This window comes from Humulus lupulus, chromosome 1 (genome assembly GCF_963169125.1).
Source record: "Humulus lupulus chromosome 1, drHumLupu1.1, whole genome shotgun sequence".
NCBI lineage: Eukaryota > Viridiplantae > Streptophyta > Magnoliopsida > Rosales > Cannabaceae > Humulus > Humulus lupulus.
Window position 1 is genome coordinate 130,331,049 of NC_084793.1, and position 72,089 is coordinate 130,403,137.

The following is a 72,089-nucleotide window of genomic DNA, read 5'->3' on the forward strand; positions in this document are numbered from 1 at the left end:
TTCCCACACTAGTCTAGGTGGTTCTAAGGATACATTGGAAGATTGTGAAGAAAATAGAAGATCGATTCAGTTTCTTGATAATACTCTGCGACGGAGAGGATACAAGAGTTAGAGAAACTGAAGGAATGACTCTTTAATTCTGCTGCGTATACTGTAAGTATTCTATTCTTTGTTTCTCTTTGAATTCAATTTTATAAACATATTTTAGGCTATCTCGTATTAATTTGTTTAATATTAGATATACATGAAAATAAATAAAGATCTTGTATAAGCTAATCTAACAATCACTGATGCAGCCACTGATGTGGAGCATAAAAAAATTGGTTTTGTTGCAGTTGCCAGGAATGATCAAGGCATAGTAGTTGCTGGTTTCTCCAGTCCTAATGAAGTAAATTTTAGACATTATTACAGGCTCTTAAAAGATGTCATTTGGTGTCCTTTCCAATTTCTATTGTTGAGACTGATTCAAAAATGGTTGTGGATAGAGTTATGTTGTAACGCCCTGGTTACCCCAGAACAGTTACGGTGAACCGGAAATTTGACCTGCTACCCGAGTCCTTTGGTTAAAAACGTGTTCTAAGTGTCATTAACAGGCTAAGGTGGAAAATCAATAAAAAGGAAATGATATATTTTATTGAATACATAAAACTGTTCATGGGCCCACAAGAACATTTACAACTCAAAAAGGTCATTACTGTTTCAAAATATCAAACCCGCCGACCTAAGCGGCAAAAATAGGGTAAACCTCCTAGTTCCTCTGAGAACTCCTTGGCCGTGGTGGTCAAGCGGCTGCATATGTACACATCACCACCTAAGCTCTCCACTCAAGGCTGGGTGAGCTTTTCTTTCCCTTTACCTGCACCACATAGCACCCATGAGTCAAGGCCCAGCAAGAAAACACAATAAAGCATGATATAATATCAACAATGACCGTAATAATCATTCAGGACCATCAGTCCAAACAAATAGGTGACAGTCGCAAAAGTCACTAAAATGGGTCCAGCTCCCTTTAGCCTTGTGACGATAGGGTCACCTGGGCTTTATAGATAAGTGAACCTTTATTAGTTTGAACAGGATAGGTGCATGGTGACTAGTCACCAACATAACCCTCCTCATGATCTTAAAGTCATAACCCTGGAACAGCGCTCCTTAGCCATGTGACAAACAGTCACCGGGGCCATAAGCTCTGGCTCTAGTAACTAGTCTTAGACTAGACAAGCACTTATAAGTTCATCGACCTTAGGGCCAGTCCAGCGTTAATGCCTTAGAGCCATTCAACGCTGATATCGATTAGATCTAATCTTCATTTGGCTCGACGTTCATGATGCTATGCCATTTCTGACTCTTAGGTCAGTGTCCCTGACTAGTCAGTACATATACAAGTATACAACATTAGCTAGCATTTAATAGGCAATCCATGTCCACATTTATCAATCAACATGCCTCAATACAATCGCGCATGTCACATATACACAAGGTGCAGTTTTCTTACCTCGGGTTCGAGCGAGAAATAATATAAGAACGACCCTTGAGAACGATCAACCTTTAGATTCCTTAGCGGTTACCTAATCATAACCAATTAGAAACCATCAATAAAGTAAATCAATGAATGGTTCACAATCTAACCACACTCCCGGGATCAATCCCTCACTCTCAAGACTCTCAAACTACTCAAAAGGGGCAAAGGAACCAACCCCCAAGCCTTAAAAACCATCCCGGGTCCTAAAAAAAACACACCCTGAAACTGACCTAGCGCCTAGGCGCTGCCAACCAGCACTGGGGCGCTGCCCCAGAAACAGAGAGGGCTACTCTCTTCCCTGCATAGCGCTGGGGCGCCAGCTTCAGACCAGTAGCTACACTGATTTTCCCTCCTTGCGATTCCCCTTGAAACCAACCTTCCAAACCAATCCCAAACCTTACCAAAACATCCAATTCAACCCCTAAATCTCATCTACATCACCCCCTCACCAAAACCCAATCAAACATACACAAAAACTCCCCTTGATTCCAACTTTCCACATCAAAATCTATAGGCTGAAAACTAAAAGAAAAACAGAGTAACACCTTAAATTCATGGATAAATCCTTACCTCCAGCTGGTTTTGAATCCTCCTTAGTAGATGAACTAAGTCTATAACCTCCAAGCTTTGATTTCGTAGCTTGCTACTTCAATTTGGGACCAAAATCTTCAAAGGGAGATAGGGAGAAGATGATGTACGGGAAGGAGAAGCTTGCTCTGTTTTTGTTCTATATGCTTCTACAGCCAACTTAAAACATATATAACCCAAGCCAAATGAACTTAATGCCCCTAGGTCATTTAAAGCTTCTAAAGTCTCCTCAAGGGTAAAATCATCATCTTTCACCTATTTCGTTAATCATAATTAACACTCTCCAACTCCCGCTATTCTCAAAATTCCCAAACACCAATAATTCATATCCCGTTACCATTTTACTCTCAGCAACGTTCTAATCATTTAATCATCCCGAGACTCAACCCAAGCCTCGAACTTAATCCCGTTATGACTAAACCGCTACTTAATATTCAAAGATCGTCTCATGCCGAATAGCTCGAACAAATCCATATTATAATGTGGCCTCAACAATATATCATCGACATGCATACAAATATACAATTACGCCCTCAACGGGCCAAATTACCAACATACCCCTGTCATGAAATGTGGACCCACATGCATGCATTTAACATCATATCATAATATAATTCACATAGACATGCATATATTCGATTAATGGCACCTACTAATCCCGCCATTAAACCATATCGGAGAATTCGGGGCATTACATATGTCATCTACCTTGGCTCTTTCTCATTTTTTAGATATAGTTAGGGATATCAAAAACTCATTATCTTTCTTCCCTTCAATTGTTCTTTCTTATGTACCAAGACAAGCTAATGTATTAGCTTATAAATTAGCAAGAAAAGCTTTAGTGTTAGATAGTGAGTTGGTTTGGAATGGGTGCATTCCTTCCATACTTAATATTGTGTAACTTGGTACTCCTTTGCTTGTCAATAGAAGTTACACAATTCTCAGAAAAAAGAGAGGCTATTATCTTCTTAGAAATATAAATATGTGAAGTTAAGAAAACCTTTATAATATTCTCATAAATATAAGGGTGTGTTTGGTTACAAACTAAAAATGGAATGGTAATGGTAATGATAATATGAATGTAATAGAAGAGAATTTGATTTTTTGTTTGATAGAGATTTTGGAATTAGTAATGGAATGGAATAGAATAGAATAAAATTTATATTATTTGACCAAAATACCCTTACTCTATTCTTATAAATATATATTTTTTAAATTACCCTTATATAAATATATTTTTTCACAAAAAAATATATTTTAATTTTAGAAAATAAATATTTTTTTTTATAAAAAAACTAATAATACAGCATAGGCAGTTTAGTCTTCATATTGCATGTTATAGTAAAATTAATACATAATTTTTTTTGGAAAAATTATGGTAATTATTCTTAAAAAATATTACAGTATTTATAGATTTTCTTTTAGAGAAAAACATATATGTATAAACTTTTGTCTAATTCAGTTTTTTTTTATTCTTTATTTATAAACATATATGTTATTTTTGAAAAAAGAAAATGTTATGAAAAAAGAGCCATATGATAATAACATTGGAAAATAATAATTTTTCCACCTAATATTTTATCGAATGACAATTTCTATAATTGTGTGAATTGGTAATCCGTTGGATAGTCAATTCAGGAGGAAAAAATGAAATCAAACAATAGAAAATGAAACAATTTCATTCAATTCCAAAGGTTTCAATGGTAACCTAAGATTATCTTCATTTGGGTGGTTAACAAAAAATCTATTATCCTTCTTATAAAATGTAATTTTAAATAGAATAAATATTTTTATTTTTCTAAACTCTTTCCATATTTTTAAAATTAAAATTCTTCTTTCATGCTATGTAGATGTATAATTTATAAATAATGATTTTTTTTCTTTTCAATTTCAGCTTACAGTAGTATTCCAATTAATTTTAAGACGATTTAATTGAAAAGTCTATCCTTCAACATATTTATTTCATTCTTTTCATAAGAACTTTGTGTTGCACTTCTATTTTTCATTTTGCATGTGGGTTTACTTTTATTATTATTAATAATATGTATATTACAGTGATTTTCTTTTTGTGAAATTGGATCTTATTTATTTGCATATGTATGAATATCGATCAATGCGTAAACATGTCACTGTATCTTTCATAAAAGAAACTAAGAATTATGTTAATTATATATATATATATATGTCTATTGGATCGAATTCATTGACATTGATCAATGTGTTCATTAATTTTGATAGGATGTTTAACGGATTTTTCCCATTTTAGTATTTCAATGTTTGTCAGAATTCTTATTATTAAGTTAAAATAGTATTAGCAACAACTTTTACTAACCTTAGTCAACCTTTTATTTTTAAAAATATATATTGAAGTATTTTTATTTTATGAAGGTATTTTTTTGTAGTTGCCATACTATTTTTTGTAAATTTTAAAATAGTTTACTGCATCGAAAATATAGTTATTGATATTCCAGTTTATTAAGTATGTTCAAAAAAATACAAACATGTTTCAACACAGTAAAATATTCTAAATTTTCGAAAATTTGTAAAAAATATATTGTAACTACAATGAACACCGCCGAAAAAAATATATACTTTGACATATATTTTTAAGAGAGAAAGTTGATTAAGAGATTAAAATATGACATTTCTCATTGAGTTAATGCCTTGTATATAGAGTGAAAATATTGCAAGTTACTTTTGACATAACATTGAGTAATTAGTGGATTTGCCCACACTTCCTAATATAACAAATTATTATTTTTCTCAACACCACCTCACACGGTATACTGTTATTGGTGTAATATAAAATATATTTCTACATATTTTAATTTAAAATATAATATGTGACTCGATACTAAATTGCACCATTCAATATAATAATACTACTGAAAATTTTATTTTTGTAATTATTTTTTAAAAGAAAAATTCTATCTTAACTGGAATATGTGGGTTTCTTACATTTCTAGAAGAATAGTGAAAAAAAATATTGCAAGTCTGAAATGAATTAATTGAATTTTGGTTATGCAAGTAGCTGAAACATCTTTATTAACTAACTACTCTTCTATTCAACTCATGAATCACACTGACAATTCTTTTTTTTTTCTTTCAATTTTTTATTATGCAACACCGCAGAAGAAACGACACTATAATACCATTATACCACACTTGCACATATGTATAGAGAGAGGACTGTTTACACTGATGCAACATGACATCTTTGACCAGCTCAGCTCCTGTTTGATTTGGTCTTAGCCTATGTTCGGTAAAGGTGAAAAGAGAGATGAGGTCTGGTTTGGACTTGAATTTTACGAGAAAAGAAAATGTTCGGTAAAGGTGAAAAGATTTTATTTTGTGGTGTTTGGATTGAGTCAATAAATTATCAATTGTTTTTCTAAAATAATTTAAATTTAATTGTATTATATTTTTTTAAAATTTACAACAATTATAAATATATTAAAAAAGAAAATATAAAAAAAAAGTTTCTTATTAAATTTATGGAAAATATTTTCCTCTATTTTTTTTCAATCTATTTTCGCTCATAAAATTTTTTCTTCCTAAAATCCAAGATCCAAACAAAATCGAAAGAAAAATTGGGAAGAAAAGAAAAAAAAAAATTTGGTAATTGGTACAAGAGAAAATAGAATTGTAAAGAAAAGAGAGTGAAAAGAAATAATTTGGAGAGAATAAATTTTTTAAAAAATATTCTTACTATTTTAATTTTAAAATTATAATTTTTTAGTATAAAAGTAATTATAAAATAATCTAATTTTTCTTTTTTCTACCAAATAATTTGAGGTCCATTTTAAATATATATATATATTTTTCTCAAGGCCTACACTTGAGTTTAATTAGCACTATTCTGCATACATTATTCATAGTTTGTCAATTTAATCCTTAATAAAATATTATTTTTACAATAAGATTTTAGCGTTAAATGAAAGAATAACAATTAGATCCAATTGCTTAACATCCTTCTAAATTATTTTTCACATATCAACAAATAAAAGGAAAATTGTATTATTTTTTTTTTTTTAGAAACAAACAACTTTATTGCTGAGGCTAAATCAGCCAACAACTCTTTAGGAACATTAGTCCCTCTAAGCACCAGACCTGAGTTAGAACAAAATGCATATTTTTAAGAGAAAGATGAGAAATAATCATTTTACATTCTTTAATGATCAAACCAAAAGGAGACAAAAACTCAGCTTTACTATGAATGGCTTGAACCACACTTTGGCAGTCCAACTCTATGTCCACGCCGACCAAATGATGATCTTTTACCCAGCTTAGAGCTTCCTTCAGCCCTAAAGCTTCAGCTACATGAGCTTGTATTGCACCTTTAAAACACTGCATATGGGCTTCCAACATATAACCTTGGTGATTCCTAGCCAGCCAACCTATACCAAAAGAAGAATCAACACCAAACAGTGCAGCATCCACATTAATCTTGATCTTTCCTTCAGCAAGTCCATGGAGCTCTAACAATCCTCTTTCCATCAAGGTAAATTGCCATTGTCTTCCCCTGATTTTGAGATGCTAACCAGTGATAGAGATACGAAGTGGCAGATCTAATAACTAAGGCCACTGTCTAGCGATTCCCTTTCCAAACTGACTCGTTTCTTGCTTTCCAAATCATCCAACAAATTATCCCAATTAAACAAGATTTCTCGCCCACACCTTGGGAAATAAGCTACAAAAAACCACTCTCCAATCTCTATATCTGCTTTAATATGGAAATTAAATTCTGCCTGAAACCAACAGGCTATAGCAAACGAGCAATCCAGCAGTAAGTGAGTCACAGACTCCTCGGTAGTAGCACACACAGGTCAGAGGGTATCAATATCCACATACCTTTGGAACAAAGAGACATTTGTTGGCAAGCAGCCAGTTGCTATTCTCCAAAGGAAATTCTTAACTTTTGAGGGAATTTTCAAATTCTAAAGGTTGTGCCGAAAACCAGAGTTAGGACCAGAAATCCAGTTCCCAGTTTGAGCTTGAAGGAGACGATAAGCACTACGAACTAAGTACAAACCTGAGATCTCGGGGCTCCATTACCAGTGGTCTTCGCTATCATAAGAGCTAAGAGGAATACTGAGAATAAGGTCTTGATCTCTATCCTCAAACAAATCACCCAAGACATCAATATCCCACACTTGATGACCATTTTGTATTAGACTACTCACTATTTTATTAATAACCCGGGATGACAAGAATGCACAAACGGATCAAGGTCATTTGGCAGCCAAGGTTGATCATGAATCTGAATATCCTTACCCGAACCTATGGTCCACTGGATGCCAGCTCGGACAACATGTTGAGCAGCCCAAATATTGCGCCACACAAAGTTAGGATTTCTACCCAAATTGGCTTCAAGGAAGGAACTATTGGGGTAGTATCAAGCTTTAAACAGCCTAGCCAGCAAAGAGTGCTTTTTAGAGAGTAATCGTTAGCCTTGTTTGCCCAGCAAAGCCAAATTAAAATCTCGAAGATGCTGAAAACCCAATCAACCACCTAATTTATGGATACAAAGCCTCTCCCAACTCATCCAAGTTATACCCCTACCACGGGAACCACCAGAGTGCCACAAAAACGTAGTCATGAGACACTCAATTTGATAACAAAGTGTTTGAGGGATTAAAAAGACACTCATGGCATAAGTAGGCAAAGATTGGGCGATAAACTTGACGAGAACTTCCTTCCCAGCACGAGATGATAACTTGTTGTCCCAGCCTTGGATTCTCTTTATAATCTGATCCCTTAGGAAGCCCAAAATAGCTCTTTTGTTTCGTCCAATTAGGTTGCAAGACCCAAATAAGTACTATGAAGATTAGCTTTGTTCATATCCAACAAAGTACAAACCGAATGATGAAGCTACGAACTAGCATTGGTACTAAAGAAGATAGAAGATTTCTCCACATTAACTTTTTGACCAGAGGCTTGCTCAAAAATCTTCAAGATCTCTTTCACTTTAATTTACGACCTCATCCAGATTAGCTTTGAAATAAAGATAGCTATCACCCACAAAGAACATATGAGTAATCATAGTGGCTTGGCGAGCAACACGACAACTATGAATACCACCTTGGTCAGCATGTCAGTGTAAAAGAGCGGAGATACCTCCGCACAAATAATAAATAGATAAGGGGACAACGAATCCCCTTGGCGAAGACCCCGTTTAGGCACAATCAAGCTAATCACTCTCCCTCCATGGACCACTTTATAAGAAATCGAGGAAACACATTGAATGATCAGCTTCACCCACCGAGTAGCAAAACCCAATTTGAGAAGCATAGCTTTCAAGAAAGACCACTCCACACGGTCGTATGCTTTGCTCATATCAAGCTTGAGAGCCAAATAACTCTTTTTCCCACGGGACTTCCTTTTAAGATAGTGAAGAATTTCAAAGAAAATCAAAATATTGTCAGTGATCAAGCTCCCCCAAAATGAATGCACTTTGAGCTTCAGAAATGATAAAATCCAGAATCATCTTCAACTGATTAACGAGCACCTTGGAAATGACTTTATAAGTCACATTACAAAGAGAAATAGGTCGAAGATCCCCCATGCAAATAGGACTACGCTTCTTGGGAATGAGCACAATGTTAGCTCATTAGCTCTAGCAGGAAACTCTCCATGGTCAAAAAAGTGTCTCGTGCCAGCTATAATATTTGGGCCAGTTATCCTCCAAAAGGATTGATAAAAGGTAGGGATCATACCATCAGGACCAGGCACTTTATCGGGATGCATTTAGAAGAGGGCCAACTGAATTTCATCAGTTAAAGGGCAAAGCAACTCCTTGTTTTGATCATCAGTAATAACCTTAGTAACTCACTTTGTAACCCCAGCAAAAGAAGGAATAGAAGCTATGAACAACTCAGAAAATAATCAAAAATCAAACCATCCAAGACATGGTCCCAGTCTATCAAATCTCTGTCATCATTCTGAAGCTTTTGAATAGAGTTGTGCTGGTGACAAGCTGAAGCCTTTGCATGAATGTACTTGTTATTTCGGTCACTCGCTTGAAGCCATGGTTGTTTAGAGCGTTGGCGCCAACAAATTTCCTTCTGTTGGAGAACTTCAAAAAGAGCTTACTCTGCTACCTTATACCGCCTGATAATCTCCTCATCTCTACATCTCTTCAAGCGGTGAACATCCTCTTTACACTTCTTAATATGACCTTTGAAATTACCTATAATATTCTTAGTCCAAACTCCAAACTTCTACTTATAGTACTCAAATTTAGCTTCCATATCAAGAGACTTACAATCAGTCCAACTTTGGTGCACAATGTGAGAGCAAAACGACTCACGAAGCCAAGCATTTTCAAAACGAAAAGGGCGATGAAGGTGAGCAATAGTGGTATGAATCGGGTCTAAGAATATGGGACAATGGTCTGAGGAAATGACCTCCAAGTTGTAAAGATGAGTCGTATGAAAGACATAAAGCCAATCCTTCGAAACAATGACTCTATCCAGCCGAACTTCGACCCGATTAGGAGTGCCGCTGCCCCTCTCCCAAGTAAAAGGATAACCCCTTAGCTCCAGGTCCACCAAATTGCAGTAAAAAATAGTACTTTGAAAACCCTCAATAAACCAAAGAGGGTAAGGATTGCCACCTTGCTCATCATCCTGAGAGCTCACATTGTTAAAGTCACCAATAAGGCACCAAGGTAAATCAGATAAAGGGAGAAGAGTTTGGATTGAGCTCCAAGTTTTCCATCGCAAAGAACGATTAGCCTCACCATAGACTCCCGTCAACCGCCACAGAACCATATTCTCCACAGAAGTGATCAAGTCTATATGATGGTTTGAGAATCCTAATATGGTAGCTTCCTCTTGCTTTCGCCAACGCATGGCTAAGCCCCGTTTCCTACTGTTAAACCATAATTACACTATAATTAATTACCAATTTTTATTAATGTTAGTTGTGGTCCCTTTGATGTGTGACACGTTATCCATTCCTCTGTTAGTGAATCCAATGGCTCAAATGAGCACTGATGTAATATATATATTCTCCTCTGTACCTTTATTAAATTCAAGGAATGAAATACAATTTACAACTTTCCTTCTTCATCTTCTATCTTGGTATCAGCGCCACGAACGGCGTCGTGAATGGCGTCGCCTGGCAACTCCTCCGTCACTCCCATAGGTGGTCCTGGTGATTCCACTCCGGCAGAAACAAACACAGCTCTTGGGTCCTCTGATAATGGCTCCCTTCCCAATCTCCCTCTTCCGAACTTCCCTTCCGTTAGTCAGCCATTGGCAGTCAAGCTTGATGACCACAACTTCATGATTTGGAAGAATCAGCTCCTAAACATCATTATCGCAAATGGGTTAGAAGATTTTGTCGATGGTTCCCGTCCGTGCCCTCTCAAATACTCCGATGCTCACTCTACCTAACTCAATCCTGAATATATTACTTGGTAGAGGTATAATCGTTTACTTATGAGTTGGATCTATGCATCTATTAATGAATCTATGCTTGGACAAATTGTTGGGTACTCTACTGCTTATGAAATCTGGCAGGCTCTAGCACAAATGTTTGCTGCCTCGTCTTTTGCTCGGTTGTCTGATCTGTGTACTCAACTTCAGAATACACGGAAAGATGGTCTGAGTGCTCTTGCTTATATTAACAAATTTCTTTCTCTTTGCAACACTCTCGCTGCTGCTGGTGATCCGGTCAATTACAGAGATCAGTTAATTTACTTGTTCAATGGGCTCGGAAGGGAGTATAATGCCTTTGTTTCACCCATTCAAGCTCGCCCTGAAAAACCCCCAATCGAAGAGGTTTTTAGTCTACTTCTTGCTTACGATGCTCGTTTAGATCGTCAAAGTGCAGCTGATACTTTGAGCTCCCTTCAAGCGAATGTTGCCAACCTTCATCCTCCTTGTTCGCCTCACCAAAACCCCACACAACCCTATCGTCCATCCTTCCCATCCCAATTTCCTCACAAACAGCCTTCTCGTCCTTCTTTTACCACTTCCCCATCTACCCTTCGCCCACAACCTCGTCCACATTGCCAAATCTGCCAAAAACCCGGCCATACCGCTAATATCTGTTACCCCCGTTCTAATCTTTCGTATCAACCTTCCCCTCCTCCCTCTCGTCCATTTCATGCTTATTTCACCCAGCCGCCCCAGTCTCCTCTTTTACCTACCCCCCCCATGCCTCCCGTTGCTACTCCTCATACTATTGCTGATCCTAACTGGTATCTCGATTCAGGGGCTTCACATCATTTCACACCTGATTTAAACATGCTTGAGGCTGCTCAACCGTACCCTGGTAATGATCAAATCGCTGTTGGTAATGGTAAGTGTGTTTCTATTTCTCATGTGGGTACTACTTCTCTCGCTGCCTCTCCCATTCCCCTTAAGCTTACTCGTGTTTTTCATTCTCCTCGCATTTCCAAAAATTTGTTAAGTGTATCTCGTCTCTGTCATGACAATCAAGCATTTGTTGAATTGTATCCCTCTTATTTTTTGGTTAAGCATTAGGATCACAAGCAGGTCCTCCTTCGCGAAATTCTTGATCAAGGGATTTACCGTGTCTGCTCTCCTCTTTCAGCCAGTGCCTCCTCTCCTTTCCAACTTTGTTATGCTTCTACTCATGATCTTGCGCTCTGGTATTCCCGCTTAGGCCATCCCTCACATGATATTGTTAATTCTGTTTTATCAATTTGTAATCTGTCTGTTTCCAAGAAATACTCTGTTTCAGTTTGTCGCTCATGTCAATTAGCTAAGTTGCATAGACTTCCCTTGTCTAACTCTGTATCCAAGGCTTCTCTGCCTTTTGAATTAATACACACTGACGTTTGGGGTCCCTCCCCTTCTTTGGCTATTATTGGAGACCATTATTTTTTATTATTTGTTGATGATTATTCCCGTTTTACATGGTTTTACTCACTCAAATCCAAAGATGAAGTATTCAACAAATTCATCCTTTTTCAAAAAATGGTTACCACTCAATTTAATTATACTATTAAACGTATTCGTTCTGATTGGGGCGATGAATACCGCTCTTCTCCAAACTTGGAATTCTTCATGAATTGTCTTGTCCTCATACTTCCCAACAGAATGGGCGTGTTGAGCGCAAACATCGGCATGTGTTCGAAATTGGGTTGGCTCTCCTTGCTCACGCATCCATGCCTCTCACGTTCTGGCCTTATGCTTTCTCCACAGCCACTTATCTTATCAATCGCCTACCCACCCGAGTCTTGAACCTTTCTTCTCCCTATGCTGTCCTCTACAATAAACTTCCTTCCTACTCTCATTTTCGTGTATTCGGCTCTGAATGTTACCCTTTTCGTCATCCATATAATGCCCATAAACTTGACTTTCGTTCTCATCCTTGTGTCTTTCTTGGCTACAGCAGCCAACACAAAGGCTATCTCTGCCTACGTCGTGACACTAGTCGCCTCTACATTACGCGCCATGTTGTCTTCAATGAGTCCACCTTCCCTTTTCAGTGTACTATTCCCCGCTCTATCCCTCCTGTCTCTCTTCCGTCTATTTCTTCCCTACCTTTTCCCCCTCCGACTGCCCCTCTTTCTCCTTCTTTGAGTTCCTCTCTCCCTCGTCCTGATATTTCTACTCCTTTGTCCTCTCCTTCTCCCCTCATTGTTCCCCCTTTGCCTTCCTCCTCTGCTTCTTCTTCCTTATCTCCTCCCACCGAACATTTAGTTCCTAATCCTCCCCGTCCACATGGAAATAGAAATATACCTATTAATGATCATTCCATGGTAACTAGAGAAAAATCTGGTGTGTTTAAACCTCGTGTGTTTTTTAGTGTTGCTGTAGGTATTCCCGTGGAACCATCATGCTATACTGAAGCCTCAAAATGCGCTCAATGGCGTGCTGCTATGGCCACTGAATTTATGGCCCTGAAATCGCAAGGCACCTGGACTCTTGTCCCTTGTCCTATTGGCTCTAAGGTCATTGGTTGCAAATGGGTTTATCGGATTAAACTCAATTCTGTTAGTTCTGTGGATCATTTCAAAGCCCGCCTTGTGGAAAAGGGTTATCACCAAACTGCTGGAGTTGATTTTCATGAGACTTTTTCTCCTGTTATAAAGCCTGCTACTATTAGACTACTTCTCTGCATCGCTATTTCCTCTCACTGGGCTATTACTCAGCTTGATGTCCAAAACGCTTTCTTACATGGCGATCTCACTGAAGAAGTGTTTATGTCCCAACCTCAAGGTTTTATTGACCCTTCCCAACCTGATTATGTGTGTCGATTGGCAAAGTCATTATACGGGTTAAAACAGTCGCCACGGGCTTGGTTCTTAAAACTTAGCAAATCATTACTATCTTGGGGTTTTGTTGCTTCCAAAGCTGATGGCTCTCTTTTTATACATCGCTCTGCTATTGCCACTTTGTTTCTCCTCGTATACGTTGACGACATTATTCTCACAGGTTCTTGTTCATCTGCCATTGCCGAGCTAATGACTTACCTTCGTTCTCAATTTGCTATCAAAGAGCTTGGTCCGCTCCATTTTTTTCTGGGCATTGAAGTTCATCGCTCTCCAGCTGGTCTTCATTTGAATCAGGCCAAATATATCCGGGATTTACTCTCTAAGACAGGTCTACTTGATTCCAATCCTTTATCTACTCCCATGGCTCTTGGTTTGCTGTCTCTTCATGATGGGGATCCTTTGCCCAACGCCACTGAGTATCACAGTATTATTGGCGCCTTACAATACTGCACTTTCACACGGCCTGATATTTCTTTCTCCGTCAACAAACTCTGCCAGTTTCTGCATGCACCGACTACTACTCATATGAAAGCTGCCAAGCGCGTTCTTCATTACCTCAAAGGCACCGGTCATCTTGGACTCTTGCTCCAGCCAAACAATGATCACACACTTTATTGCTATACCGATGCTGATTGGGCTTCCTGCCCTGATGATCGTCGAAGCACCAGTGCTTACTGTACTTTTCTTGGCCAGAATCTTATTTCATGGTCTTCCGCTAAACAGAAGGTTGTGTCCCGGTCTAGCACGGAATCAGAATATCGTGCTTTGGCTAATGGTGCTACTGAGATCTCTTGGTTAGAATCCTTATTGACTGAGTTGTCTCTGCCACTTTCTACTCCACCTATTTTGTACTGCGACAACATCAGCACCATTCATTTAGCTTCAAACCCTGTTCTTCATGCACGCACGAAACATGTCGAAATTGACTATCATTTTGTTCGTGAGTGTGTGTTGCATTGATCTCTTGCTGTGGTTCACACTCCATCTCAGTCTCAACTTGCCGACTGCCTCACCAAGCCACTTGTTACTTCTCAGTTTCAGGATTTTCGAACCAAACTCACTGTGCTGCCTCATCCCGTGAGTTTGAGGGGGGATGTTAAACCATAATTACACTATAATTAATTACCAGTTTTTATTAATGTTAGTTGTGGTCCCTTTGATGTGTGACACGTTATCCATTCCTCTGTTAGTGAATCCAATGGCTCAAATGAGCACTGATGTAATATATATATTCTCCTCTGTACCTTTATTAAATTCAAGGAATGAAATACAATTTACAACTTTCCTTCTTCATCTTCTATCTCCTACCAATCGAATCCACAGTAAATAAACCACCAAAGTAAAGCATACAATGAATATTTTCTAACTTATCCTTACCACGGGCTTTTGAGTTATATGACCGTCTACCAAGGTCATTTTTGCATTATAACCTCCTTTTGTTTCATTTTCTTATTATTACTATTTAAAAGATCAATTTACTAAACTGACCTTAAATAAGGTAAAACAAATATATCACCACTACACCCTTTACGACTCTGCCCTAAATCTCCAAATTTACAAATACTCAATTTCAAATACTCGACTGTCCAACCAAAAGCAACTCGACTGTCCAACCCAAGAAACTCCTCTCTTCTCAACTACTGCCCATTACTACTATCCATTACCACCGCAACTCTTAATTCCTACTGCAATAGCCTTCTTGTAAGATATATCTTTGATTTTATATTTTCTTTAAGTCATTACATTTTCTTATCAATATTAAATCCTATTATGTTTTCAAAAATTTGAATTTTATTACTCCAAAATATTTCCAAGAACATCATTGTACATGTACATTAGTCCCTAGTTCTATGACTGGTGCTTTATTTTGCTTCAAAATGTTAAGTATAGTATCCAAATGTGTCTTTCAAGTTAGTGGAGTTTGTTATTGAATTAGAGTAGTTTATGAAGTTTATTATTGAATTAGAATGTTTGAAAATAAGGTTATTGCTTAAGTAATGGGTACATATAATTTGTTATTTTTCATATCTAATATGCATTTCTATTTGTCACTTTGACTCTTAGAAATCTTATTGTCTATTCTTTCTTTCTTTTGACATTAATATTATATAAATAGCATGAAGATGATGATGTTGAAATACTAAAGTGAGCAATATTTTTTTCAAGACAAAAAGAAATGAAAGTAAAAAGGAAAAGAATATACTAAAAACAATTATAAGACTAAGATTAGCGTTGATGAAGGTTGAGAAAGAAAACAAATTTAATGAAAGTAAAATTATGAAAATTGATGGTGGAATGTTATGCATAATCATTCAATAAAGTGTCATGTAGTGAGGTATGTCTTATAAAATAATGGGTATCTTTTTATTTTAATTTATTTTACAGTAAGGTTGCTTGCATTGCTCATGTTATGATATTTTTTTGTGAGATTGCTAGATTACACTATAAGGCTAGTCCCCATACTTGTCAATATTGGGTTCATTGGATTAAAATGACACTGAATTCCGAGTACCCATTTCTTGTATTAAACTTTTGTATAATCTATTACACTTTGCTATAATATTTATTTTTTTATAAATTGTTTTTTAATAATCTTAATAATAATGCAAACCATATGTTTGTGAAAATGTCTCAATGAACTAACTTTATTAAATTAGATTGGGATTTTCAACTCATATACAATATGTGTTATTGCTTATGGTTTGATATTTGAAATGAATACTTACATTGCATTGGTTAATTGTACTACTTCATTATTATTATTTTTTGTTAAAAAAATCATATTGGATGTGTGATGTAAAGTGTACATTTCAGCTTAGTTTGATAATTGATATATTAACAACCTTGTTTTTATTGAAGATTTTAGTCACAGTACATATTCACTTTAAGTCAATTTTCTTAGAGCCATATATTTAAATAGATCTTATTATGATGTTCAAATAATGATATTTTTTTTATGTAAATTTGCTTTCTATTAGCATTTTTAGGCGGATTGATTGTCCAACCACCCAAGCTCAACTCTTATACACTTTATTTCCTAGATTCCATGGCACGAACGAAAGTACCAAGCATTAGAGATCCACAACAACCGATTCAACGACGGTTGATTATTCACGAATCTAGTCCGGAGTCGTCGTGCTCAAAATTGTTGGATGCTAGTGTCCCACCAACACCTCCCGCAGACACAACAACGACTCAATTAGATAATGAGATAAATGAAGTTAAATACATTTTTTCTATTCTTGTACTTTTTTTTAGAATAGATAATATATTTAATTGAAATCAATTGGCTATAAATTTAGAGCACTAAAGGCATGATTTGAAAAATATTGGTTTAAAATGTAGAACTCAACTAGAATGAGTAGAGCTCAAGTGGTTATGGTCGAGATTTTTAAAAACGCAATGAACTTTCAGTTTAGGGCTCGATTATCATGAGTTGAGATTTCCAAAGTCTAATTGATAGCATAGAGCTCGACCATACATAGTTGAGATTTCCAAAGTCTAATTAAAATTGTAGCATAAAGCCTGACAGGTGTGAGTAGAGCTCGACTGATGTGAGTAGAACTCGACCAAAGTGGAGATTTCCAAATTCTAATTGAAATTGTAGTATGGAGCTCGACTGGTGTGAGTCGAGCAACACCATACATAGTCAAGATAAACAAAGCCTAATTGAAATTGTACCATAGAGCTTGACTATTGTGAGTAGAGCTCAACTGGAGTGAGTAAAGCTCGGCTGATGTGAGTAGAGCTCGATCATGCATAGTAGAGATTTCCAAAGTCTAATTGAAGTTGTAGTATAGAGCTCGACTGGTGTGAGTAGAGCTCGACCATACATAGTTGAGATTTCCAGGCTTTAGTAGAGCTCTACCAAACATGGTCGAGATTTCCAAAATCTAAATGAAATTTTAGTGTAAAGCTCAACTAGAGTGAGTAGAGCTCGACTAACGTGTTTTTTACTCTATTGATTAAAAAGTTATATTTATCTTATATTTAATTACTAGGTATATATTGAAGAAGAGTCAGTGACATATTCTGAAGAACAATTAGAATCACATGTTGATGAACAATCAGAGTCTTCCTCTATGCCACGACAGAAAACACTTCCAGTAAGTTTTGTTTTGTAAAATATTTAAGTTTTTATGTTATTTAATATTGAGAAATATGATATTTAATTTATTGCAGATTGAAAAGATTCCTCGATTGAAGCCTATATTAGAGGAGAATGAATACTTTAAGTGCAAGATAAGTGTAAAAAGTCAGATAGATAAGGTCACAAAACTTATCAATGATGTACTAAAGAATGACCCGACCAACTTACAATTGTTCAAGGAATATCCGTTTGGCCACTTTCTTGATCTTTCTAAGAACTATGAACATTCAAGTCAAGTGATGTGGTTATTACTCATTCGGGAAGCAGACTATGATAGAGATTCAGAGATGTGGTTTGTTGTTAATGGGGTACCGATCCGATTCTCATTAATGGAGTATGCATTAATATCTGGGCTAAAATGCTCAGAATATCCAGAAGGTTGGGAAACTCAAGCTGAGTCAAATGCATTTAAAGATAGACACTTTTGTGGGAAAGAAATAGTTACCATTGACGACTTGAAGGCCAAATTTACACAAATGTCCAACCAAAACCAAAATAATAGAGTTCGAAGGAATGTAAATGTAAGTAACAAGGAAATATTAAAGATGGCATCTCTCTTGTTTGTCTCTGCGGCCTTAATGCACAAGAACAAAAGTTCTTCTAACATCGACTCATTATTATTGGGATTGGTTGATAATTTGGACATGTTCAACCAATACCCTTGGGGGACTCATTCTTATGAGTATGCATTAAAGCAACTTCGGAAGGGACTGAAAGGAAAAGCAAAATCAGTGCATGAGAAAGCAAAGACGATGTCGTCATTCACCTATTCAGGCTTTGTTCTTCCATTAGCGGTAAGAAAATTGCCCTAAGTAAAGTTGAAGAGCATCCATTATTTTCGAAATCCTTACAATTTTTCTTATTTGCATGTGTAGACATTAGTGTATGAATGTGTGTCGGCAGTGGCAAGAAAGTATGTAGAGCTTCGAGATGATATTGACGAATCAATGCCGAGAATTTGTCGATGGAGGACTACTTGGAAGCATAAGAGACCTCCCTCTTATAGTGATGTACTAGAAGCTCTAGGTGATTCCAAGGTTAGCATCTAATTTATTTTTTGTTATTTAGTCTTCCTTTTAATATACATATACATATATATATATTTATATTAATGTTTTTTGTATTCAGGATATAAAAAGTATCCTTTCACCTACTGAACGAGAGAAGATAATGCCACACATGCAAGGATTCATCCGTATCCCTGAACCAAAGTCAAATCGCATGATTGATATATTGACTGCTGTGTTAGATTTTGGAGGTACAATTAATTGGGCCGATGATACTGATGGGCATGCGACTTGTGACAATGTTGGTGTTACAATTGAAGGCCAAGCTACTGAAGTTGGTAACAGAAATCATGTCCAATCTATGAATGAAGCCACGAGAGATGACACTGATAGGCATGAGACTTGTGACAATGTTGGTGTTACAAATGAAGGCCACGCCACTGGTCAAGCTACATCAACTGGATATAGTTGAGCTCTACTCATGTCAGTCGAGTTCTATAGTAAACAAAATTACAATTTTGATAAATCTCGACCATGTACAGTCGAGCTCTACTCATATTAGTCGAGCCATTTTGTAAAGGTTCTAAAAATCTCAACCATGTACAGTCGAGCTCTACTCATATCAGTTGAGTCATTTTGTAAAGGTTCTAAAAATCTCAACCATGTACACTCGAGCTCTACTCATATCAGTCGAGCCATTTTGTAAAGGTTCTAAAAATCTCAACCATGTACAGTCGAGCTCTACTCATATCAGTCGAACCATTTTGTAAAGGTTCTAAAAATCTCAACCATGTACAGTCGAGCTCTACTCATATTAGTCAAGCCATTTTGTAAAGGTTCTAAAAATCTCAATCATGTACAGTCGAGCGCTACTCATATTAGTCAAGCCATTTTGTAAAGGTTCTAAAAATCTCAACCATGTACGGTCGAGCTATTTTCATGAATTTCCAAGACTAAATGTCACATTTATTAATTTCTTGTATAAAAATATTTGTATTTTTATAATTTTCCTAGACTAAATGTCACATTTATTAATTTCTTGTATAAAAATATTTGTATTTTCATAATTTTCCTAGACTAAATGTCACATTTATTAATATTCGATTATTCTTATTAAACATATTAACACGTCTCCTATTTATTATAGATAAAGTACCGCATCTAATAAATGCAATAATGTTAATGCCATTTTTTTTACTAATAAATAAAATTATCAATATACTTATAAAATTTCTTGTATAAAAATATTTGTATTTTCATGATTTTCCTAGACTAAATGTCACATTTATTAATTTCTTGTATAAAAATATTTGTATTTTCATAATTTTCCTAGACTAAATGTCACATTTATTAATATTCGATTATTCTTATTAAACATATTGACACGTCTCCTATTTATTATAGATAAAGTACCGCATCTAATAAATGCAATAATGCTAATGCCATTTTTTTTACTAATAAATAAAATTATCAATATACTTATAAAATTTCTTGTATAAAAATATTTGTATTTTCATAATTTTCCTAGACTAAATGTCACATTTATTAATTTCTTGTATAAAAATATTTGTATTTTCATAATTTTCCTAGACTAAATGTCACATTTATTAATATTCGATTATTCTTATTAAACATATTGACACGTCTCCTATTTATTATAGATAAAGTATCGCATCTAATAAATGCAATAATATTAATGCCATTTTTTTACTAATAAATAAAATTATCAATATACTTATAAAATTTCTTGTATAAAAATATTTGTATTTTCATGATTTTCCTAGACTAAATGTCATATTTATTAATTTCTTGTATAAAAATATTTGTATTTTCATAATTTTCCTAGACTAAATGTCACATTTATTAATATTCGATTATTCTTATTAAACATATTGACACGTCTCCTATTTATTATAGATAAAGTACCGCATCTAATAAATGCAATAATGTTAATGCCATTTTTTTTACTAATAAATAAAATTATCAATTGTTGACGCGGTTCTTCGCCAACAGGTAATTAAGAAAATAAGAGGAAGAGATTAGTGCTTAACAATGAACCGAAATAGATGAATGATCTCTTTATGGACTGATGACACAATTACGTTTTTTAGGTGGTTCAAAGGTTAAAATCCTTCTACTCCACCAGCCAATATTATTGCTATATGCCTGGTATTCTTTTACAGGGTATTTCCTTACACAATAGAATCCAACCCTTTGCAACTCCCAGGGTCTCCATATTTATAGGAGAGGGCACCTGAGAGTTGGTAAGGGGGGTCATCCCGTGACCTTCTTACCTATCATGTCACTTCTTTGACATTCATGATTAATTCCTAAAACCTGACACATGAAGTGTGGTCTAATCAATAGGTAAGGGGGATAATGGGCCGCACGGCCCAACCCAATCATGGGTGCCTGAATACACACGTTCATGCTGCGTATTCGAAAAGTTAGGGATATATTAGACACGTGATGTCTGATATATGCACGTTTACCTTGTGTGGTTGACTTTATAAAAGGTCATAGCCTCCAACTCCAGCTCGTACCACGAGCTGGATGGCCTCCTCGACCTGTGGCCTTCACAGTCCTGACTCGGTCCTTAAGTAATCTTGGCGAACCTTTGGATACCCCGAGCTAACGAGGTAGGACCTGACGACAACAACTCCGGTCATGGGGGATCCACGTGGCTGATATAATTAGGCCGTATCTCAGCTCGCTAATAGTTCGTTGGAAAATTAGGGCGTACATTTGCCCCCCAAGCCCCTGCTCGTGGTACACGACGTCGTGTAGGGCCACAGTAGGGGCTTTTAGGCTTCCCCATGAACTCTTCATATTCCACATTTTACGCAGGCGCCAAATACGTGGAACATCGTGGTTGGTGACGGTACGTCTTCCGAGAACCGCTTTAAATGACGTAGCCTATACTTAGCCGTCGTTTCGACTTTCGAGTGGGGAGCCTTGGATCCCACATCAGGGCAATCCAACGGCCCTCCTCACGTGGCCTTTCACGTATATAAAAGGGGTGGCCACCTTATGCATGGGCCACCCGTTCATTTGAAAATTTTCTGAATTTCCACTTCTTCTTCTCTCTTCTTATTCTCAAGAACCCCTCTTTTTCTTCCGGTTACCATTTCCAGCGCTCCAGAAGTTCAGGTGCAAGGGCTCCCTTGAAGCTTTGGGATCAACTACTCCGACGAAGCCCCAACCCAGACGACCCCTTCATCCTCTTCTCAACCAGAATACTCCGTAAGTCTCCTGACCGTGCATGTTTTGAATTTCTTTTTCACTGTAGCCTAGGTAAATAATTCCTGTAGCTGCATGCAAGGTTTTGTTGGTTTTTTGTGGGTATGAAGGGAGAAAGCTTTTAGGTTAGGGTATCGCTTGTAGGAGAAAACCATTTAGGAGCATGGTTTATAGGGTGCATTTTCTGGGGAAATTTTCTGGGTAGGATTTTTGGTATGCTTGTTTAAAATATCCAGTACTTTGGGTGCAAAACCGGGTAGCTTAGGGGACACGCTTCATAGGCGGTTTTGCACCTCTTGCCTACTGAAAATTTCCCTCCAAGGCAAATTTCTATCCTGACCCTCCTGACACACGAATTCCGAGTAATCGGGGATCTGTTGGGAGCACAGGCGCGTGTTCAAAGAACCACGTGGTCTCACTCTCCACAGGCTGAGATTACCTTAGCTCGTGCAAAGGAAACACTTCTTTTGATTCTTCCTTATGCTTAGGTCGCCTTTTCTGAAATTTCTTCTTTTGTTCGCTAGGCGACCAGATGGGACCCAAGAAGAACGCTCCTAAGAGGATCGCAGGAAGCTCGTCCTCCCAACAATCCAAAGGAAAAGAAGTGATGACAGACTCCCCAATCCCTGTCTTTGGGCCAGCCGTGGAGCAGCAGCTCGAGGTGGCGCCCGATGCTTTCTTCGAGGCTGAGAGGATCGTCTTGAAGATCACTGACCAGGGGAAAGTGAATAAAATATTCCTTTCCCACAACATTGAACTGGGGAGGGGCGCCCTGATCGCCCGACCTCCCGCAGAAGGTGAGCAGAGCTGCGCGCCGCTCGACGAGGAGTTCGCGGCCTGGAGTGACGAGCACTTCAAGGCAGGGGCTTTCCTCCCGCTGGATCAATACTTCGCTGACTTCCTCAACTACGTGAGGTTGGATCCTTTCTAGCTCCCCCCCAACTCCTATCGTTTGTTGGCGGGGTTGAGATATCTGTTCTTGAAACAGGAGTGGGAGGTCCCCACTCCGGCAGATATCCTATATTTTTTCTGCCTTAAGGCCAGCCCGGAGCAGGGGGGGCGAGGCGTCGGGTTCTATTACTTGACCCAGTTTCCAAATACGGCTGTGGTCATCGAGCTGCCCAGCCACCCCAACGACTTCAAAGACCAGTTCTTTATGTCCAAGGGGTTTCGCAACTGCGACCTGCACTACTTCAACCGTCCTCGTAAGTATCTTTCATCCTTAGCTCGTAAGTTAAGTATCGGTTAGCTCCCCCTTGTATCCATTTCTGACTTAGAATAATTCTGCAGCCATTTTCGCGAGGACAGACAAATCTGTGATCCTCGGGAGTCAGTACGAGACACTGGCGGGCTTGCCCCCCAGTGAAAAGGACTATCGCCAGCTCGTGACAGACGAGACGATGCTAGCATGCAAGCTGATCTCTCCAGACCAGACTTTGAACCTGAGGAGACCCCGGGTGCCTCCCCCAGCTCATGAGATGAGGCCTATCCCTGAGGAGGAGGCCACGGGGGATGAGGACGAGGAGGACGAGGTGCCCCTCGTAAGGACGAGGAGGAAGCGGGCGCTGGAGGTCGCCCAAAGAACGGACGAGGAGAGGATCCGGTCTGGAGCAGCTGCAGGTCCCTCCGGCCAAGGTAACCCATATCTATTCAGGGGCTTAGATAGGGCCACTGCAGACCCCCGGCTAGCTAGGTTCAATCCCAAACAGCTCGTCCAACGCCACGAAGTGACCCAGACCTTGATATAACCCTGCTCCATTGTGTCGATCGGCTCATGCTGGATTACGAAAATAGCCGCCCTAGGGGTACCATAGTCGTAGACAACACCCTAGCCTTTAGGTCGGCCTTATTTGAGGAGTATGGGACCAACCTTCGGTCATGGCCTTCGCTCTGGGAGGGTATCGTAGCTCCGGGTCTTAGGCAATACGTAGAAGAGTCTAGTCCTGAGCCAGTCTCAGACCCAGAACCCGCACCAGCTCGAGAAGTAATTGTCTTAGATTCCCCCGCAGAAGCTCCGGGGCCGATGGTCGTGACCATAGATTCCTCTTCTAGCTCGGGGGGTAGGATTCCTTTTAGTATATATATACTTGAGTTTCGCTTTTTCCCCCATATGTTTGTTTCTGCATGAATGCTTACTTGTATACTAATGTTGTCGTTGTTTTGCCAGAGGAAATGTCTCAGCCCGGGAGCAGAGATCTGCGAGCTATGTTCGCTGGAGGGAACTCCTCCACTGGGGCCTTCGGGCCCAAAATGAAGAAGCTCCGGGTGGCGAAGAAAGCCGCTGGGGCCCCAATCAAGTCCCCTGCAAAGGGGAAAGACCAGACCCCAACTGCCCAGGCCAAGGAAACTGCACCTCCTGCTGTAGTGGAGAACATGCCCCCGTCCCCTCCGCGAGCTCCGGCCTTTGTTCGGGACACATGGGCGGAGCTCGGGGCCTCGGCAAATGCGACCTCCGAGGTGCGCATCCCGGTGGACCCCCAGGCCCTGGAGAAGATTCCAGACGTCTTTCGGGGGACGGTGTATGAGACGGCGAGCTACGCCGTTGACCACTTCTACGGCGCCAAAGAAATGGACCTGCGGGCTATCGAAACAAGGAGCCCGGAGGGCGTGATGGAGTCTTCACTGGGAATGGCTCTAACGGTAAGCCGAATTTACATTTTGTACTCTTTGGGTTATCATGCATCACATGTTCTTTCTACTTCTCTTTTTTTCCTAAGGCAGTTGCCTCTCTGTTTTTGTAGAGTGTCCTGGCTCTTCACCGGAGCATTGCCAAGTCCAAGGCTCGCCTCGAGGACATGAGGGGCGAGCATCAGGCTATTCTGGCCGCCCATCAGACTACTCTGACCGCCTTGAAGACTGCCCAACAGCAGGAGCAGGAGGCCAAGGAAGCCTTGGCGGCTGCGCGGGCTGAGCTGGACGCATCCCGTCCTAAGCTGGAAGAGGTCGAGGCTAACAAGGTCGCCCTAGCCGCTGCGACGACCGAACTCGAGGAGGCCAGGACTGCCCGGGCCGCACTGGATGCCACAAAAGCCGAGGCCGAGGAGGCTAAGGCCGCCTTGGAAAAGGAGAAGGCGGCTTCCAGCTCTACCATGGAGAACATGCTCTACCACTGCTGGGTCTATAACTCGGACGGCGATTTCTCCTTCTTGGGAGCGGACGTCTGGGAGCCCTTGCTGGAGGGGTTTAAAGCTCGTCTGCAGCAGGAGGCACCTTCTGAGACTGTGGAGACTTCCACAGTGGCCGAGCAGGAGGGAGAGACGGCGACCTCAACAGAGCAGCCCGGTGGAGCCTAGGGCCTTTTCTTTTTTGAATCCGTTTATTATTATTACCCCCATTTTTTTTGCAACTTTTGTATGAGGTTTTTCCACCTCGAGACAATTGGTTTTATCAATTTTTACTTTTAATTAGTTCATTTCCTTTTGCCTCTACGCATTTTGGTCATTGCTTTGAAAAACTTAGTTCGGGTTAATTCTTGACTACTATTTCGTGCTGTTTAAGAAAAACAACGATCAATCAATTTGAATTAACTTCTAAGTTTTATGACCTGGTTATATCCAGGGCCTTAGTTTGAAAACTTAGTTCGCGTTAATTTTTATCAATATCTCGTGCTCTTTAAGAAAAACAACGATCAATCAATTTGAATTAACTTCTAAGTTTTATGACCTGGTTATATCCAGGGCCTTAGTTTGAAAACTTAGTTCGCGTTAATTTTTATCATTATCTCGTGCTCTTTAAGAAAAACAATGATCAATCAATTTGAATTAACTTCTAAGTTTTATGACCTGGTTATATCCAGGGTAGAGCTTAGTTCACGTTAATCCTTTATCAATATCTCGTGTTTTTTTAAGAAAAACAACGATCAATCGATTTGAATTAACTATCATGCTTTTTAAGAAAAACAACGATCAATCAATTTGAATTAACTTCTAAGTTTTATGACCTGGTTATATCCAGGGTAGAGCTTAGTTCGCATTAATCCTCTATCAATATCTCATGTTTTTTAAGAAAAATAACGATCAATCGATTTGAATTAACTTCTAAGCCTTTAAGGCGACCTGGTTATATCCAGGCACCATATGCCCCCCAAGTAACTAGGAAAGGGTCTTTCGTGGTTACTTTACATTACACTTGCAAATATATCCAATCATGAACGAAAAGTTAATTCTCATTGCTCAATACATAAAAAATGGCCTTTAGGCCTTACAAGGGTGTCATTGATAATATCTCTTCAAATGGATGGCGTTCCAAGTTCGTGGGACTGCCCCTCCATTGAGCCGAGCTAATTTGTAAGTTCCTTCTTTAATGACCTCGATGATTTGATATGGCCCTTCCCAGTTCGGTCCCAATACTCCATCTTTGGGATCCTTTCCGGCCAAGAAGACTCTCCTGAGGACCAGGTCGCCAATGCTAAAGGCGCGCTTTTTGACTTTTGAGTTGAAATAACGAGTGATTTTTTGCTGGTAATGTGCGAGCTGAAGTTGCGAATCGTCTCGTCTTTCATCAACCAAGTCAAGGGAAGCGCAAAGTAGTTCGTGGTTGCGGTCCTGGTCATATGCCTGGACTCTATGCGAAGGTACCTTAATCTCCACAGGGAGGACTGTCTCACTCCCAAAAGTCAGGGAGAAAGGAGTATGACCCGTAGGAGTCCGATGCGAGGTCCGGTATGCCCACAGAACCTGGGGGAGCTGTTCTGGCCAGACCCCCTTTGCTTCGTCTAGTCTCTTCTTAAGGCTCGCCTTTAGGGTCTTATTGACGGCCTCGACCTGGCCATTTGCCTGAGGATAGGCCACGGACGAGAAGCTTTTCACAATCCCGTACCTTTCGCAAAATTCGGTGAATAGGTCGCTATCGAACTGAGTCCCATTGTCGGAAACGATTTTCTTGGGCAGCTTGAATCGACAGATAATGCTCTTAACCACAAAGTCGAGGACTTTTTTGGAAGTTATTGTTGCCAAAGGTTCTGCCTCAGCCCACTTTGTGTAGTAATCGATGGCCACCACAGCGTATCGGACCCCGCCCTTTCCAGTAGGGAGGGCGCCAACCAAGTCAATTCCCCAGACCGCAAATGGCCATGGGGAAGAGATCATCTTTAGCTCGACTGGGGGAGCTCGGGCAACTGTGGCGAATCGCTGGCATTTGTCACATTTCTTGACATACGAGATCGAGTCCTTGGATAGAGTGGGCCAGTAATACCCTTGCCTTAAGACCTTTAGGGCCAAGCTTTGCCCCCCAGTGTGATCCCCGCAAAAACCCTCATGCACTTCTTGCAGGATGGCCTTCGCTTCGCCTGGAAGAACACATCGTAGGAGAGGTAGGGAGTGCCCACGTCGGTATAGCACCCCGTCTACCATCGTATACGTTGGGGCCTGGTACAGTACCCGCCGCGCATCATTACGCCCTTCAGGTAGCTTCCCCTTGGTGAGATATTCAAGGATGGGGGTCATCCAGGTCGGCCTGGTGTCGATCATCTCGACCTTCGCCCCGACTTCTTCTATACTTGGTTTTTCCAAGAACTCTACCGGTACTAACCCCAAAGCCTCCGTCTCCCCGGAGGTGGCGAGCTTGGCAAGAGCGTCTGCGTTAGCGTTCTGCTCCCGAGGTATCTGCTTGATTGAGCCTCGCCCAAACGCGGACAGTTCAAATTTTACCTTTGCCAGGTAAGCATCCATCTTGGTTCCTCGTGCCTGATACTCGCCCAGCACCTGGTTTACCACGAGCTGGGAGTCACTGAAGCACTGAACGGAGCTCGCCTTCAGCTCCTGGGCTACTCTTAGCCCGGCCAGCAAAGCTTCGTATTCGGCCTCGTTGTTGGAGGCCTTGAGGAATCTATGTCCCTCAGGGGATATCAAAATGATTCCAGCCCCAGAGTCGTTCTCATTGGAGGAGCCATCCACGAAGATCTTCCACGACGCCTGGGCCGAGGTGACCTGGGGTGAGTCTTCTGCAGGATCCTCCCGGAATCCTGTGCACTCTGCCACAAAATCGGCCAGGGTCTGACTTTTTATCGCAGTTCGTGGGGTGTACAAAATCTCGAACTGACTGAGTTCGATAACCCATTTTAACAGGCGTCCCGATGCTTCAGGTTTTTGCAAAACCTGCCTTAAAGGCTGATCGGTCATGACATGTATTGAGTGGGACTGGAAGTACGACCTGAGCTTTCGGGAGGCCGTGATAAGACAGAACGCCAATTTTTCCATCAACGGGTATCGGGATTCAGCCCCGAGAAGTCTCTTACTGATGTAGTAGACCGGTTTCTGAACCCGGTCTTCTTCTCGGACCAATACGGCACTAGCTGCATCCTCTGTTTCGAATTTCTTATTTCCTCGGAGCAGGTTGTAGAATGGCAGGCACTTGTCGGTGGATTTTGAAATAAACCGATTTAGGGCTGCCACCCTTCCTGTCAGGCCTTGGACGTCTTTGCGCGACCTGGGTGAGGGAAGCTCGAGCAATGACCTGATCTTGTCGGGGTTTGCCTCGATTCCTCGGGTATTGACGATGAAACCCAGGAATTTTCCAGATGCGACCCCAAAGGTGCACTTCTGTGGATTAAGCCTCATGCCGTACTCCCGTAGTATCTTGAAGCATTCTTCCAGGTCAGAAACATGGTTATCGGCAGTCTTTGACTTGACCAGCATGTCATCAATGTACACTTCCATGTTCTTCCCGATCTGGTTGGCGAACATTCTATTTACTAACTTCTGGTATGTAGCACCGGCGTTCTTCAGTCTGAACGGCATGACCTTGTAACAATAGACGTTAGTCGGGGTCATGAAACTAGTGTGCTCCTGGTTCGCCGGATTCATGGCGATCTGATTATAGCCTGAGTACGCGTCCATAAAGGACATGAGATCGTGCCCCGCCGTGACATCTACAAATTGGTCAATCCTTGGCAAGGGAAAACAATCTTTGGGGCAGGCTTTATTCAGGTCTGAGAAATCGATGCAGGTCCTCCATTTCCCGTTGGGCTTCGGGACCAGCACGGGGTTGGTGACCCAAACCGGAAACTTAGCTTCACGGATAAAGCCGCATTTCTTGAGCCAGGCTACTTCTTCTTCTAAGGCCTCAGCCCGAGTTGTTCCCAGGCGCCTCTGCTTCTGGGACTTTGCAGGCACGCTTTTATCCAAATGAAGGGTGTGCATGATGACATTCGGACTAATTCCCACCATGTCCTCGTGTGACCATGCAAACACATCTAGGTTATCCTGCAGAAACTTGATCAGCTCCGCTTTCCTCCTGCTACAGAGGTTTTTCCCGAGCTTGACCATCCGTGAAGGATTTTGTGGATCGATGTTTACTTCCTTGAGCTCTTCAATAGCATGGAGCTCAGACTTATCCTCGCCTATTCGGGGGTCAATGTCCTCACTTTAGACTATATTTTCCCCTTCGGCGCTCTGAGGTTTTTCAATCTCAGGACCAGTTAAAGGTTCCTGAGATTCCTCTCCTCCACCTTGGATGGCCATTGTCAGCTACCCGGGTTTCGATTTTCCCTTCATGAAAATGTTGTAGCATTCCCTGGCAGCGAGCTGATCGCCACGGACTGTGCATATTCCCGTGGAAGAAGGGAATTTCATTGCGAGGTGGCGAACGGAAGTGATGGCCTCAAAAGCTATAAGTGTGGGTCGGCCCAAAATAGCATTGTACGCAACGGGGCAGTCGATGACCACGAACTCGAGGAGTTTGGAGATTGTCCGAGGTCCCTCTCCTAAGGTGATCACTAGCTCGATCGTCCCTATAACCGCCGATCCCTCCCCCGAAAAACCATACAACATCATGGAGGTCGCCTTCAGCTCGGCGACAGTCAAACCCATCTTCTCCAGCATGGACCGGAATAGAAGGTTTACCGAGCTCCCATTATCGATCAGCACTCTCCTAACCCTCCGATTAGCGAGCTGCACTGCTACGACCAGAGGGTCGTGATGAGGGAACTGAATGTGGTTGGCATCTTCTTCAGTAAAAATGATTGGCTGCCTCTCCAATCGCTGTTGTTTTGGCAGACGCTGCTCCGGGACGAACTCTACTCCATTATGCGCCTTGAGTTCGTTTACGTACCTCTTTTGGGCACCCTTGCTCGTGCCAGCCAAATGCGGACCTCCCGAGATTATGGATATATCTCCTCCTATCACTGGAGGAGGGACGTCTTGATCTACCCGAGACCCGGGCTGACTGATCGGGACTTCTGGAGCAGGTCGGCTTGCCGGAACCTTGTTCCGCGCGTACTGAGCCAAGGGGCCGACTCTGATGAGAGTTTCGATCTCATATTTCAAATGCCTACAATCATCAGTATTGTGGCCAACGTCGTTGTGGAAATGGCAAAACTTGGAGGTGTCTCTCTTCCTCTTCTGGTGCTTTAACGGCTCTGGCTTCTTCCAGGGGAGGCGAGCAGAGTTTGCTAGGAAGATGTTCTCCCTAGAGTGGGTGAGCTCTGTATAAGTCGCGTAGACTGGCTTAAATTTTTCTACGGACTTATTCTTCTTTGGGCTGTGCTAGTTTCCCTTGCCGTTCCCCTTTCTTTTGCCTCCACCGAACTGGTTATTCTGTGTAACGTTCTGGGTCACTATCACGACCTCCGTTCCCACTCCAGCGGGCTGCTCAGGGACCTGGCTGGTTCCTGCAATTGAGGCTTGGGCTTCCTCCAAGTTGATCCATCCTTGGGCCCTATTCAGGAATTCATTTACTAAGCTGACTCCCTTCCTTTATATTTCGTTCCAGAGTCCCCCTCCGACAAGGATTCCAGTCCTCAGAGCCATGAGCTTGGAGCTGTCATCTGCGTCTCTGGCCCGAGCAGCGACGTTCACGAACCTGCTCTGGTAAGCCTTTAAAGGCTCGTCGGGCTGTTGCCTCACGTTAGCCAGAGAGTCGGCCTTGACGTGGGCGGCCTGGGAGGCTCGGAATGCCCTTTTGAAGTCAGCAGAGAAAGTTTTCCAGGAGCTGATTGATTGTTTCTTGCTTTGTTTGAACCACTGTCTGGCTGGTCTAGTCAGTGTGGAGGGAAATATCAGACATCTCAGCTCAGGGCCAATATTGTGGGCCATCATCAGTGTATTGAACATCCCCAAATGATCCGACGGATCTCCGTCTCCGTTGAATTTGGACGGGTGCGGCATACGGAAACCGGGTGGGTATGCCGTTGCTGCTATGCTGGGGGCAAAGAGCTCAAGCTCGTCCCCCGAATCATATTCGTCTTTCTCTTTCTCCGATAGGAGCTTCCTCATTAGCTCCTCCATCTGAACCAGGCGCTCAAGGGTTTTTTCCTGATTTCCTTGGTTATTCCGGGGCTGATCGACAGCTCCGGATCCATTGTATACGTTTGGTGGGTTATTGCCCCTCCTATCCTGAGATAGGTCATTTAGGGCATTCCCGTCGTTACGTACCTCGGACAGGTCTCCCCCTGAGCGAGCATGGCTGCCACCTCCTACTGGTTCCCCCTTATGAGAGTTAAGGCGATCTCCCAGGTCGCCCCTCTGGGTGGCTTGAGGACTTTTCGCTGAGCTTAAGCGTTGACGCAGGTCTCCGCCAGAAAGGTCACTCCGGGGACTGCCGGTCTAGTAGCTCCCGTTAGAGAAGCTCGGAGTCCGCCTCTGGGGGTGAGAATCCGGGCTCCCTCTTGTAGCCTTGCTACGTCGGGAAGGTCCTGCGGATGGCGGGTTTCTCCTACTGCTTCCATAAGCTGGAATATCTCGGATAGGCCGAGGAGGAGACGGATATCTTATTGGTGACGGAGGATGCCTGACCAGAGATGCAATCCTAGTTCCGTCAGGGCGGATCAAGTTAGGTGGGGGCCTTTCGGCCCTGCCAACCTGCGGGCCCCGCGCCTGGCGATCTGGATGAGGCGTAGGACGGCTGGTGGGGACGGGCTGGTGCTGTGAGCCCTCCCCGGATCTCCTTCTGGAATTCCCTCGAGCCCTCCTGGGCGCACTTGAGGCTGGTTGGGAGCTGGGAGTTGAAGTTCGGACCGAGCGGCTATACTGTTGTAAGAGGGGATAGTCGGGCCAACACCTCCTTAATCTGCTGACTAGCTTTCACCAGTTGGCTCCTCAGCTGAGCGTTCTCCATTTCTACCGCAGTGTAAAAATCTGGGTTTGGATTAGGTGGTCGGGGTGCCGAGCTTCCAGTGTCATCCTGGCCTATTGGCTGCTTGCCCGGTCGCTGCGGGACTTCAAGATTTTGCTCACCGGAGATGGCGGCATGATGAGCCTCCTGCCCATCATGTTGTTCCGATTCGTTACCGTGTCTTGATCGAGTGGTCACCATAGCTGGATGTTTGCGATAGCACCAATCTAACTAGCTCTCAACGAAAGCACCAAACTGTTGACGCGGTTCTTCGCCAACAGGTAATTAAGAAAATAAGAGGAAGGGATTAGTGCTTAACAATGAACCGAAATAGATGAATGATCTTTTTATGGGCTGATGACACAATTACGTTTTTTAGGTGGTTCAAAGGTTAAAATCCTTCTACTCCACCAGCCAATATTATTGCTATATGCCTGGTATTCTTTTACAGGGTATTTCCTTACACAATAGAATCCAACCCTTTGCAACTCCCAGGGTCTCCATATTTATAGGAGAGGGCACCTAGGAGTTGGTAAGGGGGGTCATCCCGTGACCTTCTTACCTATCATGTCACTTTAGTGACATTCATGATTAATTCCTAAAACCTGACACATGAAGTGTGGTCTAATTAATAGGTAAGGGGGATAATGGGCCGCACGGCCCAACCCAGTCGTGGGTGCCTGAATACGCACGTTCATGCTGCGTGTCCGAAAAGTCAGGGATATATCAGACACGTGATGTCTGATATATGCACGTTTACCTTGCGTGGTTGACTTTATAAAAGGTCATAGCCTCCAACTCCAGCTCGTACCACGAGCTGGATGGCCTCCTCGACCTGTGGCCTTCACAGTCCTGACTCGGTCCTAATCTTGGCGAACCTTTGGATACCCCGAGCTAACGAGGTAGGACATGATGACAACAGCTCCGGTCATGGGGGATCCACGTGGCTGATATAATTAGGCCGTATCTCAGCTCGCTAATAGTCCGTTGGAAAATTAGGGCGTACATCAATATACTTATAAAATTTCTTGTATAAAAATATTTGTATTTTTATGATTTTCCTAGACTAAATGCCACATTTATTAATTTCTTGTATAAAAATATTTGTATTTTCATAATTTATTTAGACTAAATGTCACATTTATTAATATTCGATTATTCTTATTAAACATATTGACACGTCTCCTATTTATTATAGATAAAGTACTGCATCTAATAAATGCAATAATGTTAATGCCATTTTTTTTACTAATAAATAAAATTATCAATATACTTATAAAATTTATTGTATAAAAATATTTGTATTTTCATAATTTTCCTAGACTAAATGTCACATCTATTAATTTCTTATATAAAAATATTCGTATTTTCATAATTTTCCTAGACTAAATGTCACATTTATTAATATTCGATTATTCTTATTAAACATATTGACACGTCTCCTATTTATTATAGATAAAGTATCGCATCTAATAAATGCAATAATATTAATGCCATTTTTTTTACTAATAAATAAAATTTTCAATATACTTATAAAATTTCTTGTATAAAAATATTTGTATTTTTATAATTTTCCTAGACTAAATGTCACATTTATTAATATTCGATTATTCTTATTAAACATATTGACACGTTCCTATTTATTATAGATAAAGTACTGCATCTAATAAATGCAATAATGTTAATGCCATTTTTTTTACTAATAAATAAAATTATCAATATACTTATAAAATTTATTGTATAAAAATATTTGTATTTTCATAATTTTCCTAGACTAAATGTCACATTTACTAATTTATTGTATAAAAATATTTGTATTTTCATAATTTTCCTAGACTAAATGTCACATTTATTAATATTCGATTATTCTTATTAAACATATTGGCACGTCTCCTATTTATTATAGATAAAGAACTGCATCTAATAAATGCAATAATGTTAATGCCATTTTTTTTACTAATAAACAAAATTATCAATATACTTATAAAATTTCTTGTATAAAAATATTTGTATTTTCATAATTTTCCTAGACTAAATGTCACATTTATTAATATTCGATTATTCTTATTAAACATATTGACCCGTCTCCTATTTATTATAGATAAAGTATCGCTTCTAATAAATGCAATAATATTAATGCCATTTTTTTTACTAATAAATAAAATTATCAATATACTTATAAAATTTCTTGTATAAAAATATTTGTATTTTCATAATTTTCCTAGACTAAATGTCATATTTATTAATTTCTTGTATAAAAATATTTGTATTTTCATAATTTTCCTAGACTAAATGTCACATTTATTAATATTCGATTATTCTTATTAAACATATTGACACAGTCGAGCTCTACTCACGACAGTTGAGCTTTATGATGAAATTATTATTAGTTTTTCCAAATCTCGACTGTTGACAGTTGAGCTTTACTCATGTCAGTCGAGCTCTATGCTGGAATATTTATCTATCTTTACAAAGCTCGATCATCCATGGCCGAGCTCTACTCACGTCAGTTGAGCTCTATGCTGGAATATTTATCTATCTTTACAAAGTTCGACCATTGACGGTCGAGCTCTACTCATGTCAGGCGTTCTATACTGGAATATTTATCAATCTTTGCAAAGCTCGACCATCCATGGTCGAGCTCTACTCATGGAAGTCAAGGTTCGTCTCAAGTAAACACAAGAAAATTTAAATTAATTCAAATACAATGATATAAATTGACCATAGTAATTCAAAACAAGCATATGCATCAACAATTACAATTTAGATGTTGTGGCTCGTAAGGGGCATGTTTTTTTGGAGTGACCAGGCTGCCCGCATAAACCACCCCTTTTTATCCATTTTTTCCCTCGCCAACTAATGGGATTCTTTTCAATTTTGCTCTACCACGCTTGATTGGGACATTTGGAGGCAATACCTTCGGCAATACTTCAACTTCATTGATATCCCAATCTTCTTGTTGAAGGACTGGATAAATGGTATCAACATAAGCCAACGCCCAAGTTTCCAACTTATAATAATTAGAGCACAAATCATACACTTCTATTCCAGCTTGCTCATATGATGCTAATGCATGCACACATGGAAGTTGATCAAGGTCAAAGACACGACATGAGCATTGTCTTTGACCTAAATCAATTATGGCATCATTTTCTTTACCTGTAACCTCATACTCAAATCGGTTAAGTTGTTTCACATTCATTTTCGATGCTTTCTTGAATCTTTTTCGAATAATATTCTTTACCTTTGGAGTTAAAGGTGTACACTTTGTATTGATAGATGCCACAATATTGCGGCGATTGTTGAACCACTCAGAGACTTTTGCCTGCATAGCCTCCAACAACGCAATGATAGGGTACTCTCTACGTTCCCTCAGTGCTGCATTAATAGATTCTGCACCATTCGTAGTCATAATATTGTACCGACAGCCTGTAAAGTGAGATCTCGCCCATTTATCAAGTGTGAGATTTGATTCTTCAAGATACTTCACTGCTACGGGATATCTATTCTTCAATTCATCATAGAGTTTGTTGAAGTCGGAAACTTTATAGGCATTGGCAGTTTCTTCGAATAATTTTATGACACCTTTAACTCTGACATGTGCTTTAATATTCTGAGACAGATGCCACCTACAATGCCCATGTTGTGACTTCCTATAAATATTTGATACCCCATTGATGATGCTTTGATTTCTATCTGAAATAAAGACTAAATCACTATCATCTGGTATAAGTTCTTGTAACTTTGTAAGGAACCATGACCACGAAGCATCATTCTCTGAATCAACCACAACCCAAGCAATAGCCCAAGCAATAGGATATTGATGAAAATTACCATCTTGTGCTGTTGCTATGAGCATTACACCTTTGTACTTGGTCTTCAACCAAGTCCCATCCACCGCAATAACCTTTCTCATGCAACGAAATCCTTTGATGCATGCTCCATATGCTAGGAAAACATATTTGAATTTAGAATCTTCATCCACCTCCAAATGCGTGATCGTACCTGGATTCATCTTTCGAATCATGTATAAGTAAGCTGGAAGATTTTGAAAACTTAATTCAAGTGAACCTCTAAGAAGGTTGTTTGCAAGTTTTTTCCCCTTCCAAGCTTTCCAATATGTTATTGGCATGTGATTGTTCTGCATAATCGTCATTATTGCTTTTGGCTTCAGTGTCTCTTTTTGACCATCGAAACTTGACCTCACGACATTAGCAACTACTGCAGCACTTGCTTGACGATGCTTTCTTTTCCGGCTAATAAGGGAACAAGTGTGAGTGTTACAATAAGTTCGTATTAAGAAACGCTCTGAGTTGGTAACTTTTGCTGCACGCACTGCCCAATTTCATGACTTGTCAATGCATTTTGTCACATATAATGACTTGGTAGATTTATTAATTTCCATCTCAAAGCAAGCCTTTATTGCAATATCGTTCAACTTAGTTTTTACCTCATCTTTGTTCTTGAATTCTTGACCAATTGCCAAATTTGACCCATCTGGGAAACTAAATGTGTCTTCACTAGGGACTTGATTTTGTTCATCATGGTGGTCCAACGAATCATAGTAGTTCAGTGGGTCAATGTGATTTGGAGTTGGAGATGATGATGTTGTCCTTTTGTTAAGAAGGTCCACAGGTTCACAACCTAGATTAACACCACTTTCGCTTGGTGCAGAAGCAGCATCACAAATATTATTTTCAAAGTAGAATTCACAGTCAAAGTAATCATCTACTAAACTTTGTTCATTTTCTTTCATGTTGTGTTCAACTTCCATGTCACATATATCTTCTCTCTTAATGAGCTCCACACGTAGTGCAACTCTACGATTGTTCTCTCCACAATCCAAAAGATAAGCTGCAAGACATTCATCCCCTCGTAAAATGAGTGGTGACATATTTTCTCCCGCAATGATAGGTAAGTAACTTATTTTCAATTCGATATCATTTTGATTTACCCCAATCTTCTTATACAATTTCTCCAATAACACCTCAAAAGTAATATTGGAGTCATTAACAATGATAGATATAACTTCCTTATTCTTTGGTGACCATTTATACAACCCTTGCTCTTCCTTCCATTCCCCATCATATTGAGCATAGATTACCACTCGAGTCATTCCTGTAACGAGAATAGATTATTAACATTAGAAAATATATTTAATGTTAAAATTATAATTAATAAGTTTAAAATTAAAAATACGAATCTCAACCAAGTCTAGTTAGGCTCTACTATTTTCTCAACCCACTTGAGCAAAAATTGAGCTCTACTAATATCTCAATCAGTTATAGTTGAGCAATAGTTGAGCTCTACTAGTATCTCAACCAACTATAGTTGAGCAACAGTTGAGCTCTACTACTAGAATTAACATATAGATTGAATTTAATATTTTTTTTACAAAGAATGTAATCTCTCTTTTTGACAAAAATGTTGATGAAACAAGTTTATAAATTACAAATATAAATCTCAACCAAGATCAGTTGAGCTCTACTAGTATCTCAACTAGCTACAGTAAAACAACAGTTGAGCTCTACCATTATCTCGAACATCTCTACCTAGTTGAGCTCGATTGTACCAAGGCAAGAACTAAGCAATATCATCTTTTTCATGGGTTTCACTTTGCAAAATCACTATTTTTAACTCAAAACCCACAAAATGGTAATGATATGGGTATCATTATACTTTAATTGTTATTTTTACCACATATTTAAGAAACAAACTTGTAAGCAAACAAAATGCAAATATTTAGTTCTAACATTCAAATCAAGAGAGATTCGAAATTTAAAATACTAATCTTGACCAAACCCAGTTAACCTCAACTACTATCTAAACCAGCAATAATTGAGCAATAGTTGGGCTCTACTAGTATCTCAACCATGTTTAGTCGAGCTCTACTGTAACTATCTTCTCGACTGAACACAGTCGAGCTCCACTGTACACAGTCGAGCTCAACTGTACACAGTCGAGATCTGCGTTTCATCTTCTTCACGAGTTTCATTTCGAAAAACGCCATTTCCAACTCAAAAACCACAAAATGGTTATAATATGGCTAACAAGGTACTTTTATTGTTATTTTTACCACATATATATGAAAAAATAAACATCTAAGCAAACAAAATACAACTTTCTTTGTTTTTACATTCAAATAAAAAATTAAAAATTTAGGGTTTCTCATTTACTTACCTTAATGTAATCACTTTTTCCAACAATGTCATTGAAATCAGTATGTAAGTATGTCACAAAATAATCTTTCTATATATTTGTAGAGATTTGATAGGATTTGAAGAGATTATGAAGAAAAAATGGTGGATGGAGGAATGATGGGGGGCTGAATATGTTTTTGTTTTTTAATTTTTTTTTCAAATCTGATTTTTTATTATTTTAATTAAAAACAAATATAAAAATAAAAGGACATTATTGTAATATAAAAGTTTCATTAAAGGAGGAGGTTAATGTAGCTAAATTTTGAAAAATGAAGGTTACATAGCTAACATAATTTTTTTTAAGGTTATTTAGCTCAAAACTCCTCCTTCCCACACAAAGTCTCACAGAGAAAAACAAACTTGGGTTTCTTTTGAAAAATGGTTTCTTTAAGGAATTAAACATTCAGTAGGTTCCCAAGCCCACGAAAATTCCAACTAAGAGTGCTCATGGTGTGAAGCGTGTCTGGCCATCAGCACCCGCCATCAACAAGTTTTTTGGCTCATTCAATACCTTCCCAGTCATTCCTTCTGTACAATCAAGCTACCCATCATTTGTGTTACCCCCACTAGTACGTCTATGCTTGATATCTGTGATAACTATTTCTAGATCCATCTCAGACTTGTCTTGAGCTTTGGCTTGAGTATGTATCTGCTGTCCACTATGCCAACCACCGTTCCAAACTATAGACTGAATTTCTCCTCCAATATCTATATGTCCTCCTATCATTCCAGTACCTTGTATAGCACTAAACCCTTCTTGTCTTAACCATCTTGACCGTATGAGAAGATGTTATCTTTTAGGAGCAACTCTCATCCATATGCCATATGGTTTTTCTGATATAATTAATACACAATGAGCACTAAATAAACAATAATCAATATCAAATCATGCTCATGAATTTCCATGATCAAACATATTATTTAGGGCATTAATATAATAATATACGTACCTTCAATTATCGCCTTGATCTCTAATAATCATGCTGATTACACTTCTTTGATCTACACATACAGAGAAAATGAGAGCTTGGGAGTAATGAACACTACTCTATCATTCTCTCTACACCATAGCCACACTCATTCCACCTTAATCATCAATCAAGAGCACAACCCTTTATATATGGAATTATGGGCCAATTGGGCTTACATGCCCAATGTGAGAGAATTAGTTGTCTTGGCCCAATGGGCTGACCAAAGACGTTTTAGAGCGTGTCCATGGGCCTCGAGCATGTTAGTACGTTATGTCCATCCCATTATGGCCCGATGGTAATATCATGCATTAACGATTATATAGTTATCATTACATGCTAATACCAACATTGTGTGAGCAACACTTAATTATGTTAGTCCATATAAAATATTCTAACATTCTCCCACTTGGACTACATAATTACACCAATATGTGCTCACTAAGCAATAGTATCAATACACAGAAATCTCAAGAAACAATAATGTCTATAAACTAATTATGCACCATATTGTATCAACAGGACACAAATATAATACATAATGAGACATATGAGATTCGTAAAACATGATGATAACTACTGAGCTGGATCCACTCGAACATAGCACCGAGACTAAGCCACTGGCTTGCATCAACAAGTGTGTACACACAACATCAAAGAGTTATCCAGAATATGCATATATTCAACAACCAATAGCAATCCTTAACATGTCGATCATACATGAAAAACAATGACTCCCACTGATCAAATACATCTTTGGCTCCCAACAATCCAAACAAGAAATGACTTCTTAGTACATACGTTCACGTAACTCGTGTCAGTGTAGTCATTAACATGTTGTTTGTAAGTGCGTGTTATGATACTAATAGAGGACTCCACAACTTTCTCACTACATATGGAACGTCATCATCATTAATGGAGCAATATTACTCCCCAAGTTCCGAGAGATAGATATCATTGCGATATTTATCACATAAGTTAAGTAAGTTCACAATAGAGTCAACTACTCTTAACACTGAAACAGAATATCGCAATTGTAATGTACAATCAATGTCCTCGTAACACGCCACACACTCTACCTTCACATACAAGGATGTTGTCAATGTCCATGCAACACCTAATCACATATAACTTCCCTTACCATTATACTCACTTTGTATGAGAGAGGAAGTTGTAGGTGTTCATATGACATTTAATTACAAAATAGCTCCTCCTAGAATCATGAATGCTTATAAGTGGATTTTATCATCCATGCAGCCTTTCCAATCGATATCACTAAAACCAACTACTATATGTCACAATGTTGGTTTGTCGATTGCTAACACATCCTTGGTACTATAAGGATGACAACTCAAGTACCAATCCAGCATGCCTGTAACAGATATCACGATAGGAATGTGTATACTTGAGTAAGCCTTAGGCTACCTTCAATAAGCATATATGTGAGATAATCTCAAACTTGATCTCTCGTCATTACTAATATCATGGACTTTAGGCCGTTCATAACACATCACAGTTTAGACTATTTAAAGATTCTCAATTATATCGAAACATTAATCACTACAATAGTTAGTCAATGCAAACTATGAGACAATTCAGTCTACCGTTGATCTCATCACGAAGAAACTGAATTTTTAGACCATACAAGGTTTATCAAGAATTCTTCATCTGACAGATATTATCAAATAACAGCTTAATTTGTCTCCAAAATAGATCAAAATCATAAGATACGAGCAATGTACTATATCAAGTGACAATATAAACATATCATTGCTCCCACTGATCTCTCATATAGTGTTGACTAACGATAATGTTTCGAATTTACTATCTTGAGAATTACAGTAATCACTATCTTGATGTCCTGCCTCAAAATAGATTTAATGCATTGAACTCGGGTGTCCTTTAAACAAGAATTTAGTTCTTGCATCCTTATATATTGATTTCCAAATAGTCACCACTTTACAACTCAATAATAGTAATGAACAAATTCATTGTTATAGTGGAGACTAGCTATAGGCTTTAATTCACCTTACTTTAACCATCAAACAACTTATTCTTAAAAAGAACCACCATCAAGAAAATCTCCCAATTATTATGGGATTAAGCCTAAACTTTCACGCTTGATCATAGCTTGGAAATCATGAAATAACCATATCAATTCTCCAAATAAGGATTAAGAACTACCAATGACTATCAATTAGAAATTTAGAGGTATATGTAATTAAACTTATCTCGTGTATAGAATCACAGGTTTATCAAACTGTCTCGATCCTTTATCTTTATTTGTCCGCATATGGAGTTTCTTACAATAATCTGGCCAATTGTAGGTCATCAATAATAACAGCGGAAGCAACAAAATGAGGGATAAATCCAATTATTCCCTAAATAAAATTTTAACCCTTGTCTAATGCCAGCTTAAAACTCCAACATAGATAACTTTATATACTTATAAAAAATAATAGCTAGAAGAGCCATACATATTAAACTTGATATCCTCAATAAAACACTTAAATGTTCATCTTCTCTCATATGATTAAAATCCAAGATTGTCAAATGCAATGTCCTATATTGCCTCATAATATTAAAACTTCTGAAATAGCCTTAGATGTAAATTCTTATTCAATCACAACATTCATGAGGCTATTCAGAATAAAACGATATGATCCATTGAGTCTTAGTATCTTGAGTGTTGCTGTGAAAGACTTATCTCACATTGTCTCTTTCGAAAAGCAACTAACATGGTTGTGAATATGGAATTATGTTTGTGATTATATTAGTCCATACAAGATTCAAATATCTCTCCCACTTGGACCAATATAATCAACAAACACCATATTAATCTCCAGCATGCAATAGGCAATCAAATAAATTATGTATGATATCATATCGATAGGATATGTATACTACACATAATTTGGCCTGAGAGACATTCAAATATAATAACAACCATCAAACCAAGATGCATGGAGTACAACAATTAAGACTATCTACCAGTCTTGTTGTGTCCTTATCACTTCGAGAAACAATACACATAAAAAAGTGACTGCATATCATTATGCATGCATGGTTTAATCCCTTAGGTGTTTTCCACTATAAAGCTTTCTAAAACATAAAAGCTTTCAAACTTTGATGAGTCAAAACTTTGAGAAGACTGTGCTCAAGATAATAATGCATGAGAGATCTTAACAAAAGAGTGAGAAATACTCGATATCTCTCAAAATTTGTATGCATTATAGATTAATCATTGTGGACAATTGGGTTGAAAACTATTATCAATAATTATGATAGTCATTAGCGATGAATATGTGTACTGAGATTGAATAAGTCAAAAAACTTATATCCTCTATTCTTTCCATTTCTCATCCAAAAATGTAACTAAGTTATCAAAGTCACTATACTGAAAACTTTGTTCAGACTTAAATCAATCCAAAATTGTTGCCTAAATATAACTTAGCTATCCTCAATTTTACTAGCAACAACGATATAATATCGAGTACATATGCATTAACCCATTATCTTGAATTCACTATATTTACAGACATTCACAATTAACACAATCATCTCTTCGGAATAGACAATGACAATCATACATCCATTGTAATATTGATCCAAAACTTGTCAACTTATGATCTATGCCTTATCTTGATCCTTAAGCATAAAAGTATTGTAATAATTGATTCATTAGTTCCACCAAAACTATTTCAAGGCACAAAACCAACGTACTAGTCTCCTGAACTCATCATTGTGTAGCAAACGTAGGAATATCACTTTAGATGCCCAAGAAAAATTCCTAAGTGATTCCACCCTCATAAAATTTGTCAATAGGGATCGATCGACACATATATACCTTACTAAAACCAACTGACACCCATCGCAATACTCCCACTGAGCATGCAGTAACTTGGCATCTTTGAATTCAAATGATTTCAAGATTTATCAATTTCGAGGCCTAGTCCAATTTTCTAATGAGAGATCGATATGACAAGACATATTATAGTCCCATCCGATAACTAAGCGGTAGAGGTTTTAGGATTGCTTAATACTAAAAAAAAAATATCTTAGAGCAGTGCCACTATGTGAAAACAAGGATTATGCAATCTGCTCGTTTTCTTAGCTTTCTCAATGATCTATCAACGGAAACGATCATGTCATGTTAGAGTCGTTCAAACAAAACATATGACTCTTACGCAGGTAAGGACAACTACTTTAAATATCATAACCAAATTCAGCTAATCCACTACCGATAGGGTAGAAAAGATTGTGTGGTTCATGACATCTAATGTGTTTCCTTCACCATCTAAGCATCCTACTTTACAGTAAAATTATCGACAAGATGACTAAATTGCATGTATGGATCTTAGTTTTTAATTGTGATTGATACGGGAGAAAAGTATTTAACATGAATCACAATTTTCGACAATTGACATGTGAAAACTTACGACAGGTAAGCACAACACATTCAATGAAAAAATTTAATATCATAATTATCTAATAAGACCGATTGCGCATTTTTGTATTTCTAGCAAATTTTATTACCAAAAATATTAATTAAATATTGACAATAATTTTTATAATAAATGCACAAACCATGACCAATATCTTATTACACATTTTCCATAGTATATGCTCCGAAAGAGTTCATAATAATAACAACAATGAAATTCACAAAAAATTATCAAAATCACGAAAGGCATATATATAACAAAATTATGGAATGATAAACAAATAAAAAATGACCTTGTATGAGATTAAATTAATTAACGATAAATTTATCACAATTCTCACAATTTTATGAATAACAAAATTGACATGCTTAGACTCACGATAGGTGAGTACATAAGCACTCAATTAATTATTCACTAACATAATTATATTATCAAAAATGTCAATCATCTATCAAATAATTTTTATGGCATGAATATAATTATGTCTTCATCCAATGAAATAAATAAAAAATAAAATTGTGAGAGAAAAAAAATTAATTCAAATTAATTATGTGATTATGCGTCAATTAACAATTTAAATTGACCAAACCCAAAATATAATCACACAATCAAATGAGAAAAATTAAAAGGAGCAAAATGGTGAAAATTTGGTTCAAAATGGAATCTTCACGCGCCCCACGCGCCCAAAAAAGTTAAAAAAAAAATTTTTGCTGAAAAATCCTCAAAAACGACATAAATCATAAAAAACGACAGCACTTCGGAAAATGACAAAAAAACGACACTAAATCAGAAAAATGACGTGTCGTTTTGAGGTTGTCTTCAACCTCCAGCGGGTCTGTTCGACCCGTTTCGAACCCAAATTCTGACCCCGTTGGATTTTAGCCACCAGAGCTCCGATTTTGATGTCGTTTGAGGGGTTTTTCTCCATTTTTCATGCTCTTTCTATTTCCAGTACCCATTCAAACTTATAAACATCCGAAACCAGTAGATCTAATAGCCATTTTCGACCATTAACAAGCTTTGAAAAAGCTTGGAGTTTTTGGTGTTTTCAACGTAAACGAAACGAAAAATACAAATATTGATAAACTCAATACTCATCCTCCAATCTGATTTTATCTACCAATAATATATAATTTCGATTTTTTTTTTTTTTTTATGTAAATCAGATTTGAAAAAAAAAATTATTCTAATAAGCCCTAAAATCAAATGTCCTGACTCTGATACCAATTGATATAATTAATACACAATGAGCACTAAATAAACAATAATCAATATCAAATCATGCTCATGAATTTCCATGATCAAACATTTTATTTAGGACATTAATATAATAATATACGTACCTTCAATTATCGCATTGATTTATAATAATCATGTTGATTACACTTCTTTGATCTACACATATAGAGAAAAGGAGAGCTTGGGAGTAATGAACACTACTCTATCATTCTCTCTACACCATAGCCACACTCATTCCACCTTAATCATCAATCAAGAGCACAACCCTTTATATATGGAATTATGGGCCAATTGGGCTTACATGCCCAATGTGAGAAAATTAGTTGTCTTGGCCCAATGGGCTGACCAAAGACGTTTTAGAGCGTGTCCATGGGCCCCGAGCATATTAGTACGTTATGTCCATCCCATTATGGCCCAATGGTAATATTATGCATTACCGATTATATAGTTATCATTATATGCTAATACCGACACTGTGTGAGCAACACTTAATTATGTTAGTCCATATAAAATATTCTAACATTTTCAATTTATTCCAAGGACTTATCAAACAATTTGTCACATAATCTCTCTGAATGTCCAATAATGCCACACATGAAGCAAAACGTTGGTAGTCTTTCATACCTGAAGTGAACCCAGTAAAAGGAGTCATTTGCCCGACTGGTCTTCAGTTTTCTTTTCAAAGGAACATTAATGTCTATGAGCACTCTAACTCGCAGAAAATCACGTCGAACCCCGTTCAATTTGGTTGCATCTGATTCAAGAAAGTGCCCAATTGAGATTCCTATTCACGAACAACTCTCTCTGCCATAAAACCTGGTTGTAGCCCATGTAGTTGAACCCAAATGGCCAATATATTCAGTCGCACAGTTCTCGGATTCACCTCCGGATGCAATCATTCAAAAATGAGTTGAGCACGATTATAGGTCCAAGGGCATACTTCTATAACCCTTTGTATGTCCACTTCATGATAAAATTGGAAGAGATACAAGTTACTCTCCAGCTCCTTAACATACATTCCACAACCTGGTTTCCAAAGGGCAGTCATCATATGCTGCATAACTTGGAAATCCAAGGGCTTGTCCACCAAGAAATGACCCACTAGACACCAACGGGCACCAATCTTCGACCGAACCTTCTCTGTGCTTCCATTGGAGAGACCCATGTTCCTCTTCAGCCAAAGTCAACCCAGCACACCTTCGTTCAAGGTCCAGAATCGCAGGGCTTGATGAAGCCATAGATGAAAAACTCAACACCTCAGTACCAAGAAACACATAAACTCAACAAAACCATGTCACAAGGACAAGACCCAGCCCTATCAAGCAAGGGAAATCAAGAAGAAAAGCAGAAGAAAATAAACCCTATCAGAGCCTCTCAGACTAACTTTCTCTCTCTAAAAAATGGTTTTTTTTTTAGGAAAATTGTAATTTAATTTGCCAAAAAAAGCCCAAAATCATTATTCCCTCAACTGTCATATGATTTTCTCAATTTATTGAGAAATTTACGGAAAACACTATTTTTCTAAAATTATCTCTTTTTTACAGTGGAGCGGAAAATTTTTCCTTTTTAGATTTTTTGTTTAATTTTTACAGTTTTACGATCTCAACTCAGACTAAGTTCATGCTTGACTTTGTTCAATGTCCCTTGTCTCATAGGCTATTCACTAGCATAAATTTATTTATATAATGAAAGCACGTGAATTATAGAACTAGACTAAGAAGAAGAGTATGCAATGCTCAGGGTTACTCTTCACATGGGATAATGTAAAATTGTTTCTCAACATAACATGTCCCTCTCTCTCGCTCATGTGAAGAATGGAACTCCAAACTACTGCAAGATCGTAACTAAAGCAAAGTAGTGCACTGATGAGTATCATCAATGGTACCATTTGAGCTTACGGAAGCAACAATGGGCTGGAGTGTAGCTATAAATGCAGTGTAATGAAGATTTTTGGTTGTTTAAATAGTAAGTTCAGAAGATGGAAAACAAAAGAGGTTTTGTAGTTATCATAGCAGTGATAGAGTCATAGGATGAGGTCACAGTGATGAACTCCTGAAGTGATGTGAGAAATAGCTTAGAATTGAGAGTGAGTGATGTCTCGAACCATGAAATGAGCCATGAACACATGTTGATGCAAAAACTCTTGACATAGCTCCTACTACTACCACGTGTACAACTCCAAGAAAGCTCACTACTGCCACGTATGTACAACTCCCAGAAAATTAGTTGTATTTTTAATAGGGCCTGCCAGTAATTCATAGAAGCACAAACACTACCAAAGTAATAACAGTAATGAACCAATGAAACAGTAAACCAGTAAAGAACAATCAGAAGCTTTGTTGAATAAAAATGGAAATGAGTTCATACACAAAAGGAGAGAGAAATCTCCATGATGCCTAGAATTCTCTTAATTCTTGCATAACAGAATACTAGCTTCCCTTTCCCACTAATAGGCTAACACTTGCCCAAATTACCCCTCTAACCAATTAACAATTTATCCAATACAAAAAGACTCGGCCTACCCCTGGTTCATGTACCCGGTTCCCCTCCTAGTATAGGTGAACCGAATGATAGGCTTATCGGGCCTATCATTACTCCCCCCAAATTTGAGAACCTTGTCCTCAAGGTTAAAAGCTGGAAACTGGCTGCGAATGGTCTCAAACTTCTCCCAGGTGGCCTCAAACAATGGTAAATCCTTCCAACGAATCAACACTTCAACCTCCTGCCCCGGGGATGCTGGATTCTGCCTCACATTCAACAGTTCAGCAGGTTCAACAATTAATTCCAGATCTGATGTGAGTGTAGGAGGCAGGGTAGGGGACGAATGGGCGTTGCCAATAGCCGCTCGGAGTTGCGAGACATGAAATACTGGGTGAATATCGGCTGATGGAGGCAAACTGAGATGGTATGCCACCTTGCCAACACGTTTCAGAATAGAAAAAGGGCCGTAATACCTAGCAGACAGCTTCTCATTTTTGCGTGTGGCTAGTGATTTCTGTCGGTAAGGGCGAAGCTTCACGAAAACCTTGTCACCCACCTCAAAATCTACCCGTCTTCGTGACCCATCAGCGCTGTCTTTCATCTTCTGTTGTGCACGCAGCAAGTGCATCTTCAAGTCATCTAGAAAAGAGTCCCGTTCTTCCAGCATTTGATCCACCGCTACAACATGAGTCGATCCAGCTGCATAGCGGATTAAAGGAGGCGGATCTCGCCCGTAGAGCACCTTAAATGGCGTACAGCCCAGTGAAGAATGGTACGACGTATTATACCAATATTCAGCCCACGAAAGCCACTTTGCCCACGCTTTTGGTCTATTCGAAGCAAAACAGCGGAGGTACGTTTCAAGGCACCGGTTGACCACCTCCGACTGTCCATCTGTTTGGGGGTGATAAGCGGTGCTGTGGCGGAGTTCTGTGCCTTGCAATTTGAACAATTCAGACCAGAAATGGCTGAGGAAAATTCTGTCTCGGTCTGACACAATAGAGAGAGGTATACCGTGTAGTTTGACCACATGTGCAACAAACGCTTCAGCCACTGTTTTGGCAGTAAATGGGTGATGGAGGCCGATGAAATGGCTATATTTGCTCAATCTATCCACCACCACTAAAATAGTATCCACTCCCTCGGATTTGGGCAGTCCCTCTATAAAATCCATGGTTAATTCCTCCCAAACCTGTGCCGGCAGCGAAAGAGGCTGTAGTAATCCCCCAGGAGACATGGCCAAATACTTGTTTCGCTGGCATACATCGCAAGAGCGAACAAACTCCAATACTTTAGCTTTCATTCCCACCCAATACACGTCTCCTTTCAGCCTGTGATAAGTGCGCAACTCCCCCGAATGTCCTCCAATAGACGAACAGTGATACTCCCTTAGAAAATGTGGCAATAAGGCTGAAGAAGAAGATAAAACCAAGCGACCTTTATAGAGTAACCGCTGCTGGGATAATGAAAACCCAGCAATCTGTTTTCCCTGCTCCAACTCACGCTGGATCCGAGACAAAAATGGGTCGGCTGTAATTTCACGGTGCACTAACCCCCAATCCAGCCACGTGGTCGATGTCAACAGTGTGCATTCAACCTGGCTGACCCGCGATAAAGCATCAGCGGCACGATTGGTCTCTCCCGGCCGATATTGTATATCAAAATCGTAACCCAATAGTTTGACCAGCCATTTTTGGTGTTCCGGAGTAACCAACCGCTGCTCCAACAAAAACTTAAGACTTTTTTGGTCCGTTCGAACAATGAACCGCCTACCAAGTAAATAAGGTCTCCATTTTAGTACCGCTAGGACAATAGACATAAGCTCCTTCTCGTAAATGGATTTCAGCCGAGCTTTAGCCTTCAACACTTGACTGAAATATGCGAGTGGCCTTCCTTCCTGCTTAAAACAGCCCCTATGCCAAACCCCGACGCATCGGTCTCCACTATGAAAGGCTTGGTAAAATCGAGCATTGCCAAAACAGGGACTGTAGTGAGTCGTTTTTTTAGCTCCTCAAAGGCGATTGTGGCAGCTTCATTCCACTTAAACTGGTCCTTTTTCAGTTGCTCTGTCAGAGGCCGGGCTATTTCGCCATAGTTCTTAACAAACTTCCTATAATACCCAGTCAACCCAAGAAATCCCCTTAGCTCCTTTAACGTTCTTGGTAGCGGCCAATCCACCATTGACTGGATCTTTGAAGGGTCCACGGCCACACCCGCACCTGAAATGATATGCCCCAAATATTCAACTTGCCGCTGTCCAAAACAGCACTTCTTAAGATTTGCAAAAAACTGGTGGTCCGACAGTGTTTGTAAAACGATCTCAAGGTCCTTGACATGGGTTTGCTCATCCGGGCTATACACAAGAATGTCATCGAAGAATACCAAAACCCGCTTCCGTAAATGGGGTTTGAAAATGTCGTTCATTTGTGACTGAAAAGTGGCTGGGGCATTCGTCAACCCAAATGGCATCACCACGAACTCATAATGGCCTTCATGAGTCCGAAATGCAGTTTTATGAATGTCCTCTTGCCGTACGAGAATCTGATGGTAGTCTGAGCGTAAATCCAGTTTGGAGAAAACTTGAGCGCCATGGAGCTCATCTATCACTGGTATGGGGAACTTATCGGGCACCGTGGCTCGATTTAGTGCCCTGTAATCCACACAAAAACGCCAACCCCCGTCCTTTTTCTTAACTAGAAGAATCGGGCTCGAAAAGGGGCTGGTACTTGGTTGCATCACTCCCGTTCGTAACATCTCCTGAACCAACTTTTCGACTTCGTCTTTGATGCCGTGGGGGTATCGATTGGGCCGAATACTCACTGGAGCTGCATCTGGTTGAAGAATAATGGCGTGGTCATGACGTCTCTGGGGCGGAAGCGAAGATGGGGTGTCGAATACGTTGCGAAACCGTTGCAACACTTGCTGTACGCCTTCCGAATACACCGCGAAAAGCTGAGATACTTCTGTACAACCCAGTTCGACCCACACCCCATGCTTCTCATTTTGTAGTAAGCGAATCATATGCTTCAACGAAATACACGATTTATGGAGGAGAGGATCCCCGTGTAAGACGATAGGTTGCCCGCAGACTCTAAGCTTCATAGTATGTTCTTTCCAGTGATGTGTAGTCTCTCCCAGAGTTTCTAACCATTGAACACCCAAAATCACATCTGTACTACCCAGCTGCAAGGGAAGGAAGTCTTCCACAATTTCAATGCCTTGTAATTGTAAATGAACCGAACGACACACTCCCGCCCCCTTCACTGCGTTACCACTGCCCATTTGTACCCCGTATGTCTCAGTCTCGGACACCGGCAGCGCAAGTTTCTGGGCCAACTCCGTGGTAATAAAATTGTGGGTCGCCCCACTATCGACCAAAACAACTACTTCATGACCCAAGATCGAGCCCAGAAGTTTCATGGTCTTGGGAGAAGTTAACCCAACTACCGCATTCAACGAAACTTCCACCAACTGGGCTTCCACATCCCCAGCCGATTCCGTCACACCCAAGACTGCCCCAAGCGGATCAGTGGCCGAATCCTCCATGGCGTCATCTTGAAGAATAATGACCTGCACTTCAGCCTGCGAGCACTCATGGCCCCGCGTCCAACGACCATCACACTTAAAGCAGACACCACGACGTTTTTTCTCCTGGATTTCTGCCTCTGACAGGCGCCGATACGTCGAGGTCTGGGCTAGAGCCGTGACTGGTTTGGGGCTGGTGGTCGTGGAAGTCGAAGTGGAGGAAGAAGGGGAAAGTACGAAAGTACCCTTACTATGAACATCAGGAATAGACAGAGTGCCTAAGGGAGGTCTTGGACTGGACTTAACGGGCCCAGCTGGCCCAGTTCGAAGGCCTTTAGTGAGGGCCTGGGTTGCTTCAAGTTGTTCAGCCAGCTCCATCATGTGAACCAGCCCGTTGGGCTCCAACACTCTCAAAGGGGCCTGGATTTCCACTTTCAACCCTTTCAAAAATGCAACCCGTAAAGCAACTTCTCCCATCGTCTCCACTGAAGCAGCTAGAGCTTCAAACTTCCTTCTGTATTCCTGAACGGAATCCACCTGCTGCAGAACAAAAAATCGGTCATAAACAGAGCCTTCACCCACGGGACGAAATCGCCTTAACAAGAGCAACTTCAGTTCCTCCCAAGTCGTAATAAGGCGGCGTTGATTCTCCCAACGAAACCAATTCAAGGCCGCCCCCTCCAAACACAAAACCGCAGCCTCTAATTGTTCGGTGGAGGACAGTCGCTGCAACCCGAAGTAGCGTTCAGCCCGATAGGTCCATTCATCCGGATCGTCACCCACAAAACTGGTAATTCAATCTTACGGGGCCGAAAGTCCGACCGCCTCTCACCACAATCGACGCCACGACTGGAAGAACCACCACCCGTCACAGCCGAACCCTCGCCAGGCAGTCGGCGATGCGAACCAGGGCCACCCAACGTCCCCTCGCGCAGCGACGCGAGTTCGTCAGCCACCCGACCCTGAGCCGTAACCAGACGATCCAACACCTCCTTCATGGAGCCAAGCTCCACCCCGTGCTCCTTAAGGAGCACGCCGTGATCCTGAAGCTGATGCTGGACAGAGGACAGAGACGATTCGACACCCTCCACGCGCGACTCCATCCTGGTCGATACCGGCATGCAAAACACCGGGACTGTCTCTGATACCAATTAATAGGACCTGCCAGTAATTCACAGAAGCACAAACACTACCAAAGTAATAACAGTAATGAACCAATGAAACAGTAAACCAGTAAAGAACAATCAGAAGCTTTGTTGAATAAAAATGGAAATGAGTTCATACACAAAAGGAGAGAGAAATCTCCATGATGCCTAGAATTCTCTTAATTCTTGCATAACAGAATACTAGCTTCCCTTTCCCACTAATAGGCCAACACTTGCCCAAATTACCCCTCTAACCAATTAACAATTTATCCAATACAAAAAGACTCGGCCTACCCCTGGTTCATGTACCCGGTTCCCCTCCTAGTATAGGTGAACCGAATGATAGGCTTATCGGGCCTATCATTTTTCTCCTTAATATATAGAGAAAATTACATATAACACACTGTATGGTTTAACAATTTATTTTTTGTATTCATCTATATAGTTTTAAATATAATTTTTTATTTTTTTTAGTAATTATTTTAGGTTGATTTGTTGTTAGTTTATTTTTGGTATATGTGTAATTATTTTAAGATATTTTTCGGTTTACTATCTAGTTGATTTATAATTGAGTTATATTTTTTTAGTTTATCTTGGGTTTATCTTGTATATATATATATATATATTTTAGCCTATATTTTTAGTAAATTTTTTAAAGTTAATTATTAACTATTTTTTAGTTGATTTTAGGCTCATGATGTCTAGTTGATTTTAAGTTATTTCAGTATCGTATTGTTGTGGGGTTGATTTTTAGTTGATTTTAAGCTATTTTTTCAATATAATATTGTTGTGGGGATAATGTCTAGTTAATCTGCAGGTGTTTTTTCTAACCGTATCATAGTAGATAAATATCTAGTTGATTTAGGGATTATGTTCAGTTGATCTGGCTTATAATTTTAGTTTATCTTTTATATAATTTAAAATGCAATGATAAGTTTTCGAGGTTGTTTTTTTTAGTATATTTTTTGTTGATGCAATGTGTTCATATTGAATTGATTTTGGATAGATACAATGTGTTCATGTCTCGTTGATTTTAAGTTGCTTTTTGACACCGAATTTTTGTAAATAAAAAACTTTAAAAACAATATTTTTGAAAAATTAAGTTAGTAAAATTGAAAGAAAAAAATTAAGCGTCGCAAAAATATAAAAATAACATAAGAAATCTATATTTATGAAAAACCCCTTCAAATTGCAAAACATCTACCAGCAAAAGGGCCATAACTCTCGTAGCATAACATTATATTGCCATGCTCCCTTGTTGTAAAATTTTATCAACTCCTTAGTATATTTTGAGTTGATGCAATATGTTCATATCGAATTGATTTGCAGTTGTTGTGGGGTTGATGTCTCGTTGACTTTGGATTGATGCAATGTGTTCATGTCAAGTTGGTGTCTCGTTAATTTTGAATTGATGCAATGTGTTCATGTCTCATTGATTGGCAGTTGTTGTGGGTTGATGTCTCGTTGATTTTAAGTTTCTTTTTGACATCGTATTTTTGTAAATAAAAAACTTTAAAAATATTTCTGAAAATAACCCCCAAATTGCAAAACTTGTACGAGCAAAAGTGCCATAACTCTGGTAACATAACATTAAATTACTATGCTCCCTTGTAAAATTTTCTCAACAGCCAATTTTCTTTGGATTTTATTTTTTCTCAAACTTGTACTTTGATGCTCTACCATACATGTGAGGGGAGTACGAGAGATGAGACGATTCTAGACTTAAGCCACTTAAAAGAAAGTTCTACTCTCCATTGATCATTTCTGCCAAAAACCTAAGACAAAAGTTAAGAAATTGGATCTAATTACTATGATTTCATGCACACAATGAGACCAAATTGACAAACCACACAAAACTTAGGGGGGCAAAAGAACTATATTGATTTATGAAGAAACGCTTTGTCATTTGGACTTTTCAAGTTTGATCGTCTAAATTAAATAGCTTGAGATTTTTGCCTTCTTTTATTTGTCTCTATAGTGGTTGTGCATATGGAAAAGGACAAATAAGAAAATCAGGCACCCTCATTTTAAAGACTAAATAATAATAAAAAAAGAATTAATTGAATATTAAATGTTATTGTGAAAACAAAAAACAAAAACACACAAGGAAAAAAAAGCACTGCAGTAAGAAAGGAACTGTCTTCTACTTCTTTTTTTTTTTAAATTTTTTTCTTTTCCTTTTTTTTTTCTTTCAACGCTGCAGCCAAAATTTCAGCAGGGAAAAATTCTGTTAGGCCCTGCAGCCTATGTAAAAAGCGATGTTAAAAGAAGAGAACCTGGTATGTACTGTACAATCACGACCAATGCTTGGTTTTATCTTCTTCGATAATCTGCATGGAGGAAGCTCTCATATGGTGTTCCCGTGAGAGTCTTTTGGATGTCATCCCAATTCTCAACCAGATTAGACAAAGAACCTTTGTGAATCTTCACCTGACGGCTCTTTAACTCCATTTGCGGAACCTTTAAAAAATCTTGAACATCTGTAAGTTTCTGCACACATGCAAAAATGATATCAGGGATTCCATTATTCATGTAAGAACGAGTAAGGTAAAGCATCATCAAACTGTAGTGATACTCAGTAGTCTGACAATAACAGATCAAGCTCAGTCATGTATAACTTGCTTACAGTACGGTTCTTTACTATATCCTCATAATAAAGGACGATATGCCTGGTACTCTGGAAGTACTCCAAAGCTTTGGTTGTTGTCTCTTCTACTTGTCTTAGGTTGGGTATCAGCAATGTCGCATTGATTGTTGGCTTGTACTTTGCCAGAATGTCTGCCTGAAAAACATTGGACAGGAGGAGTTAAAAATCTTGAAGGATGTGAAAACATCATTCTTTTGTAGGTTTTCTTTATAATAGAAACTACTAGTTGTGTTGGAGAGAGGGAGAGAGACCTCAAGGGGAGAATGTACATGGGACTTGTGTGTTCCATTCAGTAACTTGACTTCTCTATCATAAGAATTTGCGAGAACTGAGATCATCCTGCGCAAAAGATTTCTCCGAAAGAGAAAGATAGCAGCAACACCTCGACTTTCAAAATATTTCACTATTTCCTCATGATGCTGCAACAAACCCTGCAAATATTTTTTAATTAGGTCAAAATCTCTTCTTCTACGCAGAACAAAACCTTACATTCAGTCGTGAGCTCATGAAACTCGGGTGTCAAGGAGTTCTTATAGAATGATGCCACACAAAACATTCGCTAGTATCAAGAAAATGTTCTTCCAAAGTTTCTTATTTTTATTTCATTTTTTCTTTTCTACCAATAAATTGATGCCTTGAGGTTTATGCATTTAATGATTTATAATTTTCAGACGCAAAGACCTATCTGGTAACTGGTACAGAATTATGCATTTAATTAGTTAGCATAAAGTCATAATAGTATCATAATAGACAGAACATTCACTAGAATCAAGTAAGTGTTCTTCCAAAGTTTTTTACTTTTATATCATTTTCTCTTTTCTATCGATAAATCGATGCCCTTAGGTTTATGCAATTAATGATTTAGAACTTTTTAGAACAAAGACCTATCTGATACAGGATTATGCATTTAATCAGTAAACATAAGGTCATAATAGGAACTAGCAAAGGGCCAGACAAGATGCTCTTTATTCTATACAAGTTTGCAGTTGTTTAAGGGTTGGTTCCTAAATATAAATTGCTAGGGATCAGTAATGAAAGAAAATCACATCTAATTTATAAGAAAAAAATTACGTTTAGTTTCTCATAGCAACCAAAAGCAATCAAGTACGCTCAGTTCCAGAAAATTAAAAAACAATAGAAGTCAAAATGGATTTGATACGTCACTTAGCCAGCCAAAATTTCCCCACTGATAATAGTTGCAGAGATCAAGAGGAACCAAGCTAACATGTCGTGGTTATTCAGATAGCAGCTATGTATAAACAAGGCATCTAGCAATGCATGTCAAAGTCGGTGAAAAAGACAGATGTTTCAAGCTTCTTCCAAAACATCCAGTATGGAAAATTAGATATGCACATTTGCTACTAGTTGCACTGAAATCTAATGCTTTGTTCACTGAACAAACTAAATAATTGTGCAACCAAGGCAAATAGCACATGCTAAATATGAAATCAAATTTCTAGAGAGCATAACTCACCTGATTAAGCATCCACTTTAATCCCACTGCAGCTGTACACTCATTCTTCGAGGCACTACTAAACCAGTCAAGATTGTAAACTCTATCCAAAGTCTCCACAATGGTTGATATGTTACTTCTCCTAACTTTAACGGAGAATATCTCCCCATTTGAGCTAATGTTAGTATGGTTATTTAACAATGTTTCAAACCACCCACTCCCAGACCTCTGCATTGATAAAATGGCGAAATACCTTACAGGATTGCATGTGCATTCAGCCCTGAAATACATGAGAAATCATGTCATTATATTTTAAATGAAACCAAACCCAAAAACCAAATTTAAACAGCATTATACCTGCTATAATTTTCAGGTTTCGGGTAGTGCACAAAAGGAGTTTCCGAGGGTTCAATATTAGAATCTTGACAAGGCTTTTCAATCACCTGGAGATTTAAATATCCAACCTTGTTCCGGGTGCTAACTTGCTTCAGACAAATGGAGCATATATATACACCACAGACCATTGCAAATACCAATACAGTCATCCTCAACACCAATGGAGATTTCTTGGGCGCTTTTATCAGAAAAACATCCTGAAATTTCTCTAAATTTAGCTTGTGTGAAGAAAAGGAAAACACAACCACACAGAGACAGACTAGATGAGCCGATCAGATTAAGCAGTGCGGGGTTAGAAAAAGCAAATCACATTGACTATTGAGCAGAAAAAAAAAAAGAGTGCAATATGTTTCAGCTTAAGTTACTAAATTTTGATTCCGTACAAAGAAGAATCAACCTAACAGAAGCTAAATCAGACGACATGGCAACTACTATACAAATCAAAATAAAATACTATAAAGAAGAAATCTTCATCTAGAATATATTGACCAATGATAACCGAAAAAACAGGAAAAATAATGTTTGATTAATCAAAACCCAGATCCGATATTTCACATGTAACCTCATTAAAATATAAATCAAGGGAAAAAATGGCAAAAGACAAGAGTCATACATATATAAACAAAAATTATATGTATATATATATAGAGAGAGAGAGAGATTAAAAAAGCAGACCTTGGTCAAGAAAAATAGATCATCAGCCATGGTCTCGAAGCTCAAAAAGGACACCAACGAAAAGGCATTGGGCAGCTCAGATTCTTCGTCTTCTTTCCTTCTTTCTCTTCCCTCTTGCTTTTTTGTTGCCTTTAGTTTTTCTCTCTATTGCACTAATCCATAAAATTCAAACCCAGAAAATGAAGAAAGAAATGAAAAGAGAAATAGTGACGGAGAGAAACTTTATTTGATGGGCTTTTCCCTTTTACTATTTATATATCTATTCTTCTGTTGAGGGAAAAATATAACAAATACAAAGGAACAGAATGATTAGAAGATTCCATCGACCGTTGCACGCCTTTCTTCGCTGAATTATTTTTTATTTTTTTGAGTTTAAATAATGGTTTCATCAGAGATTTTTCGCAATCCAAGCGAAAAGGAACCCACACGAACGAGAAAGACGAAGTAAGATTTTGCCAATGATACGTCGTCGTTTTCTAGTTTGTACCCGACATCATTCACGGCATTATCCATGTTGACAATTTCCCACGTAGTTTTTCCCAAAATCTCATTATTTTTTTCTTAAAAAAAACTCTCATAATCTTAAGATATTAATTTTATTCCCTTTTCAGAAAATATATATAAAAAAAACTCATCCTTCACGATAGTCCACCATAACCGAAGGAGTACATCCTCCTGGAAGCATCACTTCTCAAAGATCTTGTCGTAAGATGGTGTTCAAAGTCTCACTCTAAGGCCGTCTTCTCCTTTCACTTCTTCCAAGTCTCCGAGAACCTTCCTCCGGCCCAGGAGAAAGGTAGTTAGGTGTCAAGCACAATGATCCTGGACCACAGACAGCTTTCTGACACCCATTGTCACATGGATCATGGTGTCGACTTCGTACAAGTAACAAAATAGCTATCCCACAACGCCGCCTGACATAGGAAAACGTGCAAGTATCATTTTGATAGTGTTAGGGATGTTTACCCACAATAAAATAGTGGGCTGACATTCCTCACAATGGGCTAACCAAGATACACTGGAGCCCACTAGCTCATTTACTACAAGAATGTTATTTATCATGTAATAAATCTCCATTAATGGAGAATAATTGTAATCAGCTCTAATTAGTGAGCTTAATTGCCCCACCAACCTATATAATAGGGCTAGGGCACACATTGTAAATGATCTCAATTTCTTACTTTCAAAGTGAGCCTATACGTTGCCTGAAAACAAAGAGAAGTTGAGGTTTGCAAGTTCTTAGCATCCTTATACAAGTGACTCGCGGATTATGATTGATTCACAACCTGAACCATGTAAAAATCTGTGCTTCAATCTTCTTTTCACGTTTCGTTTAATTAGTTGTTAGCAAAAACACCTAGTCAACAAACAATAATTGTCCCTTCATCTCCAAACGATAACAATAATTTTACCTCCTAAAATATAAACTCACATTGGTAATTTTAATTATGCTATGGCACAAAATCTTGACACTATGTTCCTTATAAAGAGACGTTTATAATATTAATATAAAAAAATTACAAAAAAATATTTTTGTCTTTTCACTTTTCTTTCTAATTCGGAGACAAATTTTATTTCGTGGCACTTCACTATTTTTTTCTTCTTCATTTTCATTCTTACTAAACAACTTACTTTTTTTTATCTTATTTTCACTTTTCTCTACTAACCAACAAACAAGCAAACAATGCAAGATTCACCCATACATACAATTCAAACAAATTAACCAATTATGAATGTTAATTCAACTTAAGCTCTTTCCATAGCCTCCTCCAACCTTATACACTTATTAGCTCGTTTTAGGAACTCTTCCATGGCATCATGGTTCCTCTTTTGTAGACTCAACCATAGTGGGGTCTCACCTTAGATTCCAAAAGAATTTCCATAAACTTCATGTCCTCATTTGCATGCCTTGCTCGGGCTACTTAAGCATTGAATCACTTGATGAACTTCTTGAGCGACTCTTCAGGTTCTTGCTTTATATGGGCCAAGGTGTGACCATTTACTGGACACACGTGAGAAGCATAAAACTACTTTTTGAAGCTCGAGGACAACATCTCCCAAGAGTCAATCGACCTAGGTTCAAACTTGTTAAACTTCTATTTGGCTACTCCAGTTAGTGTGGTCGAGAAGCACTTGCACTGAGCTTCCAAAGAGACACTATGTAGCTTATGTTGGGGTTTTATGCCCTTGTTAAATCATATTTCTTATGTAATACTTTTTTACTATCAATAAAAAAAAGAAATCATTTTTGTTTATCAATTGTATTGCTTACGTGTTTTATTACATGATTATTACTTAATACAAACATCTATAAAATCCCAAACATATGTATAATTAATTTATAGTGACTAGGTCACAATAGATTATATATGTAATCATATGTTCACAAGAACTAATTCTAAGATTAAATTAGTGCATATGATTTTCACTAATTTGGTAATCTATGATATGATCTACTTACACAATGGTGTGTTGTCTTGTCCAAGACATTGACCAAGTAGATAAGATCAATTATATCTTGTTAGATTGGACTTGGACCAACATTGATTATTGATAGATAATTAAGTATCGTTATTATCATATCTAATTAGCATTACAACATTGATCGTAGGTGAAGTCAATCTAAATTTTGAGTGATAATATTTCTATTGATTATATTATCTGAGTCTTTTAACTTGTTTGTGAAAAGCTTGTCCCTACAGCATAGTCTATACTTACATCTTGGAGATTCAATAGTATAATTGAATGGAAGTATTTATCATAGATATGAAATCTATAAGTTTCTATGACAGAGGTGAAAGGATGATTTCCTTAATAGCTTAGTCCAAATGGTTAAATGATTTAGCGCTCATATCTGTGATTAAGTTCACTTTATCATTTATAAGGGACTTAGTGGGAGTTGAGGATAAAATACAAATGAGGGGTAAGACAATAAAATTCACCTGGCTCGTTAGTAAGTCATCGATAGAGGATTGAGAGACGGTAATGATTATGATAATGGATAGCTTATTTATATTATGAGAAATATGTTTTATGAATCAAGAGTTCAATTTTGAGTCTATAGTGGAGTCATTCAGAATTAATAAGTTGTGAGATGATTTATTTAATAAATAAACTTGCAAGAACTTATTGTAGCTTATATTCATGGATCCATGGTCCCCACGTCATCTTTGATTAAATCAAGTCTAATAGTCTCAAACAATTGATTTAATTATCAATTATTAATATCAAGTTGACTAGGTCAATTTATTAATATTTACATTGTTTACCCAAAAATGGCTCCTGATGACGTGGCAAGAATTTCTTACACGTGACTGGCACGTGGCATTTTTGAGTGAAGGGATCCTGTTCGACCATCGACCAGATAATTATTGATTCGTCAAGTCTCGCGTTTAGGTGCGACCAGTTTGGTCGCATACTTTCATTTACTTCTTTTGGAATACACAATCTTGTAATAATTACATTTATTATGTTTCCTTTATTTACCTTGATACGTTGATCTTAATTGTAATTAAGGCCCATTGGCCCATGTAACCCCCTTGAGCCTATAAATAAGAAGGAGAAGGCTCAAGGAAAGGACTTTTGAACTTTTGATCTTTGTATTCAAAGAGAAAAGTATAGTGTGATTATCCACCGAAATTGGAATACTCCCAAGGCTTATGAAACTCAAGAACCCTAGTTCTTTGATCACAATATTGGGATTCAATATCAATAAGAACACTAAGTGGACGTAGGTCATTACCACTGAATTGGGGCCGAACCACTATAAATCGCTTGTGTCATTTTCTTTCCATTTGATTCTCTTCTTGATTTCCTTTTTATTCTTTGTCGTTTATTTGACTCCGTGTCGTTGGCCAAATCAAGGGTCAACATACATGATTTAAGAATTTGGGGTTAAAAGAGATTTCCTAATCTTTAGAGCAGATTTATTAATATTGATAAATTTGTGTTAATATTAATAAATAATATTAAATCAATGTTCAAATTATAAATAGCTAATTTGAATAAGGATTTAATTAATTAAATAAATAATTAAAAAAATATTTGAATATTTGAAAAGCACTAACACCACCTCCACTTTAAGTGAGGCGGCTAAGAGTGGGCTTTATTTAATTATAATTTTAATTAATTTAATCAATACAACCAATGGTTAATTGATTTAGTTAGTGCCCTAGGGCATGCCTATATATAGAGTGTGAAAGCTAGGGTTAGGGTTAAACAATACATTGATTTATTTTGATAAATAAATCAAAAGAAAACCCTACACACTCCATCCCATTATTGGGCGCCCATATCTTTCTTTATTCCCTTTGTATTCTACCTCATGTGTTGAGAGCAAGCCCACATAGTCTAGGTTTGATAATAGATAGGCAAGGAAGACTTTGGTGAAGAAAGCATTTTTTGTTCTTCACAATGCCTAGCTTTATAGGACAAAAGGTTAGAGAATTGAAAGTGTGGAGTTAATTATTCCACTGCAGATGTTATTTACAATATTCATATTAATAGTTTTCCTATTTTGTGTTTCTTAGTATTATAGGAAGCATGCATTTAGACTATAAAATTGAAGATCCTACAATTGACCTCAGAGCCAAGTCATAATTAGTCTATTGTTATTATATATATATATATTCTTAAAATTATGATTTTTGACATGTTTTATTGTTAATTGGATGGTTGCATGATCTATACGCATGTTTAAGTTTTATGTAAGTTAATTTGCTAAAATTGATTGTTTGATGTTTTTGTATGTGTTTTATTATTTTGAATAGGGCTTATAAAAATTCTGCACAAAAACATGTTTAGAAACAATTTGCACAATATTTTTCTTGATTTTTTTTCTAAAAATTGGCACCTGTGTGTGCCTTGCCTGCACACCTGCGCCCTAGTGCACCCGCGCCTAGCGCACCTGCATGCCTACGCCCTACGTGCACGCCCTTGCGCCTCTAGCACACACTTGACGACCATGTTTAGGGTAGTTACCCTTTTGAGATTTTAGGGTTTAATTACAAAATTGTATGTTTTTTGTGTCCACCCGCCCTGCACAAGTAACAGACCTTTTCTCGGCATTCGCCCAGATGGTGCTTCTTGCATCTAGTACATTATGGATAGCTCCTCCATGACTCACCGCCTCCCTGGCGGCCACCCTGGGCACCCCGACCCATCCTGTTAGGACCAATAGTGGTCGAGGTGTCAGGGGTCTTCCTCTTCTAATCACTAGGGCCTCCGCCCCTACCTGTAGAGTCCCAGAATGTTTACTTAGTTAGCTAGTTAGTAGTAGTTATAGTATTTTAGATTTCGTGGATTTTGGTTCAAACCGGGACTTAGTTGGAAACTCCTAGCAATAGTTATGGATTTTATAAGCTTAACCTATAGTTTAAGAATATTAATTATAACATAAGGTTTGATTAATATTGCTGGTCATAAATATGATATTTATTATAACCTAAGGTTTAGATAGAGCCAATAGGAATATGACACTTGTCATAAGCATGATTATTAAGGAATTAAGTATTCTAATGATAAAATAAGGAAATATAAGCTTTAGTATTCACCAGAAACTGTTAGGGTCGTAGTTTGACTTAGTCAAAGCAGTTATCTAACTTCAATTATGCTGAAAAAGTGCAATTACGTGTTTAAAATATTCACGTATGCCGATATATCGCAGCATTGGAGCCGATATATCGTCTGACGAAGGATACGGAAAACACGTTGACGTTGCATGATTGTACGAACGGAGGCTCGGGACTAGGCCAGAGCCGATATATCGCCACATAGGGGAGATATATCGCCTGGAGTGATATGATTTTTGAAATTTAGTTTTTTTTTTATTTTAAAATAAACCTTAACTACTTAGACCTGCCCCTGAAAAGTTTTGACCGAGTCTTCAGTCTCTGATTGACGAATATTCAAATATTTTCAATTATTATTCATTATTTTATTCAAATCAAAATAGGGTTAGTTTCTGTAATGCCCCGAATTATCCGATGAGTTTAACGGCATGAATAGTAGGCCAGGAGGGCCATACTTGCTTAATTATGTTATTAACTGATTAAATGCATGTATATGTTGATTATATTATGATATGATGTGAAATGCATGCATATGAGTCCATATTTACAATTACAGGGGTGTGATGATAATTTGGCCCGTTGAGGGTAGTTTGTGTATTTGGGTGCATGATATGATTTGTGAATGAGATTCTATTATTATGGAGATATATTCGAGCTAAGAAACATGAGACGGTTATTTTTAGTGGATTAGCGGTTTTACCATAACGGGGTCAATTTTGGGGTAATAGAAATGTTCATTTGATGATAGATTGGGAATATTTAAGATCAGGATGAAATTCTGGAGGTTTTGACTATAATGTCCCCGGGGGTGTTTTTGGGACCCCGAGCATTGGGTTTTATTTGAGGTTACTTAAGGTTGAAGTAGCTTATCAGATAGAACATACGATAGAAAACCTCTCGTTTCCCTTCGTTAGTTCATTTTCGCCACCCAGAGCATATTTGATGAAATCTTGAGTTCTAGGAGTCGGAATCGAGTGAGGATCGAGGCATAGCAATCCTATGAAAGATTAGAAGCTTCTTAACCGAAGGATTCGACGGAAAACAACCCAATTGAAGGTAATCGAAGTTTAAGTTTTGAGTTTTTCCGAGTTTCTAAGCTTTGAATTGATTTTTGTGAATTGTTGAGTTTTCGGTTCATTCGAGCCTTGGGTTTTGAGGGTTTTGATGCATGGGGAAGCTTGGGAACTTTGTTTTGATGATTGGGGAATGTTTAGGTATGTTTTTGGAGGCTTTGGAGTGTTAGAAACGCGGTTGGGAATGGCCCAGGGTTGGGGGCCGCGGCCCTGTTCTTGTGCGCCGCGGCCCTAGTTCGAAGAAGCAGGTGTCAGGAAATTGGCCTTGCTGGGCGCCGCGGCCTAGGCCACAGCCCTAGCCTCAGATAACCCTGGGGGCCGCGGCCCAAGGTGCTAGGGCCGCAGCTCTTGCCCTGTTTTCGCCCCGTTTGCTCGTTTGACCCCGGGAACTTAGTTTTAGGCCTCGGGAGTGTCCTCACTACTTGGATTAGTTTGGATTGATCTCTTGGAGGCTAGATAATGGTTTGAGACCCTTGATTATCTTGATTATTGATGGTATCCCATATGTGTTGTGATTAGGTAACTGCTAAAGGACTAAAAGCTAAGCCGTTCTCAAAGGTTGTTCTTTTGCTCATTCTAGCTCGAATCAAAGGTAAGAAAACTGCACCCAAAGTGTGACATGCATGGATATTTGTGAGGCATGTTGATTGTATAAATATGGACATGGATTGAATACAGAATCGACAAAAGTGTTAGTATCAGCTGTGAAGCTGTGACTTATTTGTCAGGTTCGGCAGTGATACTGGACACAGGTCAGGTAGCGCTGATTTATTTGTCAGAACGGCCTTAGCGTGAATCACGCAAGCCAACAGAGATTAGATCTAATCGACTACTAGCATTGAATGACTCAAGGAGCATTAATGCCTGACCGACCCTGAGGGTCGATGAATGAAAAAGAGCTTGGAGGCTAGTGGTTTACCTAGCAGCCACTCTCCCGCTAGAAAAGAGAGCTTGGAGGCTAGTGGCTTACCTAGCAGCCACTCTCCCGCTAGAAAAGAGAGCTTGGAGGCTAGTGGCTTACCTAACAGCCACTCTCCCGCTAAAAACATGTGATGTTCATTTGCTTGTTTGAAAGCTTTATGTTCAGTGTGATTATAATGATAATCATTTGATAACGTTTATGAAAAGTATTATGTTTTCTTGCTGGGCTTTGGCTCATGGGTGCTATGTGGTGCAGGTAAAGGGAAAGAAAAGCTCACCTAGCCTTGAGTGGAGAGCTGATGTGGTGTTGTGTACATATGCGGCCGCTTGACCACCACGGCCAAGGTGTTCTCAGAGGAACTAGGGGGTTTACCCTGTTTTTGCCGCTTAGGTCGGCGGGATTGTAACTTTAAAACAGTAATGACCATTTTGTACTAAGAACCACTTGTAAATGTTTAGTTTAGCTCTGCAGAGCAGTTTGTAATAAAATCTCCATTTCCTTTTTAATGGTTTTATACCTTAGCCTATTAATTACACTTAGAGCACGTTTTTGACCAAAGGACTCAGGTAGCGAGTCGAATTTCTGGTCCACCGTTCACCGTAACTGTTCTGGGGTAGCCAGGGCGTTACAGTTTCACTCCTTACCTCTATAAATATGACCTAGTACCCAGCCCTTCCACTCATTCTTCAAGCTGTGATCAGAGACTCCAAGGTGCTAGTGGTTCCATAGAGTGATAAACACTTGGGTTGGGAAAAAGCTTTGCCATTCTTAAGCTTTATAAAGTACTCGGGAAGTGAGGATTAGTGTATTTCGGTATTGAAGTTAGACCAATCCTTAAGGTCAACTAAGGTACTCTTATTCTTTAAGTCCAGTTCTTTAAAACTCTTTAGTTTTCTTTAGTTCATATCCTAACTTTTGATATTGGTTTTTGATTAGGTTCTTGAAACTTAAAGATCTTCCTTTGTAAGTTTTGTCTTGAAGGTTTAGTTTCCACAATTATTCTTTACTCTTTAGAAATACTCACCATTTTTATTGTTGGTTTTAAGAGTGTTCCAAGTCTCGCATTTGTTCTAAAATATCCCAGTTTTGGTAAGGAAATTAGGATATAATTTTGTATGCTTATATGATATGTTATGCTAACTTATGTTATGTTATGTTATTGTATGTTACATTATGTATAGTATGTTTATAGACCTTGGGCATATGACTTGTCTAGCTAGCAAGCCCCAATAATTTATGGGCATATGACTTGCTTGGCTAGCAAGCCCCACAAATCTATTGGGCATATGACTTGCTTAGTTAACAAGCCCCAAGTAGTATAATGGCCATTGTAGTATTATATGACATATGTTTATAGTATATGTGTTTATAATTTATGTATATGTTTTATGTTGTTAGTAGTTTTTCCTTGCTAGGCATTAGGCTCACTCCTTTACTTTTAGTGTGATGCAGGGAAATAGATACAAAGGCAGAAGGATTCTTGGAAGCTTGGCATGTGTGTTGAGGTGAATGGAGTGGATGGGCTGCGAGTCGATTCGAGGACGACGTTATTTTCTTTAGTCTCTTTAAATTACGTTTTTATGTATTTTTCGCATTTAGCTTTGTAAACAATTTCATTTAAAGTTAGGTTTTTTTTTAAAACAATGAGCTCATTTATGTATTACAAATATTATTTTAAAGTTTCAATAAAGTTATGAATATTTCTCATGTATGTTCTCTTCAAAGTAGTAGTTATGTCTAGTAGTTTTAATGGTCTAAGTCTTAGAAATAGTTGGGTCATTACAGCTGGCACAGAGCAACGGTCCATTTACATGAAATTCTCCTTGATACACACGCTCAAGCTTCGAATCCAACCGCCAATGTAAGTATTTATGTTTTAGTTATTATATTTCTGTGTTTTAGCTAACATTTTAGTCTTATGTTTTCAGTTAAGAATGGATGGAGCTTTATCATATAATGATATCCGAGCCATTAAGGCTTTCAAAAGGATTAGAGAACCAAGAAATACAGTAGGAATATTGGAAAGAATCACTCGGAGATTACTTTTATTCCATAATCAAATAGTTCATCTCCAAACGACTAAGCAAATAATGATGAGAGCTACGGAACAATATATTTTAGTAATTAGGCTTTTTAAAGATTTTCCTTTTGTAACTGCTGCTTTGGAAGAAATATGGGAGACAATAGATGTTGAAGATGAACTACTAGTGGCGATGAGATATTATTTTCTTATAATTAGGTTTACCTCTAAGATGGAATTTCAATTCACAGGAGAACAAAAGAATAGAATCTTTACGAATCTTCCCCGAGGAATTTTTTAGGCTCACGAAAATGATGATTATGAAGAGATAGATGATGACATGTTAGATGAAGGATCTGATGTTGAAGATCCCGATTTTTAGAATAGATTAGTTTCTTTATTTATTTTATTTATTATTTTGCCTTTATGATTGTACTTAGTGAAAACTGTTTTTTCCAAATTAATATCATTGTTATTTTGATGACATGTATGCGTTTGATTTTTATTTTGCAATCATAATAAATAATAAATTTAATAAATAATGACTAAGTTCGGTGAGGGTGGATACAAATCAATGAACCAGGGTTCTATATTGAGAGTTAGGGGGCCATAGTAGTGGGAACGATTTTACTGATCCTAGCCCTCCCTCAGTATGGTTAACTTTGGAACAACAATGAGTTTCGAGCCTGAGAATTAAGTCATATAGGATAATTAGAAACACACTTAGAAAATAATAAAGATGGCTTATTTTTCTAAGTTTAGAAACACACCCTAATTATAAAGAAGGCTTATGTAATTCTTTTCATAAGAAATCATAATTAATAGGTCTGAGTTATGTTTTCTTAGATTAATTTTTTGCTTTAGAGCCTATTAAGGTAAGTTCTAACATGTTTTTCTTGACTGTTAGAACTCTGCTGAAGATGTCACTCAGAAGATCTGCTCGCAACAATGTCAATGTCGCCAATGTCGCTTCTGAGACTAATGAAGCCCCTCCAGTTCACAAAAGAGAAGCACGTGCTACCACTACTGCTGCTAATCAAAGTGCGCCGTCGCCGCCGCCACCGGTTGACAACACTGCAGAAATTGACAAGCTACAACAACTATTAGGAAAAATTAGATTGCCTTAATGGAAATAGGTAAGAATATTACAACTCTAGGCAATATATTACAAATAAATATTGATTGATTAAATAAAGTTACAACTCTATAACTGAAAATTACAAATAAACAAAGAAAAGGAAGAAGATGATGAAGAAGAAGAGAATAGTGAGAATACAACTCTAAGCAAAAGATTACAAGTAAAGCAAAGGTGTTTGAAACAAAATAGAAGATTACAACTCTTAAACAAAATATACAAGTAAATAGAACAAGAGAATAAAAAGAAAAGCAATAGAATAAAATGAAGAACAGAAACACAAGTAAACTCTCACTTACACAACCTAAGTGAAGAAGGTTGGAGATCACCAACTTGAACAAGGTTTAAAACCTTTGTCCAAAAGCTTATTTCCCCCCTAACTCAAGCACTAAGGGATCTCTCTCATATTTTGGAAATGCTTTATGGAATTATCAAGCCTCAAGGTGTTTCTAGCCAAGTTCTCTAATGGATAGAAATGTTGTGTCTTTCAAGTGAGCTATAGGTTCCTATTTATAGAGTTTAGAGACACCGATTGAATTTCAAATTCCACCAACCCCCATGGCTGTTACTAATGTTTAATTGGATTAATATGGAATTAAAAATGAGATTTGTGAGTTATTTGGGTTTTTTGAGCCGTTCAACAAAGATTGAAAAAAAATGAAAAAATGGTCAGTTTTGGCCTGTGGCCGCGGCCAGAGACATTAGTGGCCGCGGCCACTACTCTCTGTCCCACAGGCCATGCCCACCAACATTCAGTGGCTGCGGCCACTGACCATTTTCAGCACTTAAAAATGTGATATTTTTCCAAACGGTTCCAAACCCTCCCAAATGATTTTGTAACCCCCAAAACACATTATTGGGGTTAAAATCATATCTCTAACAACCATTTCACATATGGCTTTATGAAATTCATCTCAATATTGTGTAACACCAAATTTATACAATAAAGGGTAATATTTGGAAGTTACAAATTTGTAACACCAAATATGTTACATTATTTGGATATATCTCATATATCTAAATATTGTAACTCTCTATTATATGTTACAATATGTGACACTTTTTTCACATTTATTTAATCTAAAACATTATATTATAAAATAATATAACAACAACAAATTGAGGAATTACTATAGCAACAACGACAACAGACTCAGCCTCAGCAAATGGCCCCAGCATCCCAACAAGTTGGTCCATATGGGGGATGGCTAATGGTGAACTATGCGCCATACCTAGCTCAGCACATGGAGCCAGTTTATGAGCGATTTCGTAAGCAACACGCTTCAAACTTTGAAGGGACAACAAACCCCTTCGAGGCAGAAGAATGGCTCATAAATTTGGAGTCGATCCTGATACATATGAACCTCAGTAACGCGGATCGCATATCCTGCGTTTCGTCTCTGCTCAAGAAGGATGCTAGAATATGGTGGGATTTAGATCAGTAGACTCACGATATCGCCACCATGACTTGTACCAGATTTGTGGAGTTGTTCAACAAAAAGTACTGCAATTCGGCAGTCATCGCTTCAAGAGTCGAGGAGTTCACTGGTCTGAAGCAAGGGAGTTTATCAGTAGCAGAATATGCTCGGCAGTTCGACCGATTAGCCAAGTTTGCACCGGAAATGGTTCCAACTGATTTTTTGAGGGTGACCAAGTTCGTTAGAGGACTTAGACCAAAGATTGAGCTAGGGGTCAAACTAGCAAACCCAGGAAATACTACATATGCCAATGTTCTAGAAATGGCAATAGAAGTAGAAAGGCTTCAGGCAAACGTTAGTAAAGAAGAGGCCAGTAAGCCTGAGCCTAAACATCAGAGTCAGCCTCAGAATGTTCGGAACAACAACAACAAAAATCAGTCCAGCAATAATAGTAATGGTCAGAAGAGATGGCATCTTGACAACAAACAGTCCAATAACAATAAAAGGGCACGAACGAACAATGGATGTAATAGGTCAGGTTATGTTGAGTACCCGCAATGTGCTAAGTGCCAAAAGAAACATCATGGTGAATGCCGTGCAAACACCAAGGGATGCTACAACTGTGGTCAGGAAGGACACCAGAAGAGAGAATGTCCCCAACTCAAGCCAGAGGGAAAAATGGACGACAAGATGGTTCCTGCCAGGGTATTTGCCTTAACCCAAGGAGAAGCTGATGCTAGCAATAAAGTAGTTACAGGTCAGGTTTCTATCCTCCATAATATATGTTATGTATTATTTGATTCGAGAGCCACTCATTCGTATATCTCGTTAGGAATGATAGAGAAATTAGATAAACCTTGTGAAATATTTAGAACTAGGTTTGTAACCGAGTTGCCTTCGGGCAAAGTAGTCCTATCATCACGGATAGTATGAGGTGTACCGATCAAGATAGAGGACGTAGAACTAGAAAGAGACCTGATAGAATTGGAGATTAAAGACTTTGACATAATACTGGGCATGGATTGGCTAGCAAGGTATGGCGCAACCATTGACTGCAAACGTAAGCAAGTGATGTTCGAGACTCCTGACGGTTAGAAACTATGCTTTATGGGACAAGTTTCAGGACTACGCACACCGGTTATTTCATCTCTCAAAGCTCGAAGGATGATAGAAAAAGGATGTCACGCATTTCTAGCCAGCGTCACGGATGTGGTAAAGGAGACACCATTGAAGGTTGGAGACGTCCATATTGTAAAGGAATTTCCAGAAGTATTTCCTGACGACTTACCAGGGCTACCATCGACTCAGGAAATTGACTTCACGATCGAGCTAGTACCAGGCACCGAGCCTATCTCCAAGGCACCATATCGGATGGCACCTACCGAACTCAAGGAGTTAAAGACATAGCTACAAGAACTCTTAGACTTAGGATTCATTAGACTGAGCCATTCGCCATGGGGAGCACCGGTTCTATTTATGAAGAAGAAGGACGGGAGTATGCGAATGTGCATAGATTACTGCGAGCTGAATAAGGTGATGATTAAGAACAAGTATCTGCTACCCCAGATTGATGACTTGTTTGATCAATTCCAAGGAGCGGCCGTGTTCTCAAAGATTGATCTACGGTCCGGGTATCATCAGCTCAAGGTACGGGACGAAGACATTCCTAAGACAACTTTTAGAACTTGTTATGGGCATTATGAGTTTCTAGTCATGTCTTTCGGTCTTACCAACGCTTCAGCTGCATTTATGGACCTAATGAATAGGGTCTTTAAGGACTACTTAGATAAATTTGTTGTGGTATTCATTGACAATATCTTGGTGTACTCAAAGGATAAAGTCGAGCATGAGAAACATTTAAGGTTGATCTTGTTACGACTAAAGGAGCATCAGCTTTATGCCAAGTTCAAGAAGTGCAAATTTTGGCTTTCACAAGTAGCATTTCTCGGCCACATAGTATCCAAGGAAGGAATTGCTGTAGACCCATCTAAAGTGGAAGTTGTGAAGGATTGGCCAAGACCAAAGAACGCGTCTGAAGTAAGAAGTTTTCTGGGACTAGCAGGCTATTATCGGAGGTTCGTAGAAGGATTTTCTAAGATAACAACTCCACTCACTTTGGATCCATCATTTCAATTAACAGCAGAATACAAGTGCTAACTAGCAACGATAATAGTTCAATCCAAACATATAAATCAACCATAATACAGTTAAATAGGGGTAGACGCCCTTAGGCTGAGCCCTCTGGTTATTTAGCTGATCTCGGCTCGCTTAGGCCGAGCTGCGTTCAGTATGCTCAACATCAACCCCAGCACCCTTAGGCCGTATTTTAACATCACACATAACAGATATACAAGTTACATAACACATATGTTCATTCATAGGGAATCTCAGTCCCATTCACAACTTGGGTGCAGTTTTCTTACCTTGAGTCCCGAGCGAAGGATGTAAAGCTGTCCTGAGCACGATCCTCAATCCCAAGCCTTAACGGTAACCCTCAATTAGAAGCTTTAATCCTCAGAAATTTCTTGGTTGTTCCTAGCTTAATTTCCCCCAGATTTCCAGCTTAATTCCCAGGTTTTTCTTCAAAATTCCTTCAGCTTCAAAGCACAAGAGATGGAGAGAGAGAGAGAGAGAGAGAGAGAGAGAGAGAGAACGTTTAAGAGGAAGGGAGAGAGAGTGTGTTTGAGGAGTTCTACTAAGTTCTGATCACTCCTTATAGTCTTTCAAGCCTACCCCCCTACAAAAGATCAAAATACCTCTGGTAGTAACCCAGTCCCTTTGTTACCCTGAAGGGCAAAACGATCATTTGCCCCGTTTCCCGCTAATTCCTCGAGTCATCCTACAAATTCTCAATTAATCCCGACATGCCCAACTAATCACCAAACACTTACTCGTTACTTGATAAATCCCCAAATATACATTAAACTTCCCAAAATACCCCTAACCTCGCCCTGAGTCAGGTGTTACAC

General features: G+C 38.7%; 1 protein-coding gene across 2 annotated transcripts; it reads right to left on the bottom strand.

Annotated features, from left to right (window-relative positions):
- Positions 1-36,816: 36,816 nt before the first annotated feature.
- LOC133797845 (uncharacterized) lies at positions 36,817-57,408 on the bottom strand. Of its 2 annotated transcripts, XM_062235934.1 has the most exons (7): positions 56,983-57,408; positions 56,269-56,504; positions 55,933-56,191; positions 54,710-54,889; positions 54,438-54,593; positions 54,088-54,301; positions 36,817-36,926 (listed from the first exon to the last, which is right to left on the bottom strand). In XM_062235934.1, exons 1-6 carry the CDS (start codon positions 57,010-57,012, stop codon positions 54,125-54,127), a joined length of 1,038 nt encoding a protein of 345 aa, XP_062091918.1. In that variant the 5' UTR covers positions 57,013-57,408; the 3' UTR covers positions 36,817-36,926; positions 54,088-54,124. The 2 variants fall into 2 exon arrangements, with proteins under 2 accessions (XP_062091918.1, XP_062091910.1); XM_062235926.1 differs by lacking the exon at positions 36,817-36,926 and having other exon boundaries at positions 53,851-54,301; positions 56,983-57,407.
- Positions 57,409-72,089: the final 14,681 nt, after the last annotated feature.

Bases quoted from the DNA above. Each gene is read 5' to 3' on its own strand.
- LOC133797845 (XM_062235934.1), bottom strand. From the start codon at position 57,012: ATGGCTGATGATCTATTTTTCTTGACCAAG. The intron at 54,890-55,932 runs GTGAGTTATGCT...AAATATTTGCAG, and splicing joins TAAAGTGGATGCTTAATCAG to GGTTTGTTGCAGCATCATGA. The intron at 54,594-54,709 runs GTCTCTCTCCCT...AATGTTTTTCAG, and splicing joins ATGTACATTCTCCCCTTGAG to GCAGACATTCTGGCAAAGTA.